The following is a 72,089-nucleotide window of genomic DNA, read 5'->3' as shown; positions in this document are numbered from 1 at the left end:
AAGAACAAGAAACTAAGAAAAATCCTTCTAGATCTAAATTCTTGATGTAATCTTAGAGTGAAAAAGGAATTGAGTGCAAGAGATAAAGAGATAAGGTTAGAATTAGGATAGGACTTTCTATTCTTGTAAAATAAACTTCAAGAGGAAGTAGGAGACCACCCCCTCCCCTTTAACCTATATAAAGGAGGGGGTGGACCAGCTTTAGATATCACTGGATCACTGAATCATTCAATCATTCAACTTCTGATTTGAATCAATAAGCAAGGAGCAATCAGTCAAGAAGGGTTCAAGAAAGGTTCAAGAATTCAAGAAACTTCAAGAAGAGGAGATCTCAGCACCATGGGCGAATTCAAGAGTTCTTTCTTCCCATTTGTTTGTTTTAATTCTTTCATCATGAACTGATTTGTTTCTTGTTAGGGCTATGGAAAGCCTAACCATGTTAATGAATATATTTTTATTTTCTTGATTTATCCAAGATTGTGATTTCCATATAGTCTATGAATTATTGTGCTTAATGCAATTAAGAGCTTGGCCACCTCTTAATTGATTTGGGTTATGTGAATGAATTGAGAAAGGAATTCACATAATTGACAGAATAATTCATAGTGTGAATCGAATGGTATATAGAGATATATATACATGATTCATCTGAATTTAATGATTTTCTTGGACTTATGCACTTCCATCTTGAGAGCTCTACTCGAGAGATCGAAGGGTTACCTAATGGGCGTAGGTTTAGTATATCTCGAGAGAGAATATTAAATAAATTTTTGAAAATCTCAGCTTATGGGAATAACAATTGGTCTTGGATAATTGGACTCATCAATATTCATTACATTGGTTAGGTGGACCTAAAGTCCTAGCGATTCCATCATTTGCATATTCGATTAGTGATCACACTTGTTTTTATTTTCTTTGTTCCAGTCTTTATTTTCAGTAGTTCTTGTTTCCTCAAATCCAAATTTCGATTGTCCAAATAATTAGGGAAGACTGTGATTCTAATACTTATTTTGTTAAATCCCCGTGGGAACGATATTATTATACTACTGGATAACTAGTGCACTTGCTAGGTTATATATTTATAGCTATCAGTTTTTGGCGCCGTTGTCAGGGATTTAATCCTAAAATAATATTAGAATTTGTTAACCTTGATTAATTTGGACCTTTTAATTCTATTTTTTTATTATTATTCTATTTTTCTTTTATTTCTTTTTATTTCTGTTATTATTTTCATTTTTATTTGTTTGTTCGAATTCTTATTAGTTCAGAATTACTAGTGCATGACACACACTAAATAGGAAGGATTAGCTGAATTCAATCCTGAGATTGAAAGGACCCTTCATTTGTTGCAAAGGGCCAACAAAGGAAAAGAAAGAAAAGAGGTTGTCATCTGCGAACCAGCCATAGAGATAAAAGGAGAGATAGCAGAAGGAAATCGCACCCTCTTGGATTATTCTTGTCCAAACATTGATGGGGCGACATCCAGCATTTGCAAGCCTACCATCCATGCCAATAATTTTGAAATAAAACCTGCAATAATTCAAATGATCCAAACTAGTATTCAGTTTAGTGGGTTACCAAGTGATGACCCTAATGCACACATCGTTAACTTCCTTGAAATATGTGATACATTTAAACACAATGGAGTTAGTGATGATGCAATTAGGCTAAGATTATTTCCTTTTTCATTGCGTGATAGAGATAAAGATTGGCTCAACTCACTCCCTGCTGAAAGCATCACCACTTGGAATGATTTAACCCAGAAATTTTTGGCTAAATATTTTCCACCCTCCAAAATAGCAAAATTAATTAATGATATTACCTCTTTTGCTCAATTTGAGAGGGAGTCTCTATATGAAGCATGGTAAAGATTCAAGGATATGCTTAGGAGGTTTCCTCACCATGGGATACCAATTTGGCGACAAATACAGACTTTTTATAATGGTATCACCCCCTCTAATGATCCATTATCGATGCAGCTGCAGGTGGTACAATCATGAGAAAAACTCCAAAGGAACCATATGACTTAGTGGAGGAGATGGCATCAAACAGCTACTAGTGGAGCAATGATCGAACCAATCTGAGGGAAGTACACCATATTGATTCCTTTGCATCCTTATCTGCACAAATAGCCAATTTAAATAAAAAACAAGATAATTTTAGTATTGCAGCCATTAATACAACACCTAGCATCTCATGCGATCTATGTGGTCAAATAGGACATGCCAATTCTGATTGTCAATTAAATAGTCCTTTTATTTTCCATGAGAATGCTAATTTTATCTCCCATGCTGGCAGGTCAAATTACAACCTATATTCAAATACATACAATCCAGGGTGGAGGAGTCATCCCAACTTCTCTTGGAGCAACAATCATCAAAAGGCACCCATGGGATTCCAACCACAACCGCCTCCACAAGAGAAAATGAGCAATCTGAAGGAGATGATTTCTAAGTTCATCAACACTACTGAAGCAAAATTCCAAAGCCATGAAACAGCAATTAAGAACTTAGAAGTTCAAATGGGGCAGGTTGTAAGCATGTTATCAGAAAGGAAAGAGGGAAGGCTACCCAACAACACAGAAAGGAACCCCAGAGAGCAAGTAAACACCATAACTTTAAGAAGTGGGAAAACAGTTGGCGAAATTCAAAGAAAGGACAAGGAAGCTGAAGTGGCCGATCTACAAAAGGAGAATGAGGGAAGTACCCTTAAACTGAATTTACATGAAATTAAACTTCTTATTCCCTACCCAAGAAGAGTCTTGAAGGCTAAATTAGATAAGCAATTTGAAAAACTTTTAGAAGTTTTCAAAAAGATTCATATTAACCTTCCTCTTCTTGATGTATTGTCACAAATGCCGAAGTATGCCAAATTCCTGAAGGAGGTGATGTCTAATAAAAGAAAGTGGGAGGATGGTGAGATGATAAAACTAAACGAAGAATGCTCAGCCATTCTTCAAAAGAAATTGCCCCCAAAGCTTAAGGATCCAAGGAGTTTTTCTATACTTGCACCATAGGGAATACTGAATTTGAAAAAGCTTTATGTGATTTAAGTGCTAGTATAAATTTAATGCCTTATTCTATTTTTGAAAAACTTGGACTGCATGAACTAACATCTACAACTATTATCCTACAATTAGTTGATAGAAGCATCAAATATTCTAGGGGAATAGCAGAAGATGTTTTGGTCAAAGTGGGCAATTTTATTACTCTTGTCGATTTCATTGTGTTGGATATGGAGGAAGATAGGACAATGCCTCTGATTTTAGGGAGACTTTTCTTGCTACTGGTGATGCTTTAATTAAAATGCGAAAAGGTCTACTTACCCTTAGAATCAATGGTGAAGAAGTGGTGTTCAATGTATTTAAAACTATGGAACATCCCAATACAATTGAACATGAATTTTATGCAATCGATAGCATTGATGTTGGTGCAACTAAAGTAGATACATCTAAATCAGAAGACATGCAGAAAGTTGCACTTAACAATAGTCCTAATCAATTGCAACAAGCAGAGCAGAAGTTTATATTGAAATCAGAATTGCGAAATTTGACTTCTGAGCCACATTCTTTTGAAATTACAATTCATAATGCATCTTTACCTCCATCTCACACAAAACCCCTCCCATCTATTGTGTAGGTCCCTATTCCAGGTTTAAACCCACCTATGAAGGATGAAAGGGGAAAACATCGGAAGTTAAAAACTAAGTGGGGTGGACCCTTTAAAGGGGCTAAAGTATTCCCTCATGGAGTGATTGAAATACATAATGATGATGGGAGTACATTCAAGGTAAATGGACACCAGTTGAAACATTATATCAAAGGAGAACAACCCACCCACCATGGGTCCGTTCTCTCCTTGAAACCGCCATGAAGGAAAGGTGAAAGTCAAGCTCACGACTTAAAACGAGCGCTTGTGAGAGGCAACCCATTAAGTTTGTTCAGTTTTTTTTCTTTTTTCTTACGAGTGTGTTTTTCTCTTTTTAGTATCTCACATATGCAGGATCTCAATGAGGCATTCAGGGAAGTCCCCTTAAATCTCTCTCTCCTTGTTCTTGTTATGCATATTCCATACATTGAGGACAATGTATATCTTAAGTGTGGGGGAGGAGTAAGGGGTTGATAAATTTTTTTTTTCGAACTCTAGCATGCTTTAATCATCATTTTTTACCTCTCCTTTTGAAATTTCTGCTCCTTAGAGACTTGTTTTTGAATGATTGCAAACCACCTTGAATCATGTGCTTAGGGAAGATAGACAAGAAAAGATGTAGGCAAATCTAGCTAAAATTTCTAGCTAGGGAAGGCATCTCAGTAGTTTGAATGATCAACGGGCAAGATGCAATACAGAGTTGACCATTGTGAGCATTTGGTTTCTAATGGACAAACAGGGGTTGATTATTCTAGAACTTGTCTTGTTAGGCATGTTGAGACCACGATAATGAGTTAATGTATTGGAACGTGTTATCCAAAAAAAAAAACTCATGTGAGATGGAGCATAAAATGCACTCACACCGAGAGAAAAAAAAAGTTAGTGTGAGATGGAGCATAAAATGCACTCACACTAAAAGAATAAAAGGGTGAGGTGGAGCATAAAATGCACTCATCCCTAGATCCCAAACCCTAATTCACCTTTTGATGCATTGCACTCATGATATGTGGTGGAGATGTGATACGTAAGCAAGCTTAGGGTAATAGCATTCCTTGTTTCGTTCTGAAGAATCATGAAAGGGTATTTTTTGAATCTTGCCACATGTGATTATGAAAACAAAGAAGGCTTACTCTAGCCCTAAATTATTCATGCAAAGAGATGCCTGCTTCCCTTGATTGTCGATCTCACTTGGGGACATGAGGATTGGCGATTTAAGACTATTCTTCGACAAGTTAAAAAGGAAAAGAAGTGGACGAAGGGAAGAAGCATGGATACTGATCAAGGCTTGCAGGAGGACAAATACCCTGTTGAGAGAAATCCAAAACAAATCTTTTAGTTTGTTCCTGTTTTAATTTTGTTTTGAGTTTTGTCCTGCCCGAGGACGGACAAGAGTTTAAGTGTGGGGGATTTGATGAGAGTAGAATTTATCATATTTTTATCCCCAATTATTCTATCTTTTATACTAAATTAGCATCTAATTGGACTCATATCTCTTATATTTTGGTCCAGGGTATGAAAGAAGGCATCAAGGGCAAAGAAAGACAAATCGGATGATTTTTCACAGTTTCGACATCATTCAGTGATTTGGGCCTAACTCGCGTCTCCAAAATCCGAATGGGCTGATTCAAGATCCACTTGAAAGATAAGAGAAAAATCCACAACTTTCATGTTTTGGGTTTTCGTAGATTCGGACTGCATCAAAGTCTAATCTGGGCCCGAAGTCGGGGAAATTTCATAGGAAAGCCCAATCCGCAGCTGAAGCCCAACTCGCAGAAAAGCCTGGCTGAATCCCAATTCGCAGAGGAGGTCTATTACGAATCCAAGAACAAGAAACTAAGAAAAATCCTTCTAGATCTAAATTCTTGATGTAATCTTAGAGTGAAAAAGGGATTGAGTGCAAGAGATAAAGAGATAAGGTTAGAATTAGGATAGGACTTTCTATTCTTGTAAAATAAACTTCAAGAGGAAGTAGGAGACCACCCCCTCCCCTTTAACCTATATAAAGGAGGGGGTGGACCAGCTTTAGATATCACTGGATCACTGAATCATTCAATCATTCAACTTCTGATTTGAATCAATAAGCAAGGAGCAATCAGTCGAGAAGGGTTCAAGAAAGGTTCAAGAATTCAAGAAACTTCAAGAAGAGGAGATCTCAGCACCATGGGCGAATTCAAGAGTTCTTTCTTCCCATTTGTTTGTTTTAATTCTTTCATCATGAACTGATTTGTTTCTTGTTAGGGCTATGGAAAGCCTAACCATGTTAATGAATATATTTTTATTTTCTTGATTTATCCAAGATTGTGATTTCCATATAGTCTATGAATTATTGTGCTTAATGCAATTAAGAGCTTGGCCACCTCTTAATTGATTTGGGTTATGTGAATGAATTGAGAAAGGAATTCACATAATTGACAGAATAATTCATAGTGTGAATCGAATGGTATATAGAGATATATATACATGATTCATCTGAATTTAATGGTTTTCTTGGACTTATGCACTTCCATCTTGAGAGCTCTACTCGAGAGATCGAAGGGTTACCTAATGGGCGTAGGTTTAGTATATCTCGAGAGAGAATATTAAATAAATTTTTGAAAATCTCAGCTTATGGGAATAACAATTGGTCTTGGATAATTGGACTCATCAATATTCATTACATTGGTTAGGTGGACCTAAAGTCCTAGCGATTCCATCATTTGCATATTCGATTAGTGATCACACTTGTTTTTATTTTCTTTGTTCCAGTCTTTATTTTCAGTAGTTCTTGTTTCCTCAAATCCAAATTTCGGTTGTCCAAATAATTAGGGAAGACTGTGATTCTAATACTTATTTTGTTAAATCCCCATGGGAACGATATTATTATACTACTGGATAACTAGTGCACTTGCTAGGTTATATATTTATAGCTATCAGTTTATGTGGTATGTTTCTGCTAATTTAACCCCCTAATCAGCATTTTAGGTTTATGTTTAGTTGAAAGTGCAATAAATATGATTTGATTTGAAATCTATGATAAAAAGAGAAAAGGAAAAGTTTGTGTAGAGAAGAGAAGAAGAAAAAGGTTGAAGAGAATGGCAAAAAGCCAAAAGAAGTGATTTGGCCATCCCTTTCACTATCTTATATACTCATAATTAAAAATGAATACAATGACAAGTATACCCTTAGTAAGTTGGCTATTACTAGAAACACAAGTAGACACTCATAACTAAATATAAACTAATGGGCCTTAGGCCCAATAACTCTAACTAAACTTTAATGATAAAAAAAATATTATCAACCCAATCTTAGCACTCCCCCTCAAGTTGGGAATAGATATCACACATTCCCAACTTGCATAAATCATGCTCAAGCTTGTTTCTAACTTGTTTCTTGCAACACCTTTTGTAATAACATCAGCTAGCTATAAGTCAGATCAGCATATGGTAAGCACACTTCTCCAGATGTCACCCTCTTCCTTATAAAGTGTTTGTCCACTTCTATATGCTTCGTCCTATCATGATGAATCGAGTTATGGGCAATGTTAATTACCGCTTGATTGTCACAGTATAGCATTATAGGTTCTTTTGCCTCAATTCCAATCTCTCCTAACATGGATCGGATCTAGAGGAGCTCTGAGACACCATGTGCCATGGCTTTGTATTCAGCTTCTACATTTGACCTTGCGACAACTAATTGTTTTTTACTCTTCCATGGAACTAGATTACCTCCAACAAGAGTACAAATTCCTGATGTAGATTTCCTGTCATCTAGGCACCCTCCCTTATCGGCATCTATATAAGCCTCTAACATATATCTAGTTGTGTCATGCATAAGTACAACAACCGGCCCACCAATCCCTAATACCTTCCAATATCCTTTACTAGCTAATAGTTTGAAGCATTCGTCCTATGATTTTGATAAATAGGTGTATCAGTTGCCCTTACCCCTAGTTTTCCTATCTCCTGTAGCAAGGCCAAAATATACTTCCTCTATGAAATTAAGATTCCATGCTTGGACCTTTCCACCTCAATGCCCAGAAAATACTTTATCTCCCGAGGTCCTTAATCTTAAACTTCTTGTGCAGGTTCCTCTTCAAGGTATCAATCTCACTTATATCATTTCCTGTGACTACAATGTTACCCATATACACTATGTCTGATTAAGTTTGATTATAGCCAAATACAATGAATGCACTTTTAAACCTATCAAACCAAGCTCTAGATGATTGCTCCAAACCATATAAAGACTTCTTTAATCTACATACCTTTTCCTTTAACCACATCACTATAAAAACTATCTAGAAGATTCATGTACACCTTCTTTATTCATATTTGCCATTAGTACAAAAGTTTCCAAATAATTTATCCCATAAGTCTGAGTGTACCCTTTTGCAACCAGCCTCGCCTTGTACATTTCTATGCTTCCATCAGCCCTATACTTCATTGTGTAAACCCATCTATATCCAATTGTCTCCTTTTCATCAAGTAAATCTACAATCTTCCATGTCTAATATTTAATCAATACTTTCATTGCCTCCTACATAGTTGTTTTCCACTTAGGTTTGGAGAGAGCCTCGCAAACAGTCCTAGGTATAGACACAGAGTCAAGGGAGGAAAGTAAGGACCGATAAGAGGAAGATAACCCATTGTAGGAAAGATAGTGTGAGATGCAATGAGCAGTACACTTCCTTTTCCCTTTTTAGAGTGCAAAAGGAATATTTAAGTCATTTACAACAATGTAAGGAATAGGGGTGGTAGTATCAATAGTTACTAAACCATTAGATGAAACAAAAGGCATACTTGGGTTTATGTCAATCGAACCTAGAATCTCTAATAAGCTGACAGGGAGTGACGCAGGTTCCTCTCTTGTGGAATTAACCTCCTTGTGCTACCGTAGGCATTAGCCTATAAAACACTGAGAGACAGGATGCAAAGGAGGTGGCAAAGTAAGTGTAGTAGGTGGGTCAGACACTATGAACAAAGGAGTTGGAATAGGAAGTGGTATAGATTGCTTAGTTCCTTCCTCAAAACACTCCCCATAAAAAGAATCCCCTAAAAAAACAAGGTGTGGACTCAAAAATGTGACATCCATAGTAACTTACTAACTCCTTGAAAATAGATCATAACAACAATACCCCTTCTGATTTCCTGCATAACCAAGGAAGACATGCTTCTTCACCTTAGGGTTGAACTTTGAGTGGTGAGTGCCAAGATTATGGACAAAGCATACACATCCAAATACCCTTAAAGGAATATGGAACATCTCCCCCTTAGGAAAAATAAGGCTAAATGGGGTATTGTATCCAAGAATACGAGAGGGTACCTGATTAATCAAGAAAACCGTTGTAAGGACTACATCACCCAGAAAACAAACTAGAACTATAGAGCACACCATCATACTTCTTGCTACTCCCACAATATGCATGTTCTTCCTTTCTGCTACACCATTCTATTGTGAAGTGTATGTACAACTGCTCAGGTGGACTACTTCATGCTCCACTAAGTATGATGTTAGGTTTTTCTCAAAGTATTCCCTATAATTGTTTGATCTAAAAACTTTCACTCATACCCCAAACTACATCAACACCATCTGATGGAACTATTGTACTAAAGAAGGCACCTCATCAAATATATCCAAGAGTATCGAGAATAATCATCCAAAAAAGAAAATACCAATAGTCACACATTGAAGAGATATGATATGGTCCCCACACATTAGTGTGAACAATATTAAAAATGGAATAACATATTTTATTGCTTGTTTTAAATGAATGACTATAATTCTTTCTAAGTTAACAAACCTCACACTCTAAGCTGGACAAATTGAAAAACTCAAACAACTTTGGAAACAAAATCCTTAAAGAAGAAAAAGATAGATACCTTAACTGGTTATGCCAAAGCATAATCTGACCCACTAACTCTAACTCATTATCCCTACTGACATGATGACTGGGAAACACATCAAGAAGATAGATTCCATTCACCTTACAACTACTTTCAATCGTCCTATTTCATTCTAGATCTTGCAAAACATAATGACGAGGAGAAAAAATCACTGAATAATTTAAATTCTTTGTCAAACTACTAACATGTAAAAGATTAGTTCTCAGTCTAGGGACATGAATTACAAAAGGTAGGGTAATGGTATCGATTATCTTAATAGACCCTTTCCCAGCAATGGGAACATGTGATCCATTAGCTGTGGAAACTCTATCTCTACTAGAGCAGAGGTGGTATGAGGAGAAGATAGTGGAAACATTGATCATATGTTCTGAAACTCCAAGTTTATAATCTAAGGAGGTACCCCCTTACCTGTCGTGGATACATAATTTGCATTGGCATGTGAACTATCTGTATATGCAAACGAGGTAGAACGATTACCTCCTGTCACTATCATATTAACATTTCCTTTCTTATTTCTGAGCTTGCTCAGTATAAGGTATGGGTAAAGTTTTCAAACAATTATCTCTAGTATGCTTATGCTTAGGTTTTTTATAGTACTCATAGATCAAGTCCCTTTTGTCCTCCTTCCTAGATTCATTGCCAAACATATCCCCACTCAGCTTAGGCTTCACTGTGTTAACCATAGCCGATTGCTCAATACATGGGTTTCTCATCATCACATTCCTCCTAATTTCCTCTTCAAACACAAAGGCATATGCATGAGAGAGATCTACATTGTCTTAGGAAAGAATATGTTGTTGTGCAATGCCATACTCAAGGTTGAGTCCTTTTAAAAACTTAAATACCCTATTCTTCTCTACTAGTTTCTAATAAGTTATTGCATCTTTGCTACTCTCCCAAACCATAGTCTCCAGCTGATCTATCTCCTACTATAATGTTTTGAGTGCTGAAAAATAAATTGCAACATGCTTACCTCCCTACCTAGTAGAAATCACATGATTTCTCAACTAGTGGGCTCTAGCAAAATTCTCACTCTGTGAATAAGTTTTTTCTACTCTATTCCAAATCTCCTTAGCTTTGTTAGCCCATAAAAAATTATCACTAATATAGGGTAACATGGAATTGCATAGTCAGGTCATCACCATGTAGTTCTCTTGTACCTATCGAGAATAGTTTATCTTAGGTTTCTTCTCTTCACTAGTGACATGCCCTAATTTTTCACAAGCTCCAATGACCATATATGCAAATTGTGACCATTCTAAGTAGTTTGTGCCATCTAACTTGACTGTAGCAATGGTCTCTACCCCCTCCACCTGGTCCCATTTCACCTATAGATTTATATTCAACTCTATAACCCTCTATAATTCCAAGAACATATTAAGAATATAGTTGGAGATGAAAAGAAAAAAAATTATCCCCTTTAAAAACCTCAAACACCTTCCAAGTACCCTAGAAGCCCCTTCTACCAAGATTCCCTTCTTCGTGGGAGTAGGTAAAAGGAAGAGAAGAGGCTACTGCTCCCTTAAGAGACCTCTAAAAAGCCTGGGACTTGAACCACTCTCCTCAAAAACACCTACAAACCTAAAAGAAACCGGTGTGCCATTCTTCCAATTTCTCTAGTTCTTCTTGACTTTGGTGATAAACCCTAGACCTACTACAAAGGATTGTAGATCTACCAAAAATCCAAAAATAGGGCACTCTTGAAGTCCTCGATCATCTCTTTAGCTCATCATGCAGTTGGATGATCTAGGGTTGCATGATGGGACAACTCAAAAATTCCCTAAAGTTGCTCTGATACCAAGTTGAAAGCGTAATAAATCTGATATGATTTGAAATTTGTGATAAAAAGAAGAAAAGGAAAAGTTTGTGTAGAGAAGAGAAGAAGAGAAAGGTTGAAGAGAATGGGGAGAAGCCGAAAGAAGTGATATGGTCGCCCCTTTCACTATTTTATATACTCATAATTAAAAATGAATACAATGACAAATATATCCTAAGTAAGTTGGCTAATACAAGTAAACACTCTTTACTAAACATAAACTAATGGGCCTTAGGCCCAATAACTATAGCTAAACTTTAAAGATAAAAAATGTATATTATTAGCCCAATTTCAACATTTTGAGACACCATATTCAGTATGTACTCTTAATGTTCTCATCTGATGTAAAGACTTGGGTAGTCTGATCCTAACAAGGTTAACATTCAAACACTACCTAAGTGATGGAGTAGACTGTCTCATCTGCTAGGGTTGTGACTCCAAGTGTGGGAATTGGTGTTTACCTAAAACACTAAACTAAGCCTTTTAGATTATTTCTAGACTTTTGGATAGATGGAATAGCTGAACCATTGTTTGTGATCACTAATTTGATAACGATACATAGTTGGATATTCGGTTAATATACTTTTAATATACCAATTAGTGAGATCCTTTTAAGGCTAACATCTGAGTATGTTGGAGTAATTGTGAAAGGGTATCTAGGCAAGTGATTATTGTGATAGGGCCAACGACTTTTCTAGAAAAAGAGAATATATGTGAACATACCCTCTTTAGTAGATAGTTAAAACTATCCATAATGGATTTCAAAAGTTGTTGAAATCTATTTTGCAAAAGTATATGTATATATTTAACTAGTTTATTTTGAAAAGGTGTTTGCAAAATAATTTTTCCTTGGATCCTCCAATGAGAGGGTGTGACATTGGGCCATGTGCTGAGGGATTAAGTCCTTCCTCAAATCCCAGTGTTAGATGTTAATGGCTAAGAAATCATGTAGTTAGTAATAGATAATAACTTAGAGTGAATACGGCCTAGTGAGACCAACTCACTTCAAGTAGGTGAGAAGGTCCAATAATGGTTCAGTCCAATTGGCATGTCGGTTCCAAGCCATACAAGAATGTATTCTCTTATATCCTTTGAGAAATTAGAGACCTATTGGAGGTGGTTCAACCAATATTGCAAGACTTCTAATTTGACTAGAAACATGACTAGTCTTGACTAGTCAAGCTAGGAATGAATTAATGGTATACCTTAGTCCAGACAATACCTACTTGGATTGGGACTTTTCTATGGTTTATTAGAGACTTGTTAGAAGTCTTTAAATAAGCAGTAGAGGTTAGAACACACAGGTTACACATTTAGGCACCTTGGATAACACAATTCAATGTTATCCTTTCTTCCTCCATTGAACCACATTTAAAAGGAAATCTTTGGGGGACATCTACTATAGAAATCCTCCATTAACATGCATGATTTTGGAAACCAAACACAATTGTGTTTTGTAGGGATCATGTGATTCAATACCAAAGGTCATGCCATCTTTAACCAAATTGAATTGCTAGAGAGAGGAGATCGGATTCTTAGGCGTGAACACCACAACTGTTCATGCAAATGTAAAGACTCTTCTATTAGGTAAAGTTTCTATATTTCTCATGGTTTAATTTTTTATATAATTTAATCTAGTTTAAATCCCAAAATTGATCTTGAGGAGAAAAGATAGTTTTATCCCATGTGATTTGTTAGATAGTGTATGCCCTTAGCTCCAATCAGATTGATGTACTAAAACATTTATTGTAAATGAATAAAAGTACATAATTGATTCATTTTATACTTGGTGTGTTTCTATGTAATTACCCTTAAATCGGATACTTATGAGACTTGTGATAGTTTAGAATGTTCACATCCATTGGATAGACTTGGGGAGGTTTATCCTACCAAGCCTGACACTAATGTATTGCCAAGCTAGTTGGGGTAGCTTGTCTCAGCTGTCAAGGTTAGACCCGAAGCACATGTAATGTATGTTTGTTTGAAACACTGAACCCAAAGCATTTTCTAACTATGCCCTAGACCTTGGAGACTAGTGGGCAAAATTGAAAAGTTACACCTAACCCCTAGACTCGATTATGGTACAACATTGGGTGTCAGATTAGGCTGTCTTTGATATGCCAATCAGTGAGATCCTTCGGGGGTCAAAACTTGGGTATGTTGGGGCTGTCTGAGAATTCACTCAAGTGGGTGATCATAGTGACAGGATCAGCCCCTTTGTCGTACAAAGTGAATGATCGGGAATTGCACTCTCTCTGATGCAAACCAAAACTACCAGCGGCCGATTTCAATCGTGTTTGAGATTTATTTTGCAAAATATATTTATATGAAAATATATATATATATATATATATATAATGTTTTATGAAAAATGTTTGCAAAAGGTTTTAATTCATGTGATCCATCCGAGCAGAGAGTGCAATATTGTACCTTATAGCTGAGGGAGAGGTCCTCTCTTGTCATGTAGTGTTTGATCATTACGGGCTGAGAGGTTAAGTGTAAGACCATTTAGGGTTTTTATACCTGATGGGCTAATCTCATTTAAAACCATAGTCCTTGGGCCTTCATAAGATGGCTGGACTCAATGACCATTTAGTGTAAATGTTGGGCCCATTAAGAGCCCATACTGATGGACTCAAGGGTTCACTGTGTTCAATAGTGAATTCGGCCATGCCTTGTAATAGAGAATAGGTTGAAACCATATGGCTTTTATGAGATCAATGTTAGGGTCCCACACCATACAAAGAGAGCTAAGTTAGCCAGCAATTAAAAGGGGAAATGAGCCTACTAGCTTAATAGGCCTAAGGTCCATAACTAACTGGATTAATTAAGAAGTCACATGATAGCTTAAGTAGTCATGTGACTTGGGCGAATTTGGGTATAGATATGAGTTTAGATCAGCAATAGGATAAAAGAACAACTCTTATCCACTTAAGGAGTTCAGATCCAAATAAAGAATTGGATTAGGAAGCTCCTAATAAGCTGATCTATAAGGCTTATAAATAGAGGAGGGAACTGCTTTAGTCTTAACTTTTCTACTCTCAGTTCTCTCCCTCTGTTCTTGCCGCCCAAATCCTAATTGGATTAGGAAGCTCCTAATAAGCCAATCTTTAAGGCTTATAAATAGAGGGGGCAAACTGCTTCAGTCTTAACTTTTCTGCTCTCAATTCTCTCCCTCTATTCTTGACGCCCAAACCCTAATTTGATCTCCAATTTTTGGATTAATAGAGATCAGTTCCTACCTCTGATTTTTCAATAAAGTCATATCAGATTTCGTGATTACACTCCCTTGCTTGATCCAAGTCGTTGGATTTCAATTCTTACTGAAAGACTGCATTACTAAACCTACTTCATCTCAAGTTGCGCCATCTTTAATGAAAGCGAGTTTTGGTACCCTCCTTGGGCATGAACACCTACATTGGGAGCTACACATGTGGATTCCATATCAGGTATTGCTCTCTCTTTCTTTTGGTTTCAAATCTGGTCCGATTTGGTGCAAAACAAACTAGAGGCTCTTGGTTCTCAACTTGATTTCTATTTCAAAATTGTGCAAGATTGGTTATTCTATTTTGTTCAATAATACGATTACTATTAAAGTGAATAACAAATTCCTCACTTATAGAGAATTTGAGAATGGTCTCTATGTCCTCTGTCCTCTGGAAACAAATATAACCGAAACTACATCAAAAATCATCCCCAAGAAAAGATCACGTGATACGGTTAATCTCATATGCCTGTGGCATTACCGACTTGGCCACATTAATATACATCATATCACAATGTTGGTAAATGATGGTTCTTTGGATTTTATAACTGTAGAAGATCTTCCAACTTGTGAACCTTGCCTTCATGGTAAAATGACGAAATGACCATTTGCGGGAAAGCTTGAAAGATCTAGGGCACATTTGACTTGATACATATTGATGTATGTGGTCCCATGAATGTTAGGACACGTAACCAAGATGTTTATTTCATAACTTTCACCAATAATCATTCTCGGTATGGTTACGTGTACCTAATGAGACATAAGTTTGAATCATTTGAAAATTTCAAGGAGTTTAGACAAGAGGTCAAGAAACAATTGGGGAGACAAATTAAAGCCCTTCAATCAGATCAATGAGACAAATATCTCTCCAATGAATTCAGGGACTACTTAAAGGACAATGGGATTGTATCGCATTTAGCTCCTCCTACTACTCCAAAACTAAATGGTGTACCAGAGAGGAGAAATCAAACTCTATTAGATATGGTCCAATCACTTCTCGTCCACTCAGAACTACCTATATCATTTTTGGGGATACGCATTAGAGACTGCGATACACATGCTGAACCAGGTTCCAACCAAATCCGTTCCCAAGACTCCTTATGAGCTTTGGACAGGTAAGAAACTATGTGTGAGACACTTGAAGATTTGGGGTTGTGTGGCACATGTTAAAAGAACAACTGCTAACAAATTAGAATCCATGACCGGTTGTTGCCTATTTGTAGGCTACCTCAAAAGATTTGTAGGAAACTTATTCTATGACCCAAGAGAGCAAAAGGTGTTTTGCAGTCGAAATGTCTATTTCTTGGAAGAAGATTACATCCTAAATAATCATCGCCAAGAAATTGTTCTTAATGAGGAAAGCCCATGAGTAGTGGAACATGTCCCACAAGTTCTTAATTATTACGACTATGATCAAGAAAGTTACTTAATCAAAGCCACAATCAATGAGGAAGATCCCATGACTTATACAGAAGCTATGTTAGACATAAATTCCTTGAAGTGAGTAGATGCCATGAAAGCCGAGATGGACTTAATGGAAATCAATAAGGTTTGGACTCTCGTAGACCCACCCCTTGGGGTGAAAGCAATTGGTTGCAAATGGATTTACAAGAGGAAGAAGGGCCATGATGGAAAGATTGAGACCTATGAAGCTCATCTTCTAGCGAAGGGGTACATTTAGAAAGAGGGAATCGATTATGAGGAAACCTTTTCACCAGTGGCCATGCTTAAATCCATATGGATCCTGCTAGTTGTAGCAGCACACTATGACTATGAGATTTGGAAAATGGATGTCAAAACCATGTTCCTGAATGGATATCTTACTAAAGATATTTATATGCAGCAACCACAAGGTTTCATTGTTGCGGGTCAGGAATACATGGTGTGTAAACTTAACCGATCTATCTATAAACTTAAGCAAGCTTTTAGAAGTTGGAACATCCGATTTGACTCTACTATCAAACAGTTTGACTTGAGTAGAATCTGGATAAGCCTTGTGTTTACAGGAAATCAGTGGGAGATAAAGTTACGCTCTTGGTTCTATATGTAGACAACATTCTACTCATTGGGAATGATGTAGGAATGTTGACTACGATGAAGGTTTGTCTTTCGCAGCAATTCTCCATTAAAGATCTTGGAGAGGCCTATTACATCTTGGGACTTTGACTCTATAGAGATAGATCGAAAAGGATAATAGGATTATCCCAGTCTACTTACATTGACAAGATTGTCAAAAGATACAGCATGAAGAACTCCAAGAAGGGATTTGTCCCTTTCGGACACGGAGTCACTCTCTCCAAGGGTATGTCTCCCAAGATTTCTAAGGAGATTAAAGGCATGAAGGAAGTTCCCTATGCCTTAACCGTAGGGAATATCATGTATGTCATGTTGTGCACTTGGCCAGACATTACTCAGGTCATGAGTGTGGTAAGTAGATACCAATCAAACTTAGGACAAAAGCATTGAACTATTATAAACAACATAATCAAATACCTTCAGAGGACAAAAGAATTTTGTCTAGTATTCGGTGGTAGTTCACTACAGATCATCCGATATACTGATACTGACTTTCAATCTAACCCAGATAATAGAAAGTCCACATCTGGTTATATTTTTACAATGGGGTCCTGTGTAGTAAGAAAGATAGTCAACCACCCAGGCTAATCACATTGTCGTAAGTGAGGCTGCCGAATGGATGAAATTGTTCATCCTAGAATTTGGAATCCTACTATATCACCTATTCCACTGTTGCGTGACAACACTGGATCTACTGGAGATTGTTGGTAGAGGGGACATCCAGATTCAGAAGGTAGCATCATTGGAGAATGTGGTATACCTATTGACTAAGCCACAAACATAGAAAGTGTTTAAGAAATACGTGGATAGTTTGGGATTGAGGCTTGTACCAGATTGGACCTAAGTGCAAGTGGGAGCTGTTAGATAGTGTATGCCCTTAGCTCCAATCAGATTGATGTAGTGAAACATTTATTGTAAATGAATAAAAGTACATAATTGATTCATGTTATGCTTGGTGTGTTTCTGTGTAATTACCCTTAAACTGGACACTTATGAGACTTGTGCTAGTTTAGAATGTTCGCAGCTATTGGATAGACCTGGGGAGGTTTATCCTACCAAGGCTAACACCAATGTGCTGCCAAGTCGGTTGGGGTAGCTTGTCTTAGTTGCTAGGGTTAGACCCGAAGTTCATGTATTGTGTGTTTACTTGAAAGAATGAACCTGAACCATTTTCTAATTATGCCCTAGACCTTGGAGACTGGTGGGTAAAACTGGAAAGTTACACCTAACCCGTAGACTCAATTATGGTACTGCATTGGGTGTTGGATTAGGTTGTCTTTGATATGCCAATTAGTGAGATCTTTCGGGGGTCAAAACCTGGGTGTGTTGGGGCAGTCTGAGAATTCACTCGAGTGAGTGACCATAGTGACAGGATTAGGCCCTTTGTCGGACAAAATGAATGATCGGGGATTGCACTCTCTCTGATGGAAACCAAAATTGTCGGCTATCAATTTCAACCATGTTTGAGATTTGTTTTGCAAAATATATTTATATGAAAAAATATATATATTATGTTTTATGAAAAAATGTTTGCAAAAGCTTTTAATTCCTATGATCCATCCAAGCAGAGAGTGCAACATTGTACCTTGCAACTAAGGGAGAGATCCTCTCTTATTGGGCAGTGTTTGATCACTATGGACTAAGAGGTTAAGTATAAGACCATTTAGGGCTTTTATACCTGATGGGCTAATCTAACTTAAGACCATGGGCCTTGGGCCTTCATAAGATGGCTCGACTCATAGACCATTTAGTATAAATGTTAAGCCCATTAAGAGCCCATACTGATCAACTCAAGGGTTCTTTGTGTTCAACAATGAATTCGGCCAGCCCTTGTAACAGAGCCTACGCTCAACCCATATGGCTTTTGTGAGGTCAATGTTAGGGTCCCACGCCATACAAAGAGAGCTAAGTTAGCCAGCAATTAAAAAGGGAAGTGTACCTACTAGCTTAATGGGCCTAAGGCCCATAATTAATCAGATTAATTAAGAAGTCACATGACAGCTTAAGCAGTCATGTGACTTGGGCAAATTTGGGTATGGATATGGGCTTAGATCAGCAATAGGATAAGAAGATAATTTTTATCCACTTAAGAAGTCTTGATCCAAATTATGATTTGGATTAGGAAGCTCCTAGTCTTAACCTTTGTTCTCTCAATTCTCTCCCTCTGTTCTTGCCGCCCAAACCCTAATTCGATCTCCAATTTTTGGACTGATAGAGATCAATTCCTACCTCTGATTTTGCAAGAAAATCATATCAGATTTTGTGCTCACACTCCCTTGCTTGATCCAAGCCGTTGGATTGTAGTTCTTGCTAAATGACTGCATTGTTGAACCTGCTTCATCTCAAGCTGTGCCATTTTCAGTGGAATTGAGTTTTGGTACCCTACTTGGGTGTGAACACTTACATTGGGAGCTATACATATGGATTCCGTATTACGTATTGCTCTCCATTTCTTTTGGTTTCAAATCTAGTCCGGTTTGGTGCAAGAACGACACTTGAAAAATGCAATTTTTCTTAAACTGGGAATACAATTCCTAGAAGGGAGAAAAGAAATTATTGCTAATTACACACACATTGGTTGAATAATTATTGCTAATTACTGTGGACATTTTCTAGCGTTTGTGGAATATAGACTCTCACTTGTGGCCTTGTAGCCATCTATATCATGGTTTTTAAATATGTACTTGAGTGCAATTGCCTAGTGAGGAAATAAGAAGATAAAAATGGATTACCATGATTGAACAACTAATTAATTTAAATGGACTCAACATTGAAATTTTTATGTAGGTTGAAAGATGTTAGATCTTTAAAATGGGGTATTGCTAATAATAAAGCTATATGTGAACCCATATACTTTCTAGTAATTTTATTGGTAACAAATGATTTTGAATTTGTTGTGGTTCTTATTGTATCTATGCAAGAAGATTGTTAGTATTTCTATTAAACTTATAGTGTGGGACAATGTATCCAAGGGCAAAGAGGTAAAACTCCACTAACATGAACAAGATTTATGATAACGGCAAAATTAATGCCTCATGGTGCATTAGAAGTAAAACAATACACCCCACGAAGCAAAAGAGAGATTCATAGGATCTCACAAGAGTAGTAATCGAACCTCACGTAATTATGACAATTCAACCTCGCAAAAGTGTTTTTGTTTCACCGAATACCAAGGGCCAAACGATCTTGACCAAGCATTCTATTTGAAGTCTGAACTATATTAGAATTTATTTTATAGATTCTAGAATATAATGGAAATCAATCAAAGATTCAAAGTTGAGAGAAAGACTGAGAGGTTGAGACTGAGAGATTGAGACTGAGAGAGAAAAGAGAGAGGACCGTTGGGAGAGTTGAGGTTGGCAACGAGAGAGAGAGTCTGACGGGCAACGGTGGTCGGCGACGATAGACGAAGGTTAAAGGACTGACGACTGAAACTCTTCTTTGAGTATCTCTTCTCTATCACTCAAGAAGGCACAAAGCTAGGGTTCTGAGTCTTCTGACAGCAATTACAGGCAACAACAATGGCGATCGGCGAATCGGCAATTCGGTGACAAAGACGAAGGCACACACGAAGCTAGGGTTCACTGGTTCAGCCATTCCAGAGATAGAGTTGAGACCTGAGAGTTCTCGACTTCTCTCTTCTCTCTATCGAGGGTTTTAGTTTAGTGTTTTACACTTCTACTATTTTTTAAGTTTTAGTATTTTAACAAATGAATAATATTATATATATAAATTTATAATATATATAATATTATATTATATATAATATATATTATATATAATTATATATTAATCGGGGTCAGGTGGGGCGGGGATTGCATTCCCCATCTCCATCCCCAAACCCGACCAGGGATTCAAGGATTGCCCCATCCCCAACCACGACCTTGCCAAAATGCCCCCCATACCTGACCCTGTCAGATCGGGGAGTCTAGGTACCCATCGAGGACGGGGAAAATTGCCACCCCTACTTGGAAGAAGCTTGGGGTTATGCTCTAACAACCTTGTGGTCCTAAAGGACACTTGTCCTAAGGGGGGTCATAGGTGGGACCTGTTCCTAGGCGCTACTCAAGACAGAAATTCTAGAAGTCTTGTTTCATGCAACATATCCCTTTTCTTCAATTCTATAAACAAGGAAACCATCTTTTGTAAAGGGGATACAACTTCATTCTATTCTAAGCTAAACCCCATTTCTTTTCCCTTTGATGACATCTTTCTATTTGTTGCCAAGACTCTAAGTTCATCATTATCCCTATTGACTTACATATGAAGCTTCAATAATATATACGTAAACAATGGTGACATTTGTTTCTTTGAATTTTTTTTATTTCTTTTTCTATCAGACTTGTAGTTTAAGAGGTAAAGATGTGAATGGCTATATCATAGTTATTATTTGCATTTGGGCTATATCTTATGATTAGCCTTAAGTAGCGGAGATGCCGACGAGCTCGCCGAACTGCTACTTGTCTCTTGCCCGAGCTCAGATGTAAGGAGGAAGTAAGCTTAGGTGAAGTAAAAGCTACTCTTCTCCTTTCAGTTCCTTCCCCACTGTCGCCAAAACTTCTTGTCGTCCCCATGCCAAGGGACTTCAAGCTCCCTCCCCTGGATAAGTATGATGGATCCTTCGATCCGAATGATCACGTGGGCGCTTTTCAGTCCCAGATGCACCTGGCAAGAGCCACTGAATCCTATATGTGTGTGGCCTTCTCCACTACCTTCAAAGGGGTAGCCCACACTTGGTACCGAAACCTCATGCCAGATCGATAAGAAGCTGGGCGCAGTTCGTGCAAGTCTTCACCTCCCACTTTGTCACCACCAAGAGGTGCCCAAGAACTCAAGAAAGCCTCCTCGGCATAGTTCAAAGGGAAGGAGAGTCCATTCGGAGTTACATCAAGCAGTTCAACAACACTTGTTGGCAAATACCCAATTTGGACCCCGCAATTCATCTCACTATGGCCAAGCGAGGTATTACCCACAAGGAGTTCAAGTGACATGTGGTAGTCAATCAGCCCAAGACCGTGACCTAGTTCCTCAAGCTCGTAGACCGGTTTATAGGGACAGAGGAAGAGATCAACCAGAAGGGCGAGCAGGCCCTCGAGAAAAGAAGGAGGGAACCAGAGCCCCCACTCAGGGTGACAGCAAGAAGTAAAAGGACCAAGCTCGGAGGGCAAAGCCAAATCAACATTTTCGAGCTCCAGCAGTAGAAAGGGACTACACGCCCCTCAACGTGAAGCGGGCCGAGATCCTCATGGTGATCAAGGACGCCCCATATGTGAAGTGGCCACCTCGGCTGAAGGCCGCACCTAATGTAAGGAATAAAATTTTGTATTGTAGTTTTCATAAAGACCAGGTCACAGCACCGAGAATTGTAAAAACCTCTGTGACGAGATAGAAGAACTCATCCGTTGTGAATATCTAAGAAATTTTGTACAAAGTAATAATAGTAAGAAAGTAGGTCGGCAAGGGGAGTAGAGTAGAGATGCTCCCGAGTCCAGCTGGCAAGCAGAACAGCCACAGAAGCAGCTCCCCGAAGAGAGACCAGTTCGGGGAACCATCCACGTGATTGTTGGAGGTTCGATTATGGCGGGTTGCACCTCAGCTGCAACTCGGACATCAACTCGCGAGGCTGCCAGGGAGGAATGGAACCCCCCGAAGCAGCCAAGGATGGAAGACCCAATCTTCTTCATAGAAGATGACGCGTGTGGGGTCCACTACCCCCATGATGACGTGCTCGTCATAAAGGTGAAGATCAACGACTTTGAAGTCAGGCGCATCCTCGTCAACTCAAGCAGCTCAGCAGACCTCTTTAAAGCATCCTTCGACCAACTTCAGCTCTAAGAGAGCGACCTGACTCCCCTGGTAGGCTTCAACGAAGAGAAGTCAGGCCCTTGGGAAGGATTACAGTACCTGTGGAAGTCGGCACATGGCCTAGCATAGTGAGGCTCAAACACAATTTCTTAGTGGTCGCAACCCCCTCCCCGTATAATGCCATAGTAGGTCGGCCGATCACCCATGCCTTACGAGTTGTGGACTCCACTTACTACTTGGCCATGAAGTTCCCCACGGGCTTCGGAATCGGGATAGCGCGAGGTGACCAGCTTGAGTCTCACAAATGCTATGTCATCACCCTCAAAGGGAAAGCCAAGGTGGCTGACGACCTCGAGCTGGAGTGACCAACAGAGCAAAGCGAGGAGCGAGCTGCACCCACAGAAGAGACCGTCTCCATCCCGGCATCGATAGAGGATCCAGCCCGGACACTTCAGATCGGCGCTTCCATTGAGGAGCCTCTGCGATCTAAATTGGTATGCCTCTTACTTGAAAAATTAGATATTTTTGCATGGTCCATAGCAGAAATGCCCGACATAGACCCCGGCATTATAACTCATAAGCTTAATACTGATCCTGTAGTTAGGCCCGTTAGAAGAAATGCAACCTAGCCCCAGAGCGATGGAGGGCAGTCCACGAGGAGGTCGGGAAGCTCCTTGCAACCGATTTTATTAGGGAAGTCCATTACCCGATCTAGGTGGCCAACCCCGTTCTGATAAAAAAGGCTAACGGTAAATGATGCATGTGCGTCGACTACACCGACCTAAACCGAGCTTGCCCAAAGGACTGCTTCCCACTCCCCAGGATTGACCGTCTGGTGAACGCGACCACGGGGCACGAGTTGCTGAGTTTCCTAGACGCCTACTCGGGCTACAACCAGATCAAGATGGACCCAGCTGATGAGGAAAACACTACCTTCATAACCGAGCTTGGCATGTACTGCTACAAGGTCATGCCCTTTGGGCTAAAATATGTCGGGGAAACCTTTCAAAGACTTGCAAATAAGTTGTTTGAGTCATTGATTGGCCAAAAAATAGAGTGTTATGTAGACAACATGGTTGTCAAAACCCAGTTTTCATGTGATTTAATACAAGACCTGCATTCAGTTTTTGAAATTCAGCGTAGATTTAACATGAAATTGAACCCGAATAAGTGTGCCTTTGGTGTCACCTTGGGTAAGTTCCTAGGTTACATTGTTAACCGGCGCGGCATTGAGGCTAACACGGACAAAGTAAAGGCCATCCTAGACATGAAACCACCCCGAAAAATGAAGGAAGTTCAGATGATAAATGGTTGGATAGCTGCTCTAAGCCGCTTCATGTCCAAGTCGGCAGACTGCTGCCTACCTTTCTTTAAAGCAATTAAAAACAAAGGGTTTGAATGGACCAAAGATTGCTAGCTTGCGTTCGACGAGCTCAAAAAGTACCTCGCTAGCATACCGATCTTAACTTGGCCCGAGGAGGGCGATGTTTTAGAGTTGTACCTCTCAGCAAGTGACGAAGTGGTCAGCTCTTTACTAATAAAAGAGATAGATCGGGTCCAACGACCTATCTACTCTGTTAGTAAGGTGTTGTAGGGAATAGAGACGAGATATCCAGAGATAGAAAAGCTAGTCTACGCACTGGTTATTGCAGCCTGAAAGCTCCATCTGTACTTCCAAGTTCATACTGTTGTCGTCCTCACCAACAAACCTCTGAGGCAAGTTTTGCTCAAGCCCGAGGTCTCCGGTCGACTAACGAAGTGGGTCATTAATACAAGCCACAAACTGCTATCAAGGCTCAAGCCTTAGCAGACTTCATCATGGAATGCACTTTCAGTTCCGAAGTTCCCAGGCCAATTGAGCACGAGGCCCCCAGTTCGGGCAAGCCCGAAGCTCCCAAGCTGGTTGAGTCCGAGCACTGTGAGGTAGCAACCAATGCGACATCTCTCCTAGTTAGGCCAAGCGTGAACTGGGATGAAGAACCTTGGATCCTTCACGTATATGACTCCTTAAACCAGCAGGGCAGCGGAGCTAGAATCATTTTGTATGGCCCAAGCGGCACAAAACTGGAGTACACACTACACTTCGAGTTCATGGCATCCAACAATAAAGCGGAGTACGAGGCGTTGATAGCCGGGCTGGCTCTGGCCAAAAAAGTAAAATCCATGCATATCGTCATCTACAGCGATTCCTAGCTCATAGTCAATCAAGTCGTAGGCGAATACGAAGCTCGTGAACCAACTATGATTGCCTACTTAGCCAAAGTAAGAGAGGCTTTGCTCAACTTCCAATCACACTTCATCAAGCAAATCCTGAGGTCGGAGAACGCTGAGGTCGACGCCCTGTCCCGATTAGCCAGCACCAGTGATAAGACCATGAGAACCGTGTACATAGAGAACCTATCTCGGCCTAGCATTCTCGGGAGGGCAGAGGAGGTCGCTCCTGTCGTTCAAGCATAGCCGAGCTGGATTGACCTGCTTGCGAGCTTCCTGCTTCATGATAGACGAACGGTTGTACCGAAGATCCTACATGCTCCTCTACCTATGCTGCTTGTGACCTTCTGAAGCCGAACTCGTGCTCTGCGACACTCATGATGGCCTGTGCGATTGATACTTGGGGGGCAGGGCCCTCACCGAGAAGGTGCTACGACAGGGGTACTACTGGCCAACAATGAAAGCAGATGCTATTGAGCTCGTCAGAAAGTGTGCAAGTGCCAAAAGCATGCCAACATCCACCATCAGCCTGCTGCCGACCTTAAGTATCTCACAAGCTCGTGGCCTTTCGCACAATGGGCCACCGATATGCTTGGACCGTTTCCACCAGCAACAGGCCAGAGGAAATTCTTAGTGGTAGTAGTGGATTATTTAACCAAGTGGGTAGAAGTTGAACCTCTCGTGACAATCACAGCTCAAAATGTACAAAACTTCTTTTGGAAAAATATAGTGTGCCGCTTCGGGTTACCTCGGGTCCTAATTTTTGATAATGGTAAGCAGTTCAAAGACATTGAATTCCATAACTGGTGCCAAGATATGGGGATCCGACACAACTTCACTTCAGTCGCACACCCTCAAGCAAACGGTCAAGCAGAAGTCACGAACAAAGTTATCCTCTGTGGACTGAAGGCACGGTTAGACCGAGCTAAAGGACTATGGGCAGATGAGCTACCCAGTGTTCTATGGGCCTACCAAACCACAGTGAAGACCACCACAGGAGAGACCCCTTTCAACCTCACCTACGTCACTGAAATAGTCATCCCAGCCGAGATCGAGGTTCCCTCGCTACGACTAGAAGCGTATGATGATAAGGCAAATGAAAACGAGCTACGTACCAACCTCGACCTGCTTGACGAAGTAAGGGACCTCGCATATATCAGGACCACAGCCTACCAGCAAAGAGTAGCTCGGTACTATAATGCCAGGGTCAAGAAGCGGAACCTCCGCGTCAACGAACTGGTCCTTCGTAAAGTTATGGTACCTGAGCCCGATGTTGGCAAGCTCAGGCCAAATTGAGAAGGACCCTACTAAGTAAAACGGGTGCTCGGGGAAGGACATACGAGCTCAAAACCCTAAAAGGGAAACAAGTACCTCGGGTGTGGAATATTGTCAACTTAAGGCAGTATTACCTATAACTACTGAGTAGACCACGAGTCACTCTCAGAGCCTAAGGGCCAAAATGCCGAGCTAACACAGACCTCGGCGCAATAAGACCCAGTTGCCTCTATGGCATGAGCGAACTACTGAGTAGACCAGAGTCACTCTCAGAGCCTAAGGGCCAAAATGCCGAGCTAACACAGACCTCGGCGCAATAAGACCCAGTCGCCTCCATGGCATGGGCGAACTCCAAGAGTGGACTATAAGTCACTCCATCAGCCTAAGGGCTAAAAAGCTGGGCTAACTAAGACCTCGGCACTGTGGAAGACTTAATATGCCAATGAAACGATTAAGTACCAGAGGCGTAGGAAGCTCGGGTCTGAACCCTATGAAGCGTAGCTCGTCTCAGTATACTGGTTGAACCCAACAAAGAATGACATGTGAACATACAGTTCGGGCATACACGGTAACTACTTCAGGGTATACTATAAAAATACCTCAAGCATCAAGGGATAGCTCAGGGTAACAACTATCGAAAAATCCTACTTCGGGTATGTAGCTCTAACAGCTAGAGTGATAAAATTACTTCGGCAGAAAGTAAAGAGCACACCATACTTAGTAGAAAAAGAGAAAACATTTCATTACTAGTTTATGTAAATAAAAAACCGGGCTATAATTTTATCACTCCCGGGAAGAGTTCAAGAAAAACAAATAAAAGTAGGGCCCAACCACCCAAGAGAAAGATATTTAAAACCAGGTTCTAATACCCGGGAACCACCAGAATCCATTCAAAGAAAATAAAAAACAGAAGAGCAACCACCGGCCTCAGGGATCCACCGCCTCCACATCATCATCATCCTCCGGAGAATCAGGCTCCTCCTCCTCCGCCAGGTCTGCCGTCTCAGGATCTAGACCCTTCATTGTTATGCCGTCGAGGTTGAGCCCAGAGAACTTCTTTCGGACCAGCCAGCGGCAGAGTTTAAATCCAGAGCGGTAGGAGCTCGAACCGTACTCCACCTCGAGGTCGTGATACTCTTGGGAGTCCTTGAAGTCCCACACCGCCTTAGCCCGCTCGGCCTCCACCATGGTGTTGAAGTTCCGAGTTCGGTCCTGAAGCATGGACTCCAAGTCTCGAACCTACTGGCGAAGAAGCTCCCTCTCCACTGTCACCCTCGACGACTCCTCCTGGTAGCGAGTACTCTCCTCGGATAGCCGGGTGATCTATGCCTCCTGGTCCCAGATGAGTAGTTCCTGGGCCTTGCTCCCCTTTCGAGCCTAAAGGACTTCACCATGGGCCCAGTCGAGCTTGCCCTAGAGCTTCTTCACGGTTGACCTCTGAGCACGAGCATCGCCGAAGTGAATTTTGGTCTAGAGGGCCATGGCATGGATGGCGGAGTTCACCTGCCAACAAAAGACTAAGGTCAGAAAAGAGAAAAGGAGAGAAAAGAAAGAGAAGGAAGAAAAATGCCACTTACCACCATGCAGTGAGCGGAGGCTAGCTTGGCGAGCTCCTTGGGGTCCATCTCTCCCCAACGGGCGACCTCCTCATGGTAGACCACCCTTTAGCTCTTTCGTGCAACCACAATGTAGTCATTAACACCCTCCCAGTTCCCGGTAGGGAACTACGGGAAGGGGAAGGGGCGGCATGGCCTAGATGGTGGGAACAATCCTTGCCCCAGGAGCTCGCCCTCCTCAAGGCCACCTTCCATGGAAACTCCCTCGAGCAGGACCAGTGGGACCTCAAGCGGTGGAGAAGTGAAGACCGGGTCAGCAGACTTGAACTCAGCACCCCTAGAAGTGAAAGCTTGGTCAGGACGCGATCTCTTCGCCTTACGCTTCTGGTTGCTGGATAGAAGGCGGCGTGCATCAACACCAGACATTATGGCTACCAAAAATCACAAGGTATTAGTCCAGTAAAAAAAAATTACAAGGCACTATGCGACCTAAAAGGCAACCTACCCGGGCTCAGGCCAACCTGCGCGAGCTTGTCCTTGGTCAAGTAGTCCGACCAATGGAAGCCAACCGCTGCCCTAGATCGCAGCATTTCCCGAACTTTGGGGTCTAAGTCAACCCCCGAATCCTGGATGGTGGCCCTCCAGTGAGTTGGGAAGGGTCACCCTTCGGGGTTGCGAACTACAAAATAGTCCCGCTTCTAGGCTGGGATCCTGTTCGGTAGCTCGTATAAGAGCTTGAAGCTACAGCGGGGAGAAAAATAGTAGGAACGCCTTTCTGGAGGCGCTCTAGGAGAAGCATTCTTAATGCACAGAATGGTGGAAAGGATGTCAAGGTTAAGGGGAAGAGAGTACTTGTAAAATAAAGAGATAGTCCCAACTACATTTCAGATGGAGTTGGGGTGAAGCTGGTAAACAGTGACATTGAAATGGTTCAAAACCTCCACTATCAAAGGATGCAGAGGAAGACGCAGGCCAGCCTGGAAGATCACGATCTTGTTGGGACCGTGCTCCCAGGGATAGTTACTAGAGGGGAGACTATAGACAAGGTCTCTAGGGAGGATAAATTGGAGAACCAAGGTCCTAAGTTTCTCCATTGACATGGAGGAAGGACCAAAGCTATCTGGCTCCCTGCTCCGAGAGGTAGAAGCAGTTTCACCAGAAGCCTCCTGAGCTTCCGGAGCCTGCCCCTAGGCTCTCCCTGAGCTCGAGGGGGCGTCATCTTGGTCATCACCATGGGAAAAGACGTGGTACGGATACCCAAACATACTGACAAATGATAAGACTCACCAGGGAAGAGATGAACCGAAAAGACGATGTGAACAAAGGAAGAGCTCGGGTAGCTAGATGGAGACGCGACCTCAGAAAATTAAAATGAATCTAATGGTTCACAGTCAAGCTGACTGCACGCCTCATGAAACTGAAATGTGACTGGTTGCACGTCTCCCATGATTAAAGTAATGATGGCTACACGTCTTCCAGAGTTAAGAGCCGCTTCGGCACATCTTTTGTCATTCAAAAGGTCCAGAGACCCCTTGACTTCTGCGCGCGTATTTAATGCGATCAATTAATCAAGTTTGAACTTCAGGTCAGATCCACCCATCACGCTTCATGAACTCCTCACGCTAAGGTAGCACCCTTAGCCCGAGGAGTGGGGGCAATTGATGGAGGGTGATTTGATCCGACCCCTTGAGACGGTGACATGTGGACATGACTCAGCACAAGTAACAACTCAGCACCACAGCCTGACCGCAACTAAGTAATGAGTCCGTAGGACAGCTCGTTGAACATAGCTCGCCATAGGGTGAGCTCGCTATAGCACGAGCTCGAGGACCCCCGATGTACTGAAAGGGAATACTCCAAGATAAGTCTATCCCAGCTCACGAGCTAAGATAACCAGCTCGCTCGAACACTTAGGCAGAAAAACTGCCCTAAGGGCAACCTCAAGAAGAATCACCTCGAAGTACTCCTGGGAGCTCGCTACAAGGTAGCTCGCTACAAGTTAGCTAGCTACAAGGCAGGTTGCTACTAAGCGACACGATGTTTTCAGGAAGCTTCTATTTGACAAGACCGTACCCGTCAGACTGCACCACGTCTCCTCACTGACGGCGTAGTCCCTGCCAACCCGACAGACTGCACCCACGTCTCTCGACAGATGGTGGCGTGTCTGTCCTCCCGAGATGTGTCACTCATTCGATTGGGTAGTACTCTGCAACGGTTACCTGTGCAGCCTTGGCAGATAATGGCTGCAACAAAGGTCCAGTGGTGGTTACGCCCGATTTGACAAGAACGCCCATATTTAAGAGTCCCTTGGTCAAAGGGGAAAAGGGATCTTGAACATCGTGAATATATCTGAACTTTGTCTCGAGCTAATCTCAAACATTCAGTGATCTAGCGCGACCTGCACTCTTAGCCTTTTTTGCACTCTTTACTGATTTCTCCAGCGTTCTAACTTAAGCATCGGAGTATTCCCACCGGGCAAGTCCCCCAGGAATCCTTCACTGTCTTCTTCTCAGGCACCGTCTGTCGCCAGCTAAGAGCCAGTCAGCTGCTAGCTAGGAGCGCCCGGATTGCACAACATCATCTTATAAACTGATTTGTTTATTGAAAAAATCTTATTCTTGTTAATGCTATTCTAGTTAGTTAATTTTTTTGGGAGCCCTTTAACTTTTTTAATTTTTGGCTCAATGGGGCAACACAATGAGGGATAATCCATCTCCTAAACCCTAGTGCAAGTGAGATTTGATCCCAAATCTTTACCATAATCGATCAAAAACAGGTTATTTGGGTACCTTTCAAGATCAAAGTAACCTTTTAATTAAAAAACAAAGTAGTGCGGACCCATACAATGCACATGCTTTGTTAAGCATAAGTGAAACAATAAAAACACATAAGAATAAACAATTAATAAATTAAATTTTCTAAAAACTATTTTCTACAACTATTAATTGATAAAGTGATATAATGTTTTTATTATTAGAACATAATATCTATTAAAAAAATATTTTTTTCAAAGTTATTACACATTTTTGTTATTTGTAAGCTTCAATACATCTAAATTACTTAATCTATTTTTCATTATTTAAATAATATTTAGAATTATTAAATTATTTATATTTTATATTTTATTATCAAATATTATTAAATTTATTCTAATTATTTTTGTTTTTAATATTTTTAAAGTTATTACATAATTTCATTATTTAATCTATTTTTGTTATTTATATAATATTAAAAATATGATTTAGTTATTAAGTTTTTTGATATTTAAGATATTTGAAATTTAGTGATTTAAATAATTTCTTAATTTAAAATTTTAAAATATTAATTATTTGTTAAAGTGAATAATCCATAAAAGTATAATATATCATTATTACATAAATTCATTATTATTTTTGTAAAATATAAAATTATTATTAATTTAATTATTGTGAAATATATTATAATTATTTTTCTACTTCTAAGAAACTTTTTCAAATTTATTACAAAACTTTATTATTTTAAATATTGAAAATTTAGTTATATTAAATATTTTGTTCTTTAAAACATTTAGTTAGTTATTGAAATATTTAAAATATTTGTTATTTAAATATTATTTATTTTAAACTTATTACATAATATTAAATATTTTGTTATGTAGTTATTAGAAATTTTTAATATTTTATTATTTAAAATATTTGTTTATATAAATATTTAATTAATATTTTTATTATTTAAAATACATTGATATAATTTTGTTATTTAAATTTTTATAATATTATTTTGTTATTAATTGAATTATTCACAAAATTATAATTTATGTTGTTCTTGCGTAATTTCATTATGGATTTTGTAAAAATATAAAATTATTAATAATCCAAATATTATTAAATCTATTATAATTATTTTTGTGTTTTTAATCAATGTTTCAAATTTATTACATAATTTTTTTATAATATTTAAATATTTAAATAATTCTTATTTTTTAATTCAAACTTTCTTTGGATAGATGTAGATGATCAAGTGGGGTAGAGGATAAATCGGAATTAGAGATAATTTAGGATAGAATAATGTTTACTTTTTTTGGAGATACTTTTTTTTTTTAAACAATTCCTTTTTTTATGGGAAAGTGGAGGAAAGAATAGAGGGGAGTTGGAGTAGAATTGTAGTAAATTGCCATGTGACTAGACAAGTAGACATCATAAACACAACTCTCTTCTTATCTATTGGTTGTTTGTAAAAATGATATTAAGTATTTGAATTCCCAATGGTGAATACATCTCCAGGATGGAGGCAAGGCTCAAAGTATCATAAACGCCAAGTGTATCAGAAAATGCAATTTTAAGAGACATATCGGGATATACCTTGGATACGCATGTGTATCGGAGAAAAACTAAGATATGCATAGATATGCTTGGAAACACTATAAATACTTTAATAAATCACAAAAATGCATCAATAAACTAAATATAAGACATCAATGGTGTATATGCATTAAATTAATATATTTTAATGGTTTTATGGAGAAATATATTATAGTTAATTATAATTTCATTAAAAATCCCATGCTTAACTATAATTTATAAATTATAATTCTCAATTTTTAATGTTTTATGGAATGGAAAACCCAACTCTTTTATCCAACCACAAAACATGAATTGGCACAACTTTTAAGTAAAATATAATTAATAATTTTTTATTATTTATTTTCAAAAATTATAAAAAATAAATAAACATTATATAGTATATTCAAAAAATAGTTATTAAAGAAAAAATTTCAATCGCTTTGTGGATATGGTAGATGATCCATAGAATTATAATATATTCAATAATTGTGATCAAATGATAAATTTTATTTAACTCTAAAAATAAAAAAAATAAAAAACTAATTATTAAAGAAGAAATTTCAATTGGTCTGTGAATATGATAGATAATCCATAGAATTATAATATATTCAATTGTTGTGATGAAATGATAAAATATAATTAATTATTATTTATTTTTTAATTCTAAAAATATAAAAAATCAAAAAAAGATTAAAGAAGAAATTTCAATTGCTCTATGGATATGATAGATAAATCCATAGATCTAAAACATATTTAGTCTTTATAGGCAAAGAAAAAATTATATTTTCAAATTTTTTGGTAATTCATGTTTTCTCCAAATATCTTTTTGAATTTTCCATAAATCTAGTGATAACACAAAAAAAATTGTGATCTTGAATGTAAGAAATGTATATTAACATAAATGTAAACATTCAAGAAAAAAAAAAGAAATCACAAGATATTATAAAAATTAAAAAAACATATATATTTTTACCATATTTTTTTCAAAATTTAAAAAATCTTTAAAAAATCTTTAAAAAAGTTAATGATTCATACTTGTTTCTTACAAATTTTTGCAAAATTTGAAAATGTATTTTTGTCTCCAACGAAATTGGAGGAACGAGACCAAGAGTATAATCACTACTCACTAAGGTTGAAACTTTGTGAGTTTGGGTTGAGATTTTATCAAAAAAAGAATGGGCCAAACCGTAACCCGAACCCGAAGCAATATAAAGAAAATGTTAATTCGGGTTAATCCGAATCACCGCCCAGAGCTAGCCCGGTTTCCATTCATGTTGCGCGAAGGCGAAGGGGATATGACCGGGATGTTCCTCTAGAATGTTGTGGACCCGGGTGGACGTCCCCAACTAGTAGTTTATTTGCTTTTAGCTGAAAATTACAGTTGCGGTTGGGGCCCTGCAAAAGCCTGGATATGTATAAATACATACAGGCCAAAATGTTACTTTATTTTATGATCGAAAATGGGTATTTGGCTTTTACATTCCGTTTCCTTGTCCCACTGCAAACATGCTGATTCGATATACAACGGAAGAAGAATGGCGGTTTTTTAGATCCAGATCGGATCTTGCTGAACGTGAGCATGGTTTGTTTCTATGTTTACGAGACGCGTCGATTTCTTTCGAGTTTTCGATAAAATCTTTCTGGGAGCACGTAGTGGTCTGATGAGAGAGCTTCCTTCGAGCTTCGTCTGGGCTCTGTTCTGTTGAATGGTTATTGGGTTTTCTGTATCCATCAAAAAAAGTTATTGGGTTTTCTGTGTTTCTTATCAGGAATGTTGATGCTTGTTTCATGCAAGATGTGCTGAAGCCTTTTTTTTCAAGGGTTCTGATTGTGCTCAAATTTGTTTTTCTTTTTCCTTTTTAGAGTATTGGTTTGTTTGGCTTGCTTTTAGCTGTTTCCTTACTTTTGATTTTCTGTTTTCGATCTTTTGGTGGAGAAATGCCTTCTTTATTCTTTTACCATTTGAAGTTCCGCTGATTTGGAATCTGTAATGGGTAGTTTCTTCTTTTGTCTTTGGTTTGAGTTTTGGGATTGGGGCTGACCGGTTTTATTGTAGGGGTTAGAACTGGGATTTTTGTTTCTATATCGAAGAGATGAAGGTATGAAACCGTCTAAGCCGTTTTAGGATCTTCTTTGGAAATTTCATTTTCTTATTTTTTCAGGAAATTCTTGTATAAAATGGGAATCCTTTAACTCATTTAAGAGGGCTACAAGGACTACTAGCCTGATGGTTTCGTGTTTGCCTTCAGGTTTTTGTTTATTAGCTTGTGTTTGAAGAGTTGGCGTTAGGAGTTTGGCAGTTCAGGTGGATTTCTTAACAGTGATTACAACCTGAAGAATCAAGTGGATTTCTTGACAGTGATTACAACCTGAAGAACATTGTTGCCAATTCTAGGGTTGCTAGGGTTTTTTTTCTTTCTTTCTTTCTTTTTTTTTTTTTTTTTTTTTTTTTTTTTCATTTTGGTCTTGAGATTTCGGATGGAGGGTATTCTGTGAAAGTTTGGTGAATGGGGATTCAGACAATGGGGTCTCAAGGTGGTGGTGGTGGCGGCGGCCAACAATCGCAATTTCAGCCATTGTCTCGGCAAAGCTCATTGTATAGCCTCACACTCGATGAAGTTCAGAACCAATTGGGGGACTTGGGGAAGCCACTGAGCAGCATGAACCTTGATGAACTTCTTAAGAATGTCTGGACAGCGGAAACAAACCAGGCGATGGGGATGGATGTGGCCAATGCTGCCTCAGCTGGTCAACTTGCTTCGGCATCTGATTTGCAGCGACAGGCAAGCCTGACATTGATTAGGGCTCTCAGCAAGAAGACCGTCGATGAGGTATGGAGAGATATCCAACAAGGCCAGAAAAATAGTGATGAAGAAAAGAAAGTTCAGGAAAGGCAACCTACTCTGGGTGAGATGACATTAGAGGACTTCTTAGTTAAAGCAGGGGTTGTTGCCGAAGCTTCTTCGGATATGCAAAACGTAGGTACTATTGTGGGAGTTGACCAAGGTGCAGCTCCCCCACAAAGTTTTCCACAGCAATCTCCGTGGTTGCAATATTCAGTACCTCCAATGCAGCAGCAGCAACAACAACAACATCAGCAGCAACATCCACAGCAAAATATGATGGGAGTTTACATGCCTGGGCACCCGGTCCCACAGCCTCTCCCTATGAGTGGTACCCCTCTTTTGGATGCACGATACCCTGATAATCAATTGGCTATGTCATCCCCATTGTTGGGGACACTAACAGATACACAGACACCTGGGCGGAAAAGAGTTGCTCCAGGAGATATAATCGAGAAAACCGTTGAGAGGAGGCAGAAAAGAATGATCAAGAACAGGGAGTCTGCAGCTCGGTCCAGAGCTAGGAAGCAGGTAGATATTCTGATTCTGTTGTTCTCTTAAAAGCAGTACTGCGCTGATAATATTTCTTTTAAGCATGAAGTTAAAAAGATTCTTTCTATTGACAGGCATACACCAATGAACTTGAGAACAAAGTCTCACGTTTAGAAGAGGAGAATGAAAGGCTCAAGAAACAAAAGGTAAAATCTCTGCACTTGTTCTTGTGATTGATTTTGTTTTATGACAGTTGCCATTTGGTAATCAATAGAATTTATACTATATTCCTCTTTTTGGACTTAATATAAAGCGCAGAAGGAGAATGAGAAGACTAAAATGCCCATTTGAATTGAAAATGGCAGAAATTCTTGATGCTTGAACTTTTGATTCCAAGTCTGTTATGTTTTCTGAGATTAATATACCATATGCACAGCACCCTAAGAAAATATTGTTTCAATAATAGTTTTTTATTTTATGTCTACCTAGCAGTCCTCCAATTTGGTTAGCTACAGAAGTAAAAACAAGCAGCAATGCTTTATTGGTTTAATCAAGAAAAATGAGTAGAGAAGGACAGAAAGGTTCAGATCACTAGAAAAAAGTTAAGAGAGAGAAATAGGGTTTTGAGAGAAGAGAATTGAACAGTTTCCCAGCCTCCCTTAATTGTATTTTATTAGTTTCTAATCATAAAAAATGTAAAATTATGAGAGAGCCTTTAATAGGGTGGCTGCACTAATATGCACTTAAGAAATGAGCAAACTTAGGCCCATAAATAAAAAATATATACAAGAAATAAAGCATAAGGCCCAATAGCTCAACACTCCCCTTCAAGATGAGCATGGAAGTCAATCATGCGCTGCTTTCTCATATACTGTTCTAGTTTGGGTTTTGGAACTCCCTTGGTGAGAACATTTACAAGTTGCTCCTTAGATGCAATGAAAGACAAACCTCCCTAAAGGCGACTCTCCCTCTCTCTCTCTCTCTATTGAAGTGTCTATCTGTCTCACTGTGTTTAGTTCTATCATTTGAATAGGATTTTGATATATATTAATAGCTACTCGATTCTGCATCATCACAGATCGAATAGGGAGCCTAGGGAGGGATAGGTGACAGAATAGCAGTAGTAAGCAGAAGATACTGACAGAAGACTTCCCAATAGAAACTCCAGACAGGGTGACTGGTGAGCTCCAAATTCTGGAACAGGAAAAGATAGACACTCCGTCTAGGGTGATCGTGTCTTCCCCCATTCTGGAACCAGATACTCTTGTCAATTCAGATTTAGATACTAACCTCTGCTCTATGCTTTTAGCTGTTGTTACAGGTTCCAATGCAGCGTCTAAGCTGCAAGCTGAATGTAGGGCAGAAGAAATTGGTATAAGTGATGGGGGAAAAGAATCTGGGAGACGATTGATATTTTTCTTGAGGAATTGAAGAGAGGAAGTAGAGATTGAATTCTACTGTGGGGAGGGAGAGTTTGGGACTGGGCATGATAAATGTAGTACACAACATGGGGGAGATCCTGAAGAGGGAGGGATAAGAGAAGATGGGTCGGGTCCAGTGTTGTAGTGGCTGAGTTTGTGAAAAATTGGGTTGTCAAATTCAAGAGCCAAATGACTTGAAAGTGTATCTAGAAAAAAATAAGGACCAAGGAGGATGGAAAGGCTAGGAAAAGGGAATTGAGTGGAGTGGAAAGACAGGAAGAGATGTAGAATGGGATAAGGAATTTAGTGGAATAAAGGGGAGGGTAAGAGGGAATAAGTAAGGAAAACTGGGAAAGGGGTCAAATTTGTGTCAATAGGAATGAAAATTGTATGTTGGAATGTAAGAGGCTTAGAGAGGGCAATGAAAAGATCCATAATCAAGGAAGTACTTAAGAAGGAGAAGCCAGGTGTTGTTTTAATCAAGAATCAAAGGTAATGGATTTTGATAAAAGATGGGCCAGGAGTGTTTGGAGAGCTAGGGAGATTGGATGGGCAAAGTCCCCATATTGGAGAGCTCCGGGAGGTATTGTTATAATGTGGAATTGTGAATCCTTAACTGGAATTGAAGAGTTTGGGTTAAATTCACAGTTTCAATAAAGTTTAGGCAAGTGTCAAATCGATTTGAATGGGTCTTGACAAATGTTTATAGGCCTAATGTGTGTCGGGAAAGAAATGAATTTTTGGATGAGTTGGAAGATATTAGAGGATTGTGGGATGGACCATGGTGCCTAGGGGGTGATTTCGATGTGATATGCTTTTTGGATTCTACAATCTAGAAGTGGAATGGGACTCCCAAGTGGTCCTCTCTTTGGCAAGAGCAAATTCTCAAGTCCCTTGGGTATTATGGCAAAAATATAGGGAGATTAGTGCTTAATAAGGGGGCTAAATGTTTCTTTCAAATGGGTGAGAAAAACAAATGGAATGGCAGACACTCTATCCAAACAAGGAGCCTTAAGACAACATTTATTTGGGCAATTTTGTGAAATCTTGTACTTTTGGGGTGGGCTTTACACACATCTGTTTGTAATCTTTAAGATACATTAATAAAATTATTCCTACTGATAAAAAAAATTTTACAAGTTTTGGAAGAAACCAACAATCCGAGACGAATGATTAATTTGAGCATGAGATTTAACCAATTCATTGGTGCTTTTGGGATTAAGGAATTGCCACCCTCTTACAATTTTACATGGTCTAATATGTAGGCTAACCCAATATGCTCCAAATTGGACATTTTTTTGTTCACAATCAACTAGGAGGATCAATGGGGTAGCTTAATGGCTAGAGATTTTCCAAGAGTGACCTGGGGCCATTGGCTAATTTCCATTTCTAAGGAGAATGTAGGAGGCAGAGGTCCAACTCCTTTTAGATTAAAAAATATGTGGCTGTGCTCTAGTGGATTTGTTGAGAGAGTTAAGGCTTGGTGGGAACCAAGTAATCCAAGGGTGAAACGGGAAGGGATGAAATTTCATTGGAAACTAAAGGAACTTAAAAGGTAAGGTCAAAGAATGGAATATTCAACAAGATTGAGGTTTCGGACTTAAAAGAAGCTTCGGATCAATTTGAGGAAACAAATAAGAATGAGAGATGGGTGTTCGGGGGAAATTTTGAGAACCTTTTACTCAAAGAAGAAATAAGTTGGATATAGAAATCAAGAAATAAATCGCTTAAGGAAGGCAATAAAAATACAAAATTTTTCATGCATTGGCTAATAAGAGAAGTAGTGGATCTTGCCTCTTCAATGCCTATGAAGTACCATATAGCTCACTAAGATCTTTAATCTCATATTCTCTACTGAGAAACTGCTTCAACTACACTTTACATCATCATTGGTGACCACAATGTCATTAACATAAACAAGAGAATGATGACCATATTCACCCTTCTCATGTGTGTTCCCAACTGGAAGAGGAGAGAAGGGGAGAGTTTTGAGAACATGGGAGGGGAACCGTCTCTAATCTTTGGAATCACCGAGCAAGATACATCAATTTCAAAATAAGGTAGATGAAGAGGTGGTGTTGCGTGTGAGTGGGAGAGGTGGGTCCGCCTGTCAGGTTGTTGGGTCGGGTAGAAGGGGTTAGGCAGTTCAAAAGAAGCTTTTAATCAAAATGACGTCTTTAGAGCACGTGACGTTAATTGCATCGTGTCCTATAGATGACAAGAATGGTCTATTTTCGTCTCCTTTGAAGGCTGATTGTGACATCTGATTGAAACATGGGAGTTCTGAGAGGTTTTCTATGTGCAGGTGGTCGATCAAGAGAGGAAGAAGGATGAGGAAAGATTCAGCTATGTTCTTAATGTTAGACAGTGTATGCCCTTAGCTCCAATCAGATTGATGTACATTATGACATTTATTGTAAATGAATAAAGTGCATATTTGATTCATGTTATAGTGGTGCGTTTCTGTGTAATACCCTTAAACTGGACACTTATGAGACTCGTGTTAATTTAGAATGTTCACAGCTGTTGGATGAGTCTGGGGAGATTTATCCTGCAAAGGCTGACACTGATGTGTCGTCAAGTGTTGGAGTGGCCTGTCTCAGTTGCTTGGGTGAGACCCGAGGTACATGCAGTGTAGGTTTACTTGAAACCCTGAACCGGACCAGATTTCTAGTATTGCCCTGGACCTTGGAGATTAATGGGCAAAACTGGAAAGTTACACCTGACCCCTATACTCAATTATAATATTGCACTAGGTGTTGGATTGGATTGTCTTTGATATGCCAATTAGTAAGATTCTTAGCAGGGGTCAAAACCTGGGTATGTTGGGACAGTCCGAGAATTCATCTGAGTGGGTGGTCATAGTGACAGGATCAGCCCCTTTGTCGGACAAAGGTAATGGTCGGGGATGCACTCTCTCTGATGGAAACCAAGACTGCCGACAACCGATTTCAATCGTTGAAATTTGTTTTGTAAAATATATTTATATACAGATATACATACATATATTATAGTTTCAAAATGTTTGCAAAAGGTTTTAATTCTCGGGATCCATGTGAGCAGAGAGTGCAACACTGTTTCTTGCAGCCGAGGGAGAGGTCATCTCTTGTCGGGCAGTGTTTGATCATTATGGGCTAAAAGGTTAAGTGTAAGACCATCGAGGGTAATACCTGATGGGCTAATCTTGCATCTGCCCACAGTCCCTAGGTTTTTATAAGGTGGCTTGGCCCAGGGACCACTTAGTGTAAGTGTTGGGCCCATTAGGAGTCCATATGATGGGCTTCACGGGGTTCACTATCTTTTCAGTGAATTCGGCCAGGCCTTGTAACAGAGGCTGGGCTGAGCCCATGTGGCTGATGTGTAGCTCAATGTTTGGGTCCCGTGCCATACAAGGAAGCCCAACTGGGCAGCCGTTTGGAAGGTTAATGAGCACACAAAGCCCATTTTGAACTGGTTTAGTTGGACTAATTAAAGAGGGGTGGATCCGGAATTGGATTAGCAGATAGGATGGAGTCTTACCCTATCCACTCAGAGAGTCTAGATCTGAATTTGGATCTGTAAACCTCCTAATGAGATTAGGAGAGAGCTGATCTAATCTGTAGATAAGATAATGATTTATTCTTATCACTTAAAGAGAGTCCAGATTCAAATAAGGATTTGAATAAGGAAACTCCTAATGGGATTAGGAGCTGATCTCTTTAAGCCTATAAAAAGAGGAGGGGGCGAACCATTCAGTTCATCCCATCACATCCCAAATTCCAGAGATCAGATCTCAGTTTACACAGAGAGAAGACAGCACTAGTGTGACTGCACCATCTTCTCCCTGCGTTCTCCTCCAGTTGCCGCCATAGCCAGTTCGAACTCCATTGTTGTAGGAGCGATCAAGAAGTGTTCTTGATATCAGTTTTTAGTGAAAAATTGATTGGGAGTCGTACTCACCTACCCTCTAGCGAATTCTTAGTTTTGGTTCTTTGGAACAACATTGCTGATTCTGCTCCATCCTGCACTATGTCATATTCAGTGAGAACAGTTTTTGGATCATTCCTTGGGTGTAAACACCTCCATTGGAAGATATTATTTCTTCATATCAGGTATACCCTTTTCCTATTATTTTGGTTCAGATTTGGTTCGATTCTCGATTCAAGATTGCTCCTTGAAAAATGCAGTTTTTCTGAAACAGGTATGTGATTCCCACATGGGAGAGAGATAAATTTTTGAAATTTCTACCTACCTTCCTGCAGGGTTTGACTATCCATATGATGGATCTCTCATCCCTTCAGTGGTATCAGAGCCAAGTTCAAATCTTGAACCGAAATTGACTAGATCTGAACTGCGCAAATGTTGGGAAATCGGTTCCCAGTTAAAGGGAGAATGATCTGAAATTAATTTTTATAAATCTGGAATTTATTTAGAACTGTTCTTTATTATTTTCTTGATTTATGGGTTGTTCGTACAAATGGAGATCGAAATCTTGATTGGCGCAAGATACATGCGATTTGCAAATTTTTACATTCTAGTCTGTAAATAATTTTTTTTTAATTTTTAGATTGAATGTATAGGTATTCGATCTGATGTAATATTAATAGAAAAACTAGGGTTTTCTATTTATTTTATTCATGATCGAAGTTGGCGGCGTAAAGGAGGAGATTTCGTAGATATGGAAATCGCTATCTGCGGTTGCAGTTTATGAAACTACAAACTGAGTTCTGACATTTGTTTTGTAGATTGGAGTTGTGCGAACAACCTTGTGACTGATTCTTGTTAGTTCTTTAATCAGTAATTTTAATTTCAGATCGTTTTTTGAATTAATTCTTTAATTAAAAATCAAACCCTAGACCCATTCGAACCAGATTGGTCCAAACTGGTTGGGCCGAATTTGTGGTTAGGCTGATGTCAACCCTAATTTTCCACTTTTGGGTCAAGGGATTGATGGTTAATTAAGAGACTTAATTCGGCCCACACCTGTAAGGCCCAGTTTTAAGGTGTTAAAACTACAAAAGCCCATTAATTGCAGATGAGCTATATGGGCCGAACTGCTTAACCCTATTCAGCCTATATACCTAGATAATATTAATTGGTAGTATTATGGATTAAAATGGGCTTTAATAATGGGCTTTACAGATATTAATTGATTGGATCAATTCTATCCTTGCATGTGATGTATGGATGTGTGATGTGCAACGTACATGGGCCACAAGTGCTTGGTCCATACAGATACGACAGTGGCTCTTGCGCGCACCATGGCTTAATGTACATCATTGCCATGGTGTCCCTATAGATCATTGAATGATCTCCTTCAACGGATTCGTGCGGAACCCTAGCCGTTTAGGGCCCATTGGAAATCTGGCTTTATGAAAGTCAGTGGGAGCCACTTTGGTTTGACCTAAATTAAACTAGGGCGTAACTTTTGTTCCCTCTTGAAATATGAGTGCATGTGATAGGGAGATTAATATGATGAACTCTCTAAAGGCTTTCCATCATTAGCATGAAGATGAGTCATTCAGTAATGAGGAAACGCACCATAAAATTGGGCTATCCATTTGCTGTTGGATCTGTCGGAGTGTTTCATAATATGATAGAGGCGTCATGGACTGATGTGGAAGGACCTCACCAGAAAATTGGAGACTCTCACCATACCTTGGCGTTCACGAATATGATGGGTGAGCATTCATTGGCAGAAAGGTTTAACCTAAAATGGTAATGAACCTTGTCTGACAGAGGCCAAAGGGAAAGCTCATACGATGAGTGGATATGATCATTCACAGAAAGGTGGTGGAGTTATGCAGCTGAAACAGTTGGCTCCATGCACCCTATGTGATTTCCCACATTTCCAAAGACAATTCGCAGTCTCCGTCACTGAGATAGGAGGAAAATCTCAGAGATGAATAAATGGGAATAGAACATAGATTAAAAGCCATATCTATGTAGATAACATGAATCAAATTAGGTTGTGGACTAATGTTTGCTCTTTTATCAGAAAATGACAAACGAACAATTTGCAAAGCTTTTGGATGACAATAAGCTTAAGAGCCCAAACTATGCCGACTGTTATCGTAACCTAATGTTGGTCTTGACCTCTGAAAAATTGGATAAGGTCGCTAAGAATTCTGCCCCAGAACATATTGGAGATAAGGCTTCTGAGGCACGGAGAAAGGACTATCAAGAATGGGAGGAGAAAAACTCCTTCGCCCGGTGCTATATCATTGCCTCCCTGGACAATCCGATACAGAGGCAGTTTGATTAGATCCAACTAGCCAATGACATATTGGATAGTTTAAAGACAATGTACGAAGAGCAGAATCGTTCTACTCGACAGAAGGTCTTGAAGCAGTTCATGACTGCACAGATGTCCAAAGGGCAACAAGTTCATGACCATTGTCTTCGGATGATGGGAAACATCAATGCGCTTGAGGCTCTAGGATCCGGGTTGGATCATACGACCTAGATAGACGCCATTCTCAACTCTTTGCCTCCGTCCTTCAATCCGTTCATTATGAATTATAATATGAATAAGCTGAATGTCAGCATTCAGGAACTCAGCAATATGTTGCAGAGGGTCGAAGAATTGATCAAGAATGATGAGCCCCTAGCCATGCTTGTTGAATTGGCAAGAAGGGCAAGAAGAGGAGGGCAAAGAGAAAGTCCCAGAAGAAGGCCACCAAACCCAAGAAATAGAGGAAAGACAAGGCATCTGATGCCTGTCACTTCTGCAAGCAGACCGACCACTAGAAGAGGAACTGTCCTCAATACCTGGAATCCAAGAAAGGTAATTTCAAATCCTGTCATAGAAACCAATTTGTTGGTAACTTCTGCGTCCTGGTGTATTGACTCTAGAGCTTCAACTCATGCGTGTAACTCACTGTAGGGATTCAAGGTAAGCAGAAGGCTGAGTGAAGGAGAGGTGACACTTTATTTGGGGACTTTTGCAAGTGTTGCAATTGTGGCTATAAGAACCGTAGAATTAATTTTTAGAGAATGATCAATTGTACTGAAAGATTGTCTTTATGTACAAAATTTGAGAAGAAATTTGATTTCTGTTTCAAAACTGTGTGCGGATGGATATTCTATCTTCTTTAGTAATATGATTACTATTAAAAGAAACAACAGATTCATCGCATACGGAGAACTTGAGAATGGTCTCTATGTTCTCCATCATTCTCTAGAAACTAACATAGCCGAAACTACGTCGGTTGATATCCCCAAGAAAAGAATCCGTGATACCGTTAATCTTACGTGCCTGTGGCATTACCGACTTGGCCATATCAGCATTGATCGTATCACAAGGTTGGTAAAGGATGGTCCTTTGGATTTTCTAACTGTAGAAGATCTTCCCACTTGTGAGCCTTGCCTTCAGGGTAAGATGACGAAACGGCCATTTAACGGTAAGCCTGAAAGATGTACAGGCACGTTTGACCTTATACATAGTGATGTATGTGGTCCCCTGAGTGTTAGGACTTGTAACCAGCACATGTATTTCATTATATTTACCGATGACTATTCTCGGTATGGTTACGTGTACCTAATGAGACATAAGTCCGAATCCTTTGAAAAGTTCAAAGAGTTCAGACAAGAGGTCGAGAAACAGTTAGGGAGAGAAATTAAAGCCCTTCAATCAGATCGAGGAGGCGAATATCTCTTTGACGAACTCAGGGACTACTTGAAGGTCAACGGGGTAGTATCACAGTTGGCTCCTCCTGCCACACCATAGTTTAACGGTGTTTCAGAGATGAGGAATAGGACCTTATTGGATATGGTCTGGTCATTTCTCGTACACTCAGAGTTACCCACATCCTTTTGGAGTTACGCATTAGGGACTGCGATATACGTGCTGAATCGGGTTCCAACCAAATCGGTTTCGAATACTGCATACGAACTTTGGACCGGAAAGAAACCAAGTGTCAGACACTTGAAGATTTGGGATTGTCCTGTGCACATTAAAAGAACGAGTGCGGACAAGTTGGAATCCAAGACTAGTCGTTGCCTATTCATAGGCTACCCAAAAGGTTTTGTGGGTTACCTATTCTATGACCCAAGTGAGCAAAAGGTGTTCTGTAGCCGAAATGCACAGTTCTTGGAGAATGATTATATCTTGGACTCACATCGTCAGGAAATAGTTTTTGATGAGGAGAGCTCATGGTCAGTGGGAGGTGTCCCACAAGTTCCAGGTATTGGCCAACCTAAAAGATCTACCCAGGTATCCAAGCCACCAGTCCGTTTTGGCTATGACCAGGATAATTACTTGGTGGAATCTATGATTAGTGAGGAGGATTCTGTGACTTATGCGGAAGCTATGTTGGACATAGATTCCTTGAAGTGGGTAAATGCCATGAGAGCTGAGATGGACTCAATGGAGACCAATAGAGTCTAGACTCTAGTAGATCCGCCCACTGGGGTAAAAGCGATTGGTTGCAAATGGATCTATAAGAGGAAGAAGGCCCTCGATGGTAAGGTTGAGACCTACAAAGCTCATCTGGTGGCGAAAGGGTACACTCAGAAAGAGGGCATCATTTATGAGGAAACCTTTTCGCCCGTGGCCATGCTTAAATCCATTCTGATCCTGCTAGCTGTAGCAGCATACCATGACTAAGAGATTTGCCAAATGGATGTCAAAACTGCGTTCCGGAATGGAGATCTTACTGAAGATATCTATATGCAGCAACTGCAAGGTTTCATTGTTGCGGGTCAGGAACACATGGTATGTAAATTAAATAGATCCATATATGGACTTAAGCAAGCTTCTAGGAGTTGGAACATCCGGTTTGACTCTACTGTCAAAAGGTTTGACTTTGAGCAGAATCCGGATGAGCCCTGTGTTTACAGGAAGTCCAGTGGGGACAAGGTTACGTTCTTGGTTCTGTATGTAGACGACATTCTACTCATTGGGAATGATGTAGGAATGTTGACTACGGTGAAAGTATGGCTTTCACAGCAATTCTCCATGAAAGATCTTGGAGAAGCTTCCTATATACTGGGTCTTCGACTCTATAGAGATAGATTGAAACGGATAATAGGATTATCCCAATCTGCTTACATTGACAAAATCATCAAAAGATACAGCATGGAGAACTCCAAGAAGGGAAATGTTCCTTTCAGGCATAGAGTCACTCTCCCTATGCCTTAGCCGTAGGGAGCATCATGTATGCCATGCTGTGCACTTGTCTTGACATCGCTCAGGCAATGAGTGGTAAGCAGTTTCCAGGCCAATCCAGGGTAGGAGCATTGGACTGCTGTGAAAAATATACTTAAGTACCTTCGAAGGACAAAAGAGTTTTGTCTGGTTTCGATGGTAGCTCACTACAGATCCAGGGGTATACTGATGTCGATTTCCAGTTGGATCCAGATGATAGAAAGCCTACATCTGGGTATGTTTTCACGATAGGATCGTGTGCTATTTGCTGGAAAAGCAGCAAACAAGGGTCCACGGCAAACTCCACAACCGAAGCCGAATACATTGCCGCAAGTGAAGCTGCCAAAGAAGCCGTGTGGATGAAAAAGTTCATTCATGAATTGGGAATAGTTCTGTCCAGCACATCACCAATCCCGTTGTTGTGTGACAACAATGGAGCAATCGCTCAGGCTAAGGAGCCATGAGCCCACTCAAAGTCGAAGCACATTGAGAGGAAGTACCACGTACTGCGGGAGATTGTTGGTAGAGGGGACGTCCTGATTCAGAAGGTAGCGTCAACGGAGAATGTAGCAGATCCATTGACTAAGCCACTCACACAGAAAGTGTTTGAGAAACACGTGGAAAGACTGAGACTCCGGCTTATACCAGATTGGACCTAAGTGCAAATGGGAGCTGTTAAATAGTGTATGCCCTTAGCTCCAATCAGATTGATGTACATTATGACATTTATTGTAAATGAATAAAATACATATTTGATTCATGTTAAAGTGGTGTGTTTCTGTGTAATACCCTTAAACTGGACACTTATGAGACTCGTGTTAGTTTAGAATGCTCACAACCGTTGGATAAGTCTGGGGAGATTTATTCTGCTAAGGTTGATACTGATGTGCCGCCAAGTGTTGGGGTGGCCAATCTCAGCTGCCTGGGTGAGACTCGAGGTACATGCAGTGTAGGTTTACTTGAAACCCTGAATCGGACTAGATTTTCAGTATTGCCCTTGACCTTGGATATTAGTGGGCAAAACTGGAAAGTTACAGCTGACCCCTATACTCGATTATGATGCTCCACTAGGTGTCGGATTGGGTTGTCTTCGATATGCCAATCAGTAAGATCCTTAGCGGGGGTCAAAACCTGGGTATGTTGGGACAGTCCGAGAATTCATCTGAGTGTGTGATCATAGTGACAGGATCAACCCCTTTGTCGGACAAAGGTAATGGTCGGGGATGCACTTTCTCTGATGGAAACCAAGACTGCCGGCAGCCGATTTCAATCGTTGAAATTTGTTTTGCAAAATATATTTATATACGGATATACATATATATATATATATATTTATGGTTTCAAAATGTTTGCAAAAGGTTTTAATTCTCGGGATACATGTGAGCAGAGAGTGCAACACTGTTACTTGCAATCAAGGGAGATGTCCTCTTTTGTTGGGCAGTGTTTGATCATTATGGGCTGAGAGGTTAATTGTAAGACCATTGAGGGTAATACCAGATGGGCTAATCTTGCATCTGCCCACAATCCCTGAGTTTTTATAAAGTGGCTTGGCCCAGGGACCACTTAGTTTAAGTGTTGGTCCCATTAGGAGTCCATGTGATGGGCTTCAGGGGGTTCACTGTCTTTTCAGTGAATTCGGCTAGGTTTGTAACAGAGGCTGGGCTGAACCCATGTGGCTGATGTGTAGATTAATGTTTGGGTTGCACGCCATACAAGGAAACCCAACTGGGCAGTAGTTTGGAAGGTTAATGAGCACACAGACTTATTGGGCCTAAAGCCCATTTCGAAATGGTTTAGTTGGACTAATTAAAGGGAGGGGCGGATCTGGGATTGGATCAGCAGATAGGATAGAGTCTTACCCTATCCACTCAGAGAGTCCAGATCTGAATTTGGATCTTGAAACCTCCTAATGAAATTAGGAGAGAGTTGATCTAATCTGCAAATAAGATAAGGATTTATCCTTATCACTTAAAGAGAGTCTAGATTCAAATAAGGATTTGAATCAGGAAATTGTTAATAGGATTAGGAGCTGATCTCTTTAAGCCTATAAAAGGAGGAGGGGGCGAACCATTTAGTTCATCCCATCACATCCCAAATTCTAGAGATCAGATCTTAGTTTACACAGAGAGAAGACAGCACCAGTGTGATTGCGCCATCTTCTCCCTGCGTTCTCCTCCAGTTGCCACTATAGCCAGTTCGAACTCCATTGTTGTAGGAGCGATCAAGAAGCGCTCTTGATATCAGTTTTTGTTGAAAAACTGATTGGGAGTCGTACTCTCCTACCCTCCAACGAATTCTTAGTGAAGGATTTGGTTTTTTGGAAGAACACTGTTGATTATGCTCCATCCTACACTGTGTCATTTTCAGTGGGAGCAGTTTTTGGATCCTTCCTTGGGCGTGAACACCTCTATTGGAAGATATATTTCTTTGTATCAGGTATATCCCTCTCCTACTGTTTTGGTTCAGTTCTAGTTCGGTTCTCGGTTCAAGATTGATCATTGAAAAATGCAGTTTTTCTAAAACAGGGAATGTGATTTTCACATAGGAGAGAGATAAATTTTTGAAATTTCGCCCTACCTTCCTGTAGGGTTTGACTATCCATATGATGGATCTCATCTTTTCACTTAATGGAAAAAAAAGGTAAAAGATTTCAAGCAAAATTCTCTTAGAGCCTCTCATTTCTATTGGAAGAGGAAGAAGGATGTTTGGGAATGGGTGATTACAAAATATGCGGGGTCGGAAGACTTGAGGGTCTCTAAACATCCTGAGGATGAAACTAACTCAATGAAGACTGTGTGCGCTTCCATGGTCTAATGGAGTAGGAGGTACACAAGAAAATGATGATGCCAAGGATTCAGCCAATAACTCTAAGAAAGAAGTTCTAAAATTTTCAGACCGGATTAAGGAGGGTGATGGATAGGCGGAAAGAGCTGAATTGGAAGAAGGCTGATAAGGAAGGAATGACACCAAATAGAAAGGATATGGTTCAGGAAGTGAGGGAGGTTATGAGAGCTGAGAAAGCTAAGAGGACGGATGTTGAAGAAGGAATGTGGTCTTCAATTTCGTTAGGAAAACTAGGGATGGAGCTAGGTGGGAGAATTGTTGAAACTGACCCTAGACTAACTAGTTCTGAGAACCACAAGGCTGAGGACTTGAAGAAAGTGAGAGGCTTTAGTAACGGAGAGCCCGTTCATGTCACCAAGGATTTTCATCGTCTCAAGGAAGGACTTGTCGGGAATGGTCCTTGCTGCAGATTTAAGCAAATTTACACAAGGAAAGGACCTAAGGTGAAATCTAGGTCTAAGAAATGTCTAAATAAAAGCAGTGTTGCAAATAGTTCAGAAGCTGATGCAGGCAGGAAGACCCAGGACATCAGGTGTAGTAATCAAGATAAAGAAGCTTCCTTAGGGGAGAGGGAGGAAAGGAAGAGGACCAGTTGTAGATATTTTGCCTAGTAATAGGAAGACCCAGGCACTGCTGATCATAGCATGTGCCTGAGGAAATGACACATCATCTTTAGATATTTTGCCTAGTAATGTTGTACTCAGTATTGAGACCAGTTAGGAATTCTTTGTTTCTCTCCACCAGCTTCTTGTAAGTCGCAACATCCTTATTGCTTTCTCATACCACCATCTCCAGTAAATCAATTTGTTGCCACGAAGGCTTCAAAACAGAGTATTACAGTGCTAGCGAATTCTCTTCTTGTCGTAGATTGTTCACATAATTCCTCAATTTATATGCCTTGGCCACATTCATCTTCTGAGAATATGTTTTAATCACACCATTCTATACTTGACTGAATTCATCCACAAATAATGTTTACTTGTGTGTGGTTGCATAGAGTTCACCAACCATGCAATTACAACGAGTTCTCCTGTATCCATTTTTCGTGTGTCATAGAGTTCACCAACCAAGTTTCCTCCTACTACAAACATAAATTCCTATTAGATTGAGACCACTCCAAGTAATTGGTACCATCCAGCCTTACTATGGTCATATCATTGTAGAAACTGTCTACAGACCCTGCTGAACCAACCTCAGATTAAGAGAATTGCCTTAAATCTGCTAGAGTTGTTATTTTTAGTGTGGCTAGGGATACATATGTAATTTTTCTTTTATTTCTTTTATCAGTCAAAGAGGGGTAGTATTGTCATTGGTTCTTTCATCATAATATTAAAAACAGGGCAGCAATTGAGGTCTGTTAAGATAACCTCTCTGCTTTCAGCCCTAGTTTCTCTTCTCCCAACGTTTCTCTTCTAATCATTCCAAGGTTTAAAACGTCGATGTCAATCGAAATGTCGCTTACCAAAATATAGGACATATGTTGAAGATGTCGGAAATGTTGAGGGGAAATATTGTAAAAATTAGAGACATTGTGGAAATATTATGAAATATGTGGAAATATGCAATGATATTTTGTAAAATGATAAAAGAAGCATTAATACATATTTCTAGACTATTATCTTATTCCCAACCATTATATAAAGCTAAGAAACTAAGATTCAATAACAAACTAGTAAATGACAATTTACTGATTTATTATGCATTTTGATGTTTTTACAAGGTTATCTGATATTTTCTTTTCTTATTTTTAATTCTGATTTATTATAAATTCTAATATATTTATTTCAATAAGTAAATATAAATATATTTATTCTGATTTTTTAAATATTAAAGTTATAATACATTATGTTTTATTATAAATTTAATAAACTGATTCTCCTTTTTGTAGTATTAAGATTATGATATATTCTGATTTCTTATAAAACTTAATGAATTTATTATGACTTTTACTACCAAATTTATAATAAATTATGATTTAGTATAAAATTTAATAAATTTATTCTGATTTTTTATATTAAATGTAGAATATGCTTTATTATAAAATTTAATAAACATTTTCTGATTTTAATAAATATTTTAAAAAATACTAACTAGTTAATATTTTATTACTTGAAAAATATTTTATGTTTTATATTATAAAGTAATTAATTTATTCTTTTGTTTTTATATTTTGTTAATTCTTTTTTTATAAATATTTTATTTGAAATATTAAATAGAAATTATTAATGGAATAATTTATATTAATATACTGTATTATATTAATATAATATACTAATATATTATATTATTAATGTACATTAGTCGACATCCTATCAACATACCGAGAAAAATTGTCTTTTTTTGGTTATTTGGATCGATTTGGTCGACATTTCCGACATAATAGGAAATGTAGACTGAAATAATGTAATTTTTATACTACCATCCATTTTCATGTCGGTGAGCCTCGACATCGACATATGTCGGGTGACATTAGCGACATTTGGCGACATTTGAAACCATGAATCGTTCTTTGAACTTTTTCCCTATTTTTTACACTGTTGAAGACTGATTTCAAGTCTGATTACATGGTATTAGAGAAACATTGATTGGCTTGGTCAGTTTAGACGCCATACAGTCCTAAACACATAGAAGACTCTTTCAATATTTCAAGGATAACCAGAAGACGAGATGGGAAGCTTTGTTCTGGCAAACAGGTGGAGAAGAATACTTCAGTTGGAAAAGAAGAGGATCCTCCTCGAGGAATCAACAACTAAAGGAAAGAAAAACTTGAAGATAAGGGAAGACCAATAGACAATGATTGTAATGGTGTAGACTGTAGAAGAACTAGATTAGTTCAAAGGCTTTGTGGATGGATTAATCTTTGTTGAAAGAATACAAGACCGAAGGATTGAGTTGATCAAGAATGGGAAAAGATTTATAGTAGAAAGCATAAGAAATGTTAACAGAGGATTCATCACCTTGATGGAATTATTTGGCAAAGAAAGGAAGCATTTGATCTGCCTACCAGAGGGAAATGCAAAACACGGGCAGAAGATGATAGCCAAGGCCTTAAAAGAGTTAATCTTACAAAAAGGGTATAAGTACATGAAGCCAACAATCGCAAACCTGCAATGAAGGTTGTAATAACCCAAGGACAACCATCGCAAAACTTGCGATGAAAGTCATGTCCACCGTCATAGGTAGAATTGCAAATCCACACGTTTTTCGAACCCCAAAAAATCAGCAATGCCACTTGTGATATCACATTACCCCTTTTATGATTGTGATGTCGCCCTGAGTGCACAACTGTGAAAGGCAATGTTGTGATCACAACTAGTCAAGGACACTACAACGTAGGTGACAAATTGCAAAGTATCACAACGCATACTCAATACTACATCCATGATGAATGCTATGCGCTATTACGTTCACCTCACTACCTAACCCGACATCACAAAGGCTTGTTGTGATGACACCTAATGCAATAGTTACATCGAACCATGCCACTCTTAGGCACTTAGGAATTTCCGTGAGAGAGATTATACCACGTGACGAGTAGGCTTCTTGAAGGGACCGTAGCTATGAATGTGCTCACATGCGGACTCTAAGGAGCATGAACTCCTGATCCTAGGAGATTTGCATGGACATGTGGCGAGACCCTGAGTCACTTGCATGTTTTAGATCTAATAGACTCTAACTACCTTCTTGAAAGTGGGAAAGTTTCCCTTTGTCTTCTTCGTCGTTTCCTCTTAGAGCTGGCCCTTCTTCCTCTATAAATAGGAGAGGCTTGAAGCCCTTCACACGAGATCATCCATTAGATCCCTATGAGAGCTCTAGCATCCCAACCTTCAGCCTCCTGTAATATCTCCCTCTTTGCTCCTTAGCCTTTTGCCTTTGCCTTCTTACCCCTGTCGGTTATCTACTGTCCTTTAGGTAAACCCCCATTGGTTGCCTTACCTTTCAGCCTACAAAGGGAGCTTTTGAAAACTGAAAAAGTAACTCCACCAGAAGATAAAAGAACAAAGGAGGAGGTTGAGAGTTTTATTGCCAAAACCAATAAGCCAAAACCAAATAACCAAAGTGGAGAGGTCATATTACAATAAACAAAAACCTAGTTTGAAAATAATATGGAAAGGATGGAACATGGATTGGGATAAGTGGAAAATTGTGAAAGTAGAAACAGAAGTCAAAGATTGGGAAGAACTTTTGGGAATTTTGTTAGAGATGCTCCAACTAAAGGAGAATACTATCGTTATTCTATTCAACAAGAAGAAGGCAATCCTCGACGTGGACGAACATCAATTGGAAGGTAGACTCCTAGAAACTAGATTCAACCAGATTACAGTGGAGAACCGGTCACCCTCCTGTAATGAGATGGTTCTCTCATAGAACACTCTCATTATCAAGCTTCTAGGATTGTCGTTTAACTTCTGGCAAGCACATCTTCCATAGGATAGCAGTGGCCAATGATGGTGTCTTAGAAGCTTTCTATATACAAGATCTTTAAGCAGCTAGGATAAAAATAGTGGGATTAAGATCGAAGAAAATCCCCCTAGTAGATAGAGATCTTTGTCAATAACTACTAGAGAATGATGTGGATGGCGTCGGAGATTAAGGTGTTCGGCATCGTGGAATGACCACGACATATTGCGTTTGGGAACATGCAACAATTGTTTAGGATGTTCGGTTATCTTGTGGATTGGTCCACACTACAGGCCAAAATCTCGTCCACGGATTTTTCTCATGGATTAAACCATGCAACCCCGTTTTATGTTATGAATATTGATCCTGTGCTTTGCATCTGATATTTACCCTAAATTAACCCCATTTACTTTTTAATTATTAAGTTATGAGTATTACTTAGGGTTGTCTGTGGGTTGGATATGGGCTAGGACCAGCTAGAACCAGAATCGACCTGATAGGAAATATTGAGGATTTGGAACCGAACCAGACTCAATAAGGTGTAATTTTTAGACCTAGAGTCGAATTGATTGGTTCTCGGGATAATCGGGTCTGACTCGACGGACCCGATTATAATAAATAAATAAATACATTTAATATATATTAAATATTAGATATTATATATAATTTATTTAATATATATATATATATATATATATATATATTATATGTATATATTATGTTATTTTATGAATATAGCTCTGGCCAGGTCTAAATCGGTTCTAGACTAGGTGGAACTAGTTCCGAACTGATAAAAATTGGGATATTATATCAAGACCCGAAACTGATCCGTCTATTCCACTTCCTGGAACCAAAATCGACCCAATTGGTACAGGTTCGTCAGGTCAGACCCAACCAATTGACAACCTTAATATTACTTTTATTAAGATTAATAATTAATAATAATTGTTATTGATATTATTACTTATTAAATTTTATTAATATTGTTAATATTATCAAATATCATTAATGTTACTAAGACCTATAAAATGGGTCGTGTTGGGCCAGTATGACATGGCCCGTGCAAAGTGTGGGTCGTGACGTGCCTCCCTCCTTAGGGATACTCTAGAGGGTTGGCTCGGCACAACCCACGGCTCGAGTCCGTGCCATGCCATGGGCTAGGCTAGTCCGTAGGTTGAGCCTTCGGCCAGGTCGAGGGTCAGGCCAAAGCTATGAAAGGTCTATGTTAAAAAAATTGAAAAAAATCTTAAAGTTTTTATTTTATATGAATTTTTATGCATACAATTGTTTACATATCCAAACAATTAAATAAAATTGAAAATAAAATTATATATATTATTATATAATTATAACACACACACACATACACATATATATATGGGTTGTGCCAACACGCAGACCATTGGTGGAACAACCCGCTAAGTCATGCCGGGTTGGCTCAAAATCGTGTCTGTGCCTTTACAGCTCTATTACTACTCATTTATAATCAATATTAATATCATTATTTGTTATTTAATATTATAATATATTAATTTTATTAATTATTAAAATTCTTAGTAATTTACTATTATTATTCTATTGTTTGCATTACTAAAAAATAAAATATTGCTTTTTAATGATTAATGGCATAGATTATCTTAAATGTTGTAGTTGAGGTGCATGGAATCAAACACAAGGTGTAGATTGAAATGCACCACACCTTGCAGAACACCCATGGTGGTGGTGTGGATCGGTCCACACATTTTTGTCCACGGTGTAGAACAACTACCTTGTTGGGGCGTGGTGTGTTTTCATCCGCCCAATTTCTCATCTACACTATAGAACACCCCCTAAAGCAAAGCTGTGGAACACAAGTTCGAATGAGGAAGAAGATGCTGACATGGACATTTGGTGGCCATGTGGAAGAAGTTGGGTGGACTGCCCAAAAGGTCAAGTTGAACAAAAAACTCCGGAAGCTAAAAATTTGGGAAATAGTTTCAAAACAAATCAATTGCCATTTAAGGACTGTATTTTGAAAAAAATTGAATGAGATCCAATGTCTCAAAAGAAATCTTACGTAGAGGTGTTGTAATCGAATCCAAATAGGGGTGAGGCATCTTGCACCAATGAAGCGAAGGCAAATGGAAGAAAGGTCTTGACCACTTTTGGGTCAATTGGTTGTAAAGCCTTGGCTGACCCAACCAGGTTGGGTCACGTGACCCTTTAAAATATCGTGTGTAGTGGCCAACTGTTTTGTTGGGGGATGATAATCTTAGTCTATCATCATCCCCCTTGAAGTCTAATTGTAGTTCTTAGCCCCCATGATGGCAAACTCCTGTACAGATGGCTCAAAATTGCAACGAAAGCCATCGTGCTTGCATGCTGTTGGTAAAGGAAACTCCACAACCCCTGAAAAGCCAAATCCATGTTACAGTAGAGATTCACAGTGGAAATCTGATGATGGGACAGACTTTGGAGAATCTCGGAGATATAGAAGAAGATGAAGTAAACCAGCCCTCTAGCATCGGCAGTCTCGACACATAAAAGGCCTATAAGTTTGAAGACCATGAAGCTCTTGGAATTGAGCTGCTTTTCGACAAAGATACTGACACGAAGATTCTGGAACTGAAGGAAACATGAAATGGAAGCTCTTCTATGGATTGTGGGAGGCCTACAGATGAATCTCAGGGAGTGAAGAAAGTAGAAACAAATTAAGAACAAAGATGTGGTGACAACATTGAGGAGACAAGCTCCCACCTCAAATGGAACTTGGATTCACACGAGGAACAAATCCCCTCAACTACTTGGGTTGGTAACTGGACCTGAACCTAAACCGTCAGAGATTGTCTTTGGGTTGATTGGTGTCATAAGAATCAGGGAGTTCCTTCCCCCCCCCCCCCCCCCCTTCAGGTTTTGGACATTGTAGATCTTGCTGTTGAAACCTCACCAATTGCGATTAATGACCTGAGTGTGATAGTAAGAGAAGAAGGTGGTGGAGAAAAGGACAGGGAAGAAGAAGAGTTATTGGAACTAATCCTAGGAAACCTAGGCTCTGTTTGGCAATGTTCCCACTTGTTCCTGTTCTTTTAGAAATTCCTGTTTTAGAACAAGAATTTTATTTCTTGCTTCTCAGGAATAATAGAGGCATTTGGCAAATTGTTCTTTGAAAACGGATTTTTTTGTTCTGCAAAAACAGAAACAACGTTTGGATAACGAAACTATTTCTTAATATCAGTTCTACAAATCCATCCCCGTTAAGTCTAAAATTAAACACGTGCCACGTCATAACAATGTGTTTAAAATTGAGTGTTGGGGATAGTCTTCCAAGAGGAGATGATCATTGCAACAATTATTGATAAATTATAATTTTAAGATGAAAATACAGAGCATCCAATGATCCAATGTAAAAAGCAACAACAAGGAAGACAAGCTTACTTGTGTACGTGATTCTTGTCGGAAAAGATGATTTGTCAGAGATGAGTTTCTGGTCATTGTCTAGTCCTTGGAACAGCCTCAACTTCTAGCTCCGTAGGTTTGCAGTGGTAGAAGGTTCAACGAATGAAGATTTGGGGCTAGGGCTTAGAGAGTTGGAGTTTATTATGCGTGAAATGACAATGTTGCCCCTTCTCTCACGTGGGATCACCGCACGTGTTCATAAATAATGGGGGACATTGTGGGAACCGCACGTTCCCTAAGAACATGTCCTTTGAGAGTGTCGGTTTGTCACTCCCGAAGAACACATTTTTTGGGTGCTGTTCTCACTCGGGAATGGAATATTTCTCGCTTTTTTTTGCCAAACATGTTTCTATTCCACTAGAGTGCCAGGAATGAGAGTGACACTCTTGCAGAATGTTGCCAAACAGGGCCCTAGCAACCTTGATGGAGCAAGATGAGGTAGCTAAGAGGAATGTTGAAGAGAAAAAAAAAAAGGACAATGTTTTATTAGATGTTGAAGGAGATTGTGAAGATCCAACTAGAAAGAAGAGGTGGGAAAAAAAGCTTAGGAGAAAAGATCACCAAGGTAAAGGTCTTATTTAGGAAGGAGGTAGGAGATGATATAAAGAGGAAGAGGAAGATGAGTGAAGTGGAGAGACTAGCATGTGGAGTATCTTATGATAAGACGGTTAACAGGAAGAGGGGAAAAAGAAAGGATATCAGCAATTGAAGAAATAGGACAGGGTCCTTACAAAGGTGTGAAATAAAGATTCTTTGTTGGAATGTAAAGGGTTTATGGAGTGCAAAAACAAGAAGAATCATCAGAAATGTGTTAAAAACTGAGAATCCAGTTATAGTTATGCTCCAAGAAACAAAGATCTCAGTGCTGGATAGAAGATGTATAAGAAGTATTTGGAGCAGTAGAGGTCTAAGCTGTTCATTTGCCCCATCGTGGGGAGCCTTGGGAGGAGGTATTGTTACAATTTGGAAGAATGAGGAAGTAGATTGTCAGGAGGAATTGAAAGGACAATATTCGGTCTCAATTAAAGTAAAAAGACTGAGTGATGGAAGAGAATGGGATGCACTCTAGGAAGAGCTAGCTACAGTTAGGGGATTAGGTGGGGACTTTAATGTGATAAGATACTCAAATGAGATAAATAACCCCAACCAGGCTATAACCACAAGTATGAGGAAACTCAATACCTTGATAGAGTCCCTAGAGTTGAGAGAACCTACTCTGTTACGAGCCTCTTTCACCTATTCAAATTTTCAGGAAAGTCAAGTTTGTTACAAGCTGGAATGATTCCTTTTTTTTCTATTAGTTGGAAGAACTATGGGGAAACCTGACACTGAGAGATCTCCCTAGGGTAACCTCTAACCACTGCCCTTTAAATTTATACCAGGAGAACCTTATTGGGAGCCGTACACCCTTTAGATTTGAAAATATGTGGCTAGAAGTTCCACAGTTTTTGCAAAAAGTAAAAGATTGGTGGTCAAAAGGTGGAATTAGGAATAGAAACAAAGGGTGAAATTCACAAAGAAATTGAAGAGACTAAAGGGAAGAATCAAGGAATGGAACAAAGAAGAGTTTGGGAAATTGGAGGAAATTGCTAGAAAGATCGAGGAGCTGGATCAAAAGGAAGCCCGAAGAAGGAGGAAAGATAAAAAAAGGTGGATCTTAAAAGTGCAACTAGAGGAGATTCTAAGAAAGGAAGAAATCTCTTGGAGACAAAAAGCAAGGTGTAAATGGCTCTTGGATGGGGATGGAAATACATAGTTTTTATTTTTTGTTATGGAAATACAAAGTTCTTTCATTCACTTGCTAATGGGAGGAAAAGAAAAAGAACCTAATCTCTAGCACTGAGGTTGAGGGAAGAATAATAACTTCAAAGGAGGAAATTGAGAAATGCTTTCTGGACCATTTCAAGTCAATCTTTGCCTCCTTAGATGAAAGGACATTGGCCTTGGGAGAATTAAATTGGGATAAGGTGTTGGGTTACACAGCATACCTCTTAGAAAGAAGCTTCAGTTTAGAAGAGGCTCATCATGTTTTTTTCTTGATAGTCAGATCTAAAGCTCTTGGACCTGATGGTTTCTCACTGGCTTGATGAATGTCTCTGTTGAGTTCCATCAAAAAGGGGAAATTGCACCAGGAGCAAATGCAACCTTCCTTGCTCTTGTGCCAAAGAAGAAAGAGGCCGAAACCCCCAAAGACTAAATGTCGATAAGTCTAATGGGTACTTTGTATAAGATCATTGCAAAAGTCTTGGCTGGTCGGATAAAGACTATTTTGTGCATGGTTATTTTTCAAAACCAAGGAGTCTTTTTGGAAGGGAGACAAATAGTGGATCAACTCTTAGTGGCAAATGAATGTGTGGCAGCAAAGAAAAAACGAGGAAAAGGTCTGATTTGTAAATTGGATCTGGAAAAAGCTTATGATAAAACCTGAAAAGATTAATCTAGTTGCACACCTGTAGCAATGCAATCAACAATGATGTTTAGCAAATCTGGGGACCTAATAAGACAAAATGGGGACAAAGGTCCTTGTCCAACTTTTTACCATTCAGCAATCACCATTTACAATAAGCCTCTCATGCCCCTGTGTCAAAGGCAAACTCAGCTTTCCAAGGGCTGGAGCACTAAAAGAATTACCAATTTCCTTTGGTTAGATGTGCTCTGTACACACCAATCAGTGATAGGCAGACGTGACAATTATATAGGTGCTTATAAAGCCTCTGCCTAACTTTTAAATGGGCAAGTACCATAACATGTGGGATAAGTAGCTGTCCATTGCTAATCTTGTGTGCAGTGATGTGCATGGAAGATTTAAAATCAGAGAAAACAAAATCTTCTGTTTACGAGCAGGTCATTCAAGCAAATGCAAGTACTAAATGTGTTACTGACATGTGAGCGTATACTTTTCTTAAAATCATTTATCTTGAGAGCAATTATGTTGTTTGTCATGCTATGTTAGATGATATACAAGGTATTAAATGGTATATACCTTTTGCCCAGGCACAGTTGGCTATTGGCCTAAGCTAAAAACCTTTATCCATACTGACTGAAATTCATTGTATAAATGAACTTGGTTTAAAGTAGTTTGTTAGAAACATTATACGTGGTACATTTGATATGCGCCTGGTATCTGCCGAATCTGCCTGAACCACTGGTTTGTTGTTCATATATATTTGGATGAATCCTGTTCAATATAACCAACTTCTACATTTATTGGCTTCCAACTTTCCTTGTTCTGGTTTCATGAAAACCCACTTGTTAGTAAGTCCTAGTGAAAGTACAATAGTTTCCAAGTTGGTATTATGCAATGATGTACTGGATGACGTTATATGGAAAAGAGAGAATTTCATGAAGGAAGCGTTCTTGATGGTTCTCTAAGATTTGACATAAACGGAACCTATATTTAAAACTCAATTCTCTTTCTGCTTTCTTGCAGGAGCTGGAGAAGATGTTGCCATGTGCACCTCCTCCAGAACCAAAGTATCAACTTAGAAGAACAAGTTCGGCACCTATCTAACATGTGTTTATATGGAAGTTTTGTAGAATTGCATGCATGGTTTCCTTGCATTTAGATGCTGGGTATCCTCTCGATCTCCCTAAATGGTGAGGTTAACCTTGTAAGCTGGTGGGGGTGCTTAGAAGTTCTTTTCTCAGATCTTTGCGTTGCTTTTACTGCTGTTTCTGTTGGTTTTCGCACCCTAACATATTGGTTGTATGTGCATTTATGTTTAGTTGTCTTTAAGTTTACAAAGCACCATAATTCTGCATGTTGAACATGTAGATTTGTCATTAAAAATAACAATCAAGGCTATTAGTTCAGACATGGGGTCTTTTGTGTGAAGCCATTTGTTACCGTAGAACCATAGGTAAGGTTTTAAGGCATACTAGTAAAATGCTTGTCATAGAAAATTGGGAGTTCTAGATTAAGTGATTGTTCTGTAGTGTGGATGAGAAATTGGGTGGTATGAATGAATATACATCAAGTCTGGAATTGTTTTGTAGGGTAGACGAACTGTGTACTAATCCACACCACACCCATGATTAAAATAAAGGATGAAGACATATTTACTAATAAATATAAAAATGAGAAAAATCATAGTTATGAAATTAATTAATAAAAAATAGTGAAAGATTAAACAAAATTACCTAATAATAACTAATAGAAATCATAGTATACAAGTATCTAATAATGATAGAATTTAATAAAAAGTCAAAAAAATTGTAAAAATATCTTTTAATAACCCTAAGAATTAATTAAATATTATACATTTGAAATTAATTTTTAGCATCAAAATTATTTTAAAATAATAAAAATAGAACCATGGGGGTTCTAACAATGGAGCAATTTCTTATTATAAAAACTAATCATCTACACTGATGTGGACCAAACTACAGTAAATACTTGGGGATGATAAATTCAGTATGCATCCATGGTATAGTGTAGATATAAATGGTCCGCAAGTCAAGTAGTCAACCAAACTCTAAAAAGTGTGGCATGGATGAAAATGGTCCAACACCATGAGATATACACATTTTCGAATGCCACCTAAATGTTTAATCGATGCTCTCTCTAGAGTTTCTAAACTTTCAAGTGTTTGTTTTGGGATATTGGTAATCAATGGTTACCAAGTAATGAAAGGAATTGTGTGTGTTTTTGGAAAATGTACCTTCCATATAAATCCAAAGGCTTGCAAAACTATAACCTTTTCATGGTTGAAACTTGAAAGTATAGGACGACTCGGCTAGACTAGACCAATGACACCATGACCTAATGACCATATTGGGTCTTTGATTAAATAACAATTTTTATTATCATCCAAGCCTTATTCTAACAATATGAGTTCGGTTGTCATGAGAGTTTGGCATAAGTTTTAGTGTCAATGGCCAATTTGACGAAACCCTCTCTCTAGGCTTGGTATCAGAGACAAGTTCACACTTGTTGAGTCGAGTTAAATATTATTTTTCATGGTTTGTATGGGCTAATAGCCTGTAATTGTATAGCTAGTAAATTCGTGACTTGGTAACCATTATGATTTTGTCAGGTCTGAATCTTGCAATAGTGATTGGTATTGCCAAAGGTCTTAGAAAAACAACTTTAAAAGATTGGGAACTTGATATGTGTTGGAGAAGATGGGGTCATTGTAACTTAGGAAGAGAAGTTTTGAGGCGCGTCTGAAGACACTGTCTTTAGAACGTTATTTGCCTTCACTCAGTTTTATTGAGTTTGCTGTTGGGTTACAGGCAAATTCGTTCCCATGATACAACAGAGCCTTGGGCAAGAATCTGCAATCAGCAAAAGTTGAAGAGTCTCCAAAGAAACCTTCTGTGAGATTGTAGCAGACATGACTGATTGAGAGAGATAGTGAATTTCGAAATTGTGCTTTTGGAGTCTGATTCATGCTCATTAAGTAACTTGTGAAGAGGTATGAGGAAAAGGTAGGTGCTGGTTTAGAGAAGGCACCTTGAACAGTCACAATTTCAACCAGTTGGTGACTGTTAACTTTGGTGACTGTTTAAAAAGTTGTTAACAGTTGGTGACTGTTAACTTTGAATTGTGCCTCTTGATCACACCCGATCGAACCATGACCATTGATCTCATCAATGGTGATCAACGATCATCAACGTACCAAAACCAAAGCTGCCCATCGCAAGCCACGCGTGTGCGTGCGAAATGCGAGCAAAGTGCGCTTCTAAAGTGCCTCATTGCGCCACACACGCGTGCGCGTGCGTTGCGCGGTATCGAATCCCCATACTCTCCTCTACTAATTCTAATGAGTGTAAATCAGCTTCTATTGAAATATTGAAAACAAAACTTATAATTTTCTAATGTGGGACAAGTTCAAAACTGGGTTTTGTAAGAGAAAAACTATTTTTTTCAAACAAGTGTACAGGTGCAATTTCTCATGTAATTGACCAATCAAACCCATTGGATTTAATCTCTTATGAGATTAAAATCCAACAAGATGCACTTCGAAAAACCACCTTTGTGGAAAAGAGTTAACATATGCATGGAGATATTAGAGAATTTTGTATACATCTCAAAAACTACATCAATCCTGTTAAATCTAAGGCCCAAATGACTATTAATAACTATAGAAAAAATTGACTATTTATCTATCTATATATATATATATATATATACATAATTAAAAAATGGTCAAAACCGTTGAATGGGTCAAATGGGTTGACAGTTTGACCGCCTAGGTCAATGGGTCATTGATCAGTTCAACGATTTTTGACAAGGACCAGGTTTGGGGTAAAATAGAACCAATTGCCTAGACGGTTCCCAGGCTGAACGGTTCGACCGTCCAGGTCAACGGTGGTTCGAAAACACTACATATATATTTGAATTTTGTCCATCTCTAATTATGTAGGCAAAAATATAATTTGTGTAGGTATATATTAATCACCATAATCGTAATAGCATAGAAGGTGCTAAACTTATGCCACAAAGATACCTGTGACGAGTTCCAGACTTGGCACAAATCTACAATGAGCTCTAAGTCCACACAGACTTGCAATGAGCCCAGGGCCACCATGAACATGCAAAAGATCCAAAGCTAGGGCACCAAAAAGGAATCCGAAGTTGCTAGAGATCTACGATGACCACAAGGCCATTGTGAACCTGCGATGAACTTAGAGCCATTGCGAGTTTGTGATAAGCTCAGAACCATTGCAAACATGCGATGAGTTCGGAGCCATTGCAAACCTGCGATGAGTTCGGAGCCATCGCAAACCTACGATGAACTCGGAGCCATTGCAAACCTGCGATGAGCTCAGGTCCATTACAGGTCAAAGCTGAATAAAGAAACACATGATTTACCGACGCCACGTGTGACAGAATGCTCAATAAGAATAGAAAAGACACGTGAGATTAGTATTAACATCATTCATTCCACATTAGTCTATGAGACTTGCAAAAGGAAGTAGCCTACATGTATTATGAGAATCCTTAGACGAAAGGAAACCTCATCTTTGAGATATCTCATAAAACACGTAGTGAAACCCTAACGGTGTCCCCCTGACAACTAACACCGAATCAAAGATTCCCTTTCCTAGTGAGAGTCAAACACTTTTGGCTCATTCTTTTTGGGACCTTAGGATCTCTCCTTATAAATAGATGTTTAATCCATAACGAGAACAACATTCTATCAATCAGAGCCTTTAGCCTATAGCCTTCCTTCATCCTTCAAGGAAACCCCCGTACATAGCCATGTCACACTATTCACATTAGAATCTTTGATTCTTCCTTGATTAAGAAGGATGGACGCTTTTAGAATTGACATTTCTCCCATTCCTAAAGAACAAATCAATGAGCAAGAGAACATCAACTCGGAGACCGGAGATCAAACTGGTCAAGAGTCAACCGAGAAAGTTGACATTGAGATCCTCTCCAACAAGGTGTACAAGTTTGAGACTCATTTTGACCGCCTAGAACAGATGTAGGCCGAGATGAAAAACACCTTATAGTTGCTCCTCCAAAAGTCATCTGTGGCTGAGCATTCCCTAGTTACCCCTGCCGGCCCTTCCGCATCCATCCCTGTCAACCACCACCTTGCTAAAATGAACCCCAGCATGAACGACCACCTAGGAATGGCAACGGGGCGGGGATCATATTCCTTGTCCCCACCCCCGCCCTCGATTCTAAAATCAACCCCCATCCTCATCCCCTATCCACATCGGGGATAAAATTTGTCCCCCATCCCCGATCCCCAACGGGGATGGGTTCCTCGTGGGAGACCCGAAACCCTGAAATTTTTTAGATAATAGTATTTTTTAAAAAAAATAAATTTACTTAAAATAAATAAAAATTTTAAATTATATATAAATAATATATGTTTAATATAAATAATATATATAGGGGCGGGGAGGGGTGGGGACCTCAATCCCCATCCTCGACCCCATCGGGTCAAAGAATTCCGGTCCTCGTCGTGGATGGGGAAAATTGACATCCCTACGACCACCTTCCTAGAACCAACCTTGTGCCTACACAAGATACGACACAAAGAACTCGTTTCTCCACCGCCGAGCAACCACACATGGCCCCACAAAACAACACAGTGATGGAAGCACCCATAAGCCGTGAGCAACCACACATGGCCCCACAAAACAACATAGTGATGGAGGCACCCATAAGTCGTGACAAGCTAAAAGAATATGTTCAGGGCTTGATGAAAGAGAGCCAGAACAGGGCCCAGTCCACACTTATCCTTCAGAAACCATACTCTAACCGAATCCTATAAATTCGTACCCCTCTGGTAATGTCCTGCCTCAGTAGTGGCCGTAGTATGATGCACAAAAAGGGAGCCCACAAGAACATGTGAACAAGTTCGAGGACGCCATGGGATTGTTTTCCTTAGACGAAGACCTGAAAGTCCAGGAATTCTTCAAATCGTTGACTGGTCGTACGTATACCTGGTTCGTCAATCTGACTATGGGTAGCATAGACTCATGGGCAGAATTGGCCAAAAGATTCTTGTCCAAGTAGTTCACTTTGAAGCAAAGGCTGACAATGTCGGACTTGCACAACACGAAGCAGTGCGCGCGCCAGCGATGACCTCTTGGCTTTTGTCATGAGGTTCCAAAAGTTGACACACTTAGTTTTTTACGAGCAAGCTATTGAAAAGAGCTTTGTTGAGCAGTGCGTGCAAGGGATGCACCTAGCCTATAGGATAGGCATTGAGAATGTTGAAGTTGAAACCTTTAGTCAGTTGTGAAACTGCGTAGAGAGGATGGTGTGCACTGTCAAGAGTACCACATCCCAGTCTACCCCAGCGGCATTGCAATATGGAAGGAACGAAGCATATGCAATTATCTTTGATGAATAACGATTTCTAGGCATTTCATAGGAGGAAACACCATCTATATCTCTATGGGATGAGGTTGTTGTTTTACTACCTATTTCAGGGGTGGTTTCTTAGCAAGACACATCACCTCCTTCTCATACTTCTGCCAATCCATCTTTACCACATGATGATATCTTTGTTCCAGTTTGTTCCTCTGCATCTTCTACTCTAGCTCTTGTGATGCTTTTTAGCAAGTTTCCCTTCAGCACACAAGGCTGGTATAGGATAGTCTTGATGCCACACCTACAGTTCTTCCACTAGTTGAATAGATTCACTCCATTGTTACTTGTTCAATGGCCTCTCAATCGCAAGAAGCTATGACTGCTACTCGTTATGCTATACCAGAAACTCTCTTAACTAATAACAGTCTGAGTGAAGTGGAGCCTCCCTCTTGTTAGACAGTTTATGCCCTTAGCTCCAATCAGATTGATGTACTTGATGACATTTGTTGTAAATGAATAAAAGTACATAATTGATTCATGTGTTTTGGTATGTTTCTGTTTAATACCCTTAAACTAGACACTTATGAGACTCGTATTAGTTTAAAATCTTCACAGCCATTGGATAGATCTAGGGAGATTTATCCTGCCAAAGCTGACACTGATATGCCACCAAGTTGGTTGGGGTGGCTTGTCTCAGCTACCAAGGTGAGACCTGAGGTACATGCAGTGTGGGTTTTCTTGAAACCCTAAACCGGTCCAAAATTCCAGTATTGCCCTAGGCCTTGGAGATAGATGGGCAAAACTGGAATGATACACCTGACCCCTAGACTCGATTATGATACTACACTAGGTGTCGGATTGGGTTGTCTTTGATATGTCAATCAATGAGATCCTTGGAGGGGGTTAAAACCTAGGTATGTTGGGACAGTCCAAGAATTCATCTGAGTGGGTGATCATATTGATAGGATCAGCCCCTTTGTCGGATAGAGTGAATGATCGGGCATGCACTCTATCTGATGGAAACCTAAACTGTCGGCGGTTGATTTCAAACGTTGAAATTTGTTTTTTGTAAAAAACATATTTATATAGATATATATATATATATATATATATATATATATATATATATATATATATATATATATATATATATATATATATATATATATATATATATATTGTATTATGGTTTCAAAATGTTTGCAAATGGTTTTAATTCCCGGGATCCAAGTAGAGAGCGCAGCATTATACCTTGCAGCTGCAGGAAGGTCCTCTCTTGTCGAGCAGTGTTTGATCATTATGGGCCGAGAGGTTAAGTGTAAGACCATTGAGGATAATGTCTGATGGGATAATCTTGCATCTGCCCATAGTCCCTGGATGTTACAAAGTGGTTTGGCCCAGGGACCACTTAGGGTAAGTGTTGGGCCCATAGAGCCCATCTGATGGGTTTCAGCGGGTGCACTGTCCTTAACATTGATCTACACATCAGTCACATGGGTTCGGCCCAGCCTTTGTTACAAGGCCTGGCCGGGCCGAATACATTGTTAAGGACAGTGCACCCGCTGAAACCCATCAGATGGGCTCTATGGGCCCAACACTTACCCTAAGTGGTCCCTGAGCCAAACCACTTTGTAACATCCAAGGACTGTGGGCAGATGCAAGATTAGCCCATCAAGCATTATCCTCAATGGTCTTACACTTAACCTCTCAGCCCATAATGATCATACACTGTCCGACAAGAGAAGACCTCTCCCTCGGCTGCAAGGAACAGTGTTGCACTCTCTTATATGGATCCCGGGAATTAAAACCTTTTGCAAATCATTTCGAAACCATAACATATATACTTTTATATCTCATATAAAATATATTTTGTAAAACAAATCTCAACGATTGAAATCGGCTGCCGGCAGTCTTGGTTTCCATTAGTGAGAGTGCATCCCCAATCATTACCTTTGTCTGACAAATGAGCTGATCCTATCACTATGATCACCTACTCAGATGAATTCTCAGACTGTCCCAACATACCTAGGTTTTGACCCCCGCTAAGGATCTCACTGATTGGTATATCAAAGACAGCCCAATTTGACACCTAGTGCAATAACATAATCGGGTCTAGGGTCGGGTGTAACTTTTCAATTTTGCCCATCAATCTCCAAGGTCTAGGGCAATACTGAAAATCTGGTTCAGTTCAAAGATTAAATTAATCCTACACTGTATGTGTGTAGGGTCTCACCCTGACAGTTGAGACAAGCCACCCCAACCGACTTGGTGGCACCACAGTGTCAGCCTTGTCAAGATAGGTCTCCCCAGACCGACCCACTGGCTGTGAACATTCTAAACTAACACAAATCTCATTAAGTGTCCAGTTTAAGGGTATTACACAGAAACATGCCAAGAGAACATGAATCAAATATGCACTTTTATTCATTTGCAATAAACTCATAAAGTACATCATTTTGATTGAAGCTAAGGGCATACAAAACTGTCTAACAGCTCCCACTTGCACTTAGGTCCAATTAGGTACTAGCCGAAGTCCCATACTTTCCACGTGTTTCTCAAACACTTTCTGTGATAGTGGCATTGTCAATGGGTCTGCTACATTTTCTGCTGACGCTACCTTCTGAATCAGGACGTCCCCTCTACCAACAATCTTCCGTAGTACGTGGTACTTCCTCTCGAAGTACTTCGACTTCGAGTGGGCTTGTGGCTCCTTAGCCTGAGCAATAGCTCCATTGTTGTCACACAACAATGGGATGGGTGATGTGCTGAATGGAACTACTCCCAACTCGTGAATGAACTTCATCCACACGGCTTCTTTGGCAGCCTCACTTGCGGCAATGTACTCGGCCTTGATCGTGGAGTCTGCGGTGGACCCCTGTTTGTTGCTTTTTCAGCAAACAGTACACAATCCTATCGTGAAAACAGATCCAGATGTAGACTTTCTATCATCTGGATCCGACTGGAAATCGGCATCTGTATACCCTTGGATCTGTAGTGAGTTTCCATCGAATAGTAGACAACTCTTTTGTCCTTTGAAGGTACTTAAGTACGTTTTTCACAATAGTCCAGTGCTCCTACCCTGGGTTGGCATGATATTTGCTTACTACACTCACTGCCTGAGCAATGTCAGGACGAGTGCACAACATGGCATACACGATGCTCCCTACGGCAGAGGCATAGGGAACGTCTTTCATGCCATCAATCTCCTCAGAAGTCTTGGGAGACATTTTCTTGGAGAGAGTGACTCCGTGCCTGAAATGAACATTTCCTTTCTTGGAGTTTTTCATGCTATATCTTTTGACTATTTTGTCAATGTAGGCAGATTGGGATAATCTTATTATCCGTTTCGATCTATCTCTATAGAGTCGAAGACCCAGTATATAGGAGGCTTCTCCAAGATCTTTCATGGAGAATTATCTCCACTGTACTTCTTGTAAACACAGGGTTCATCCGGATTCTGCTCGAAGTCAAACGATTTGACAGCAGAATCAAAACGGATGTTCCAACTTCTAGAAGCTTGCTTAAGTCCATAAATGGATCTATTAATTTTACATACCATGTTTTCCTAACCTGTAGCAATGAAGCCTTGCGGCTACTGCATATAGATATCTTCAGTAAGATCTCCATTCAGGAATGCAGTTTTGACATCCATCTGCCAAATCTAATAATCAGGGTATGTTGCTACAACTAGCAGGATCCTAATGGATTTAAGCATGGCCACAGGCGAAAAGGTTTCCTCATAATCGATGCCCTCTTTCTGAGTGTACCCTTTTGCCACCAGACGAGCTTTGAATGTCTCAACCCTACCATCGAGGCCCTTCTTCCTCTTGTAAATCCATTTGCAACCGATTGCTTTTACCCCAGAGGGTGGATCAGTCCAGACTCCATTGGTCTCCATTGAGTCCATCTATGCTCTCATGGCCTCCACCCACTTCTGCGAATCTATGTTCAACATAGCTTTCGCGTAAGTCACGGGATCCTCATCACTAGTCAAGGTTTCCACCAGGTAACTATCCTGGCCATAACCAAAACGGACTGGTGGCCTGGATACCCGAGTGGATCTTCTAGGTTGGTCACTATCTGGAACTTGTGGGACATCTCCCACTGCTCCTGAGCTCTCCTCATCAAGAACAATTTCTTGACGATCGGTGTTCAGGATGTAATCGATCTCCAAGAATTGGGCATTTCGACTGTAGAACACTTTCTGTTCACTTGGGTCATAGAATAGGTAACTTACAGAGCCTTTTAGGTAGCCTACAAATAGGCAATGGCTGGTCTTGGATTCCAACTTGTCTGCACTCGTTCTTTTAACGTGTGCTGGACAATCCCAAATCTTCAAGTGTCTGACACTTGGTTTCTTTCCGGTCCAAAGTTCATATGGAGTGTTTGGAACCGATTTGGTTGGAACCCAATTCAGTACATAAATCGTAGTCTCTAAGGCATAACCCCAAAAGGATGTGGGTAACTCTGAGTGTATGAGAAGTGATCGGACCATATCCAATAAGGTCATATTCCTCCTCTTTGAAACACCGTTAAGTTGTGTAGCAGGAGGAGCTAATTGTGAAACTATTCCATTGTCCTTTAAGTAGTCATTGAATTCGTTAGAGAGATATTCGCCACCTCGATCAGATTGAAGGGCTTTAATTTCTCTCCCTAACTGTTTCTCGACCTCTTGTCTAAACTCTTTGAACTTTTCAAAAGATTCAGACTTGTGTCTCATTAGGTACACGTAACCATATCGTGAGAAATTATCTGTGAAGGTGATGAAATACACGTGTTGATTTCGTGTCCTAACACTCAGGGGACCACATACATCAGTGTGTATTAGGTCAAGTGTGTCTGTACATCTTTCAGGCTTACCGTTAAATGGCCGTTTCGTCATCTTGCCTTGTAGATAAGGCTCACAGGTGGGAAGATCTTCTACAGTTAAAAAACCCAAAGGACCATCCTTTACCAACCTTGTGATTCGGTCAACACCGATGTGGCCAAGTCGGTAATGCCACAGACACGTGGGATTAACTATATCATGGGCTCTCTTCTTGTGGTTTTCAGCCGACGTAGTTTCGGTTATGTTAGTTTCTAGAAAATGATGTAGAACATAGAGACCGTTCTCCAGTTCCCCGTATGTGATGAATTTCTTTTAATAGTAATCATATTACTAAAGAAGATAGAATAACCATCTGCACATAATTTTGAGACAGAAATCAAATTTCTCCTTAAATTTTGTACATAAAGACAATATTTCAATACAATTATTCATTCTCTAAAAATTAACTCCACTGCTCCTATGGCCACGGCTGCAACAGTTGCAGTAGTCCCCAAGTAGAGTGTGACTTCTCCTTCACTTAGCCTTCTGCTTACCTTGAACCCCTGCAGTGAGTTACACGCATGAGTTGAAGCCCCAGAGTCAATACACCAGGATGTAGAAGCTACCAATAAATTGGTTTCTATAACACAAGATTCGAAATTACCTTTTTTGGATTCCGGGTAGGCAGGACAGTTCCTTTTCCAATGGTTGGTCTTCTTGCAGAAGTGACAGGCATCCGATGCTTTGTCTTTCTTCTGCTTCTTACCCTTAGTGGCTTTCTTCTGAAGCTTCTTTGCATTCCTCTTTCTCTTGCCCATCTTGTTAGTTTCAACAAGCATAGCTACAGGCTCATCCTTTCTAATCAGTTCTTCGGCTCTTTGCAACATATTGCTGAGCTCTTGCAAGCTGACATTTAGCTTGTTCATGTTATAGTTCATGATGAACAGATTAAAGGAAGGAAGCAAAGAATTAACGATAGCATCTATCTAGATCGCAAGGTCTAACCCCGATCCAAGAGCCTCCAGTTCGTTGATGCATCCCATCATTCGAAGACAATGGCCGTGAACTTATTGGCCCTTGGACATTTGTGCGATCATGAACTGTTTCAAGACCTTTTGTCGAGTAGAACGATTATGCTCTTCATACATCATCCTGAGACTGTCCAATATGTCCTTGGCAAATTCGATCTGATCGAACTGCCTCTGTATTGGGTTGTCCAATGAGGCAATGATGTAACATCGGGCAAGGGAGTTTTTCTCTTCCCTTTCCTGATAGTGTCTCCTTCGGGCCTCAGAAGCCCTGTCACCCAGACGCTCTAGGGCAGGATTCTTTGCCACTTTGTCCAGCTTTTCAGAAGCTAGGACCAACATAAGGTTCCTGTACCAGTTGGCATGGTTTGGGCCCTTAAGCTTGTTGTCGTCAAGAAACTTTGCAAATGATTCGTTTGCCGTTTTCTAATAAAAGAGCAAACATCAGTCCACAACCTAATTTGATTCATGTTCATTTCATAGATATGGATTTTAATCTACGATCCATTTACATTTATTCATCTCTGAGATTTTCCTCCTTTCTCAGTGACAGAAACTACGGGTTGTCTTTGGAAATGTGGGAAATCACATAGGGTGAATGGAGCCAACTGTTTCAGCTGCATAACCCCACCACCTTTGTATGAAGGATCATATCCACTCATCATATGAGTTTTCCCTTTGGCCTCTGTCAGACAAGGTTCATAGCCATTTTCAGGTAAACCTTTCTGTCCAATGAGTGCTCACCCATCATGTTCGTGAACGCCAAGGTACCGTGAGAGAGTTCCCATTTTCTGGTGAAGCCCCTCCCACATCGGTCTATGATGCCCCTATCATCTTATGAAACACTTAGACAAGCCAACAGCAAATTGATAGCCCATTTTCTAGTGCATTTCCTCATTACTGAAAGACCCATCCTCATGCTAATGATGGAAGGCCTTTAGAGAGTTCATCATATGAATCTCCCTATCACATGCACTCATATTAACTGGAGGGAACAATTATTATGCCCTAGTTTGATTTAGGTCAAACCAAAGTGGCTCCCACTGACTTTCAT

The 72,089-nt window shown here is 39.6% G+C and overlaps 2 protein-coding genes and 1 non-coding gene across 7 annotated transcripts; 2 read left to right on the top strand and 1 right to left on the bottom strand.

Moving 5' to 3' along the window:
• Window positions 1-1,802: 1,802 nt before the first annotated feature.
• On the bottom strand, window positions 1,803-1,909 carry LOC148871681 (small nucleolar RNA R71). Its single transcript, XR_016108608.1, has one exon. It is a non-coding gene; the product is annotated as a small nucleolar RNA R71 (small nucleolar RNA).
• Window positions 1,910-2,389: 480 nt separating this feature from the next.
• On the top strand, window positions 2,390-3,016 carry LOC148871680 (uncharacterized). Its single transcript, XM_088970045.1, has one exon. It carries the CDS (start codon window positions 2,390-2,392, stop codon window positions 3,014-3,016), a length of 627 nt encoding a protein of 208 aa, XP_088826171.1.
• Window positions 3,017-33,229: 30,213 nt separating this feature from the next.
• LOC148871679 (ABSCISIC ACID-INSENSITIVE 5-like protein 2) lies at window positions 33,230-60,231 on the top strand. 5 transcript variants are annotated; one of them, XM_088974018.1, is made up of 4 exons: window positions 33,306-33,579; window positions 34,059-35,229; window positions 35,325-35,396; window positions 59,849-60,231. In XM_088974018.1, the coding sequence occupies exons 2-4, from the start codon at window positions 34,363-34,365 to the stop codon at window positions 59,927-59,929; spliced, it is 1,020 nt and encodes a 339-aa protein (XP_088830144.1). In that variant the 5' UTR covers window positions 33,306-33,579; window positions 34,059-34,362; the 3' UTR covers window positions 59,930-60,231. The 5 variants fall into 5 exon arrangements, with proteins under 5 accessions (XP_088830142.1, XP_088830144.1, XP_088830146.1 ...); XM_088974017.1 differs by having other exon boundaries at window positions 33,338-33,954; window positions 34,105-35,229; XM_088974019.1 differs by having other exon boundaries at window positions 33,340-33,428; window positions 34,105-35,229.
• The last annotated feature ends 11,858 nt before the right edge of the window (window positions 60,232-72,089 follow it).

The sequence above is a fragment of the Nelumbo lutea genome, chromosome 2 (genome assembly GCF_056320005.1).
Source record: "Nelumbo lutea isolate HS-2025 chromosome 2, American lotus-T2T, whole genome shotgun sequence".
In the NCBI taxonomy this organism is placed as follows: Eukaryota; Viridiplantae; Streptophyta; class Magnoliopsida; order Proteales; family Nelumbonaceae; genus Nelumbo; species Nelumbo lutea.
Note: the sequence above shows the minus strand (reverse complement) of the source record. Positions and strands in the feature narration are given on the sequence as shown.

Bases quoted from the DNA above. Each gene is read 5' to 3' on its own strand.
- LOC148871679 (XM_088974016.1), top strand. From the start codon at position 34,363: ATGGGGATTCAGACAATGGGGTCTCAAGGTGGTGGTGGTGGCGGCGGC. The intron at 35,230-35,324 runs GTAGATATTCTG...TTCTATTGACAG, and splicing joins GGTCCAGAGCTAGGAAGCAG to GCATACACCAATGAACTTGA. The intron at 35,397-59,848 runs GTAAAATCTCTG...GCTTTCTTGCAG, and splicing joins AAAGGCTCAAGAAACAAAAG to GAGCTGGAGAAGATGTTGCC.
- LOC148871680 (XM_088970045.1), top strand. From the start codon at position 2,390: ATGGGATTCCAACCACAACCGCCTCCACAAGAGAAAATGAGCAATCTG.